Source organism: Pongo pygmaeus, chromosome 12, assembly GCF_028885625.2.
Source record: "Pongo pygmaeus isolate AG05252 chromosome 12, NHGRI_mPonPyg2-v2.0_pri, whole genome shotgun sequence".
In the NCBI taxonomy this organism is placed as follows: domain Eukaryota; kingdom Metazoa; phylum Chordata; class Mammalia; order Primates; family Hominidae; genus Pongo; species Pongo pygmaeus.
In genome coordinates, this window is record NC_072385.2 from 99,009,915 (window position 1) to 99,082,003 (window position 72,089).

Sequence of the window (72,089 nt, forward strand, 5' to 3'; positions counted from 1 at the left end):
CACTACACTACACTACACATACAGAAGATGAAGTTTAATGAATTGCAGGAAAAAAAAAAGTTACTGGGAAACTAAGCACTGAACAGAGATCTCAGAGGCCACAAAGTACAAGCAAACATAAGAATTCCAATCTGACAGAGTACGGAGAATATGCTGAATACCCCAGGTTTTCAGCTGAGATTCCAAAAGTTCATGCTATAAAAGGAGAACTACTTGAGAAATTCGTTAAGACCTAACCTGTACTTATCCTTACAAAGCTTTAAATCAATCCCTAATTAGTAGCATATTATTCCACAACTAAATTAATTGCTTCTTAGAATGAAACTCAATTCTTTTTAAAGAAAGACAACAAAATCCAGACTTTGAACACTATAGCGCTGAAAATTATTTTTAAAAACATAAAAAATGCTAAGCACATAAAGAATCAGAGTTTTGCCCGTAATTAAAAAAAACAAAAACAATATGAATAAAGCCACACATAAAATCTGTATCTGCTGTCACGCTACTAATAAAGACATATCTGATACTGGGTAACTTGTAAAGGAGAGAGGTTTTATGGACTCACAGTTCCACATGGCTGGGGAGGCCTCACCATCATGGCAAAAGGTGAATGAGAAACAAAGTCACATCTTATGGGGTGGCAGGCAAAGAGAGGATGAGAGCCAAGCAAAAGGGGAAACCCCTTATAAAACCATCAGATCTCGTGAGACATATTCACTACCATGAGAATAGTATGGGGGGAACCACTCCCATGATTCAGTTGTCTCCACCAGGCCCCTCCTACAACATGTGGGAATTGTGAGAGCTATAATTCAAGATGAGATTTGGGTGAGGACACAGCCAGACCATATTAAAATCATATCGAAATGATATAAGAGATATAAACATAAATATTTAGTCAATTTTTTGAATAATAAATATACTGTTTGAGATTAATGGTACTCTCTGTAAAGTAATATAAGGAATAAAATGAAATGAAATAAAATGTATTGAACTAAAGGATAAAAATATTTAAATAGAAATATATTGGATATAATAATAGCAAATTGAAACCTGCAAAGGAAGAAAATCAATGAAGTTTAAAGAGGTGGCAAGAAAAACTACTCAAACAAAAATTTAGAGAGAGAAAAAGTCTGTTAGAAAATAAAAAGTTTGTAATTTATGAGAAAATATGAAGAATTCTAACATGTTCGTCATTGTAATATAGGAAGTAGGAGAGAAAGAGAGATAAGAATAGAAAAAATAATTGAGGAAATAATGCTAAAAATTGTTCACTTGTGATAGAGAATATCAACTCACAGGTACAAAAATCTCAATGAATGCTAAGAAAACTCAGCAATGAACAAACCTTACCTGCCATATAATAGTCAAAGTGCTAAAAAGCAAAAATAGAAAATTTTTAAGACAACAGGAAGCTAAAGAAATTACGTGTCTGAGAACAATGATAAGCAATACTAATAACTTCTCCTCACTAATTAATGCAAGCTCAGACCTCCATAGAATAACATCTTTAAAATTTGGGGGTGGGGGAAAATTGCCATTCCAGAACTCCATACCAAGTGAAAATGTTGTTACATAAAGAAAGACAATGTAAACACATTTTAAAATAAACCAAAGATATATTAATTTGTGACTAGTAGATACGTTAATGCAAGAAACGTTATAAGTAAATATTTATGTACAAGGAATAGAATGCCAGGTTCAATCTGCATCTACACAAAGGAATTGAGAGCACTGTATATAATAAATGTGTGAAAATATTGAAGACATTTTTTACTGTTTCTTAATTTCAAAACAATTGACTACTTAAAGAAAAATATGTTAATAATGTATTCTGGGGTTTGTAACACATAGAGAAGTAAAATGTGAAGTTTATAATTTAGACAGAATTAAAATGCATGACTGCAACAGCAGAAAGTAAGCAAGAGAAGTAAGTGGAAGTAAATCATCATAGAGTTTTTACTTTATACATTAAATTATATCACTTTAATTTATATTGTGTTGTAAAAAGTTATAGGTGTATTTTTAAATTCCTAAAACAGGCTGGAGGAGGCAGAGAAAGATGGCAGAATAGAAAACTCCACTAATCATTCCCTTACCCTCACCCCCTGCAGATACACCAATTTAACAACTATCTACACACACAAAAAAACACCTTCATAAGAATCAAAAATCAGGTGAGCCCTTATAGTACCAGAATTTAACTACATATGGATGAAAGAGGAACTGAAGAGTTAGAAAAACAGTATTGAATTGCCAGTGCCACCTATTATCCCTCAACCCAGAGCAGTTGCAGTGAGATGCATTTCTGGGCTCTAGGGGAGGGAGAACACTGCAATTGTGAGGCATTGAACTCAGTGTTGTTTTGTTACAGCAGAAAGGAAAACCAGACCAAACTCCACTGATGCCTACCCATGGAAGGAGCATTTAAACCAGCCATAGCCAGAGGGGAATCACCCATCCCAACAGTCCTAAGTTGAGTTCCCATGAACCTCACCACTGAGAGCCAAAGTGCCTTTCAAAGTAGAACTGAAAGCCAGCCTAGCCCATAAGGACTGTAACTCTTAAGGGAGTCCTTGTGCTGAGCTTGACCCAGAGACTGGACTGAAGGGCCATGCAACATACTGACACATCAGCTGGGGCAACCAAGGGAGCCCTGGCATCACTCCTCCCTCAGCCCCAGGATGCACAGCTCTCTGCTCTAAAAAAAGATACCTTTCTTCCACTTGAGGAGAGGAGAGGGAAAAGTGAGGAAGACTTTATTTTACATTTTGGATACCAGCTCAGCCACAGCAGGATAGGGTAACTGTCAGGGTCGTGAGACCCCCATTCCAAGCCCTAGCTCCCAGACAACATTTCCAGACATAACCCAGGCCAGAAGGGAACCCAATGCCTTGAAGGCAGGACTCCATCATGGAAACATTCATCCATCACCTGCTAACCGAAGAGCCCTTGGGCCTTGAATAACCAGCAGCAATACCCAGGTACTATGTCGAGGGACTTGGGTGAGCCTCTGAGATTTGCTGGCCTCGAGTGAGAGACAGCACATTTCCAGCTGTTGTGGCTGTGGGGAAAGGTTCCTTCTGCTTGAGAAAAGCAGAGGGAAAGTAAAGGGGACTTTTTCTTGCACCGTAGGTGCCACAGGGAGGTAGAGCACCAAGTAGGCTCTTCGGGTTCCTAATTTCAGGACTTGACCCTTGAAAAGCATTTCTGGACCTGACCTGAGCCAGAGGGGAGCCCACTGTTATGAAGGGTGAGTCTCAGGCCAAACATTCACCACAAGCTGATTTAAGAGCCTTTGGGACATAAGGGAACAATGATGGTAGTAACATGACAAGGATGTGCACTTTCATCACTATTATTCAAAGTAGTACTGGAATTCCTAGCTAGAGCAATCAGACAAAAGAAAGAAATAAAAAGCATCCATATTGGAAAAGAATAAGTCAGATTTCCTTGTTTGCAGATTATATGATCTTATATTTGAAAAAAACTAAAGATTCCACAAAAATCTATTAGAACTGATAAATTCAGTACAGTTGTAGGATACAAAAATCAACACACAAAAATGGGTAGCATTTCTACATGCCAACAGAGAGCAATCTGAAAAATAAATTTTAAAAGTAATCCCATTTACTATAGCCACAAATATAATTAAATACATAGCAATTAACCAAAGAAATGAAATCTCTCCATAACAAAAATTAAAAAACACTGATGAAAGAAATTGAGAAGGACACCAACAAAATGGAAAAATATTCCATGTTCAAGGACTAAAAGATTCAATATAGTTAAAATGTTTATACTACCACAAGCAATCTACATATTTAATGCAATCCCTATCAAAATGCCAATAATATTCTTCACAGAAATAGGAAAAGCAATACGAAAAAATTATGGAGCAACAAAAGACCAAGAACAGCAAAATCTTTTCTAAGCAAAGAGAACAAAACGGGAGCAATCACATTGCCTGACTTCAAATTATGCTACGGAGCTGTAGTAAACAAAACAGAATGATACTGGCATAAAAACCAACAAATAGACCAAGGGAACAGAATAGAGAACCCAGAAACAAATGTCCATACTTAACAATGAATTCATTTTTGACAATGGTGCCAAGAATATACTCTGGGGAAAAGACAATCTCTTCAATAAATAGTGCTGGGGAAACTGGAAATACATATGCAGAAGAATGAAACTAGACCTCTATCTCTTACCATGTACAAAAATCAAATCAAGATGGATTAAAGTGTTGAATCTAATACCTCAAACTATAAAACTACAACAAGAAAACATTATGGAAATCTTCCAGGACATTGGTCTGGAGCAATGGGGCAAACATATCTTGAGCAATACCCCACAAGCATAGGCAACCAAAGCAAAAATGGGAGAAAATATTTGCAAACTATCCATCTGACAAGGGATTAATACTAGAATATATAAGAATATAAAAGGAGCTCAAAAAACTCTATAGGAAAAAAAAATCTAATAATCTAATCAAAAACTGGGCAAAATATTTGAATAGACATTTTTCAAAAGAAGACATATAAATGGAAAATAGGCATATGGAAAGGTGCTCAACATCATTGATCATCAGAGAAATGCAAATCAAAACTACAATGAGATGTCATCTCACCCTAGTTAAAATGACCCTTATCCAAGAAACAGGCAATAGCAAAGCTGGCAAGGATGTCGAGAAAAGGGAACCCTCCTACACTGGTGGGAATGTAAATTAGTACAATCATTATGGAGAACAGTTTGGACATTCCTCAAAAAACTAAAATTAGAGCTGAGCTACCATAAGATCCAGCAATCCCACTGCTGGGGATATACCCAAAAGAAAGGAAATCAGTATATCAAAGAGATACCTGCACTCCCATGTTTGTTGCAGCACTATTCAAAATAGCTAAGATCTGGAGTAACGTACGTGCCGTCAACAGATAGAGAAAGAAAGAAAATGTGGTACATGTACACAAGGGAGTACTATTCAGTGATAAAAAAAGGAGAGCCTGTTACTTGCAACAATGTGGATGAAACTGGAGATCATGTTGTTAAGTGAACTAAACCAGGCACATCTAAACATCTCATGTTCTCACTTATTTGTGGGATCTAAAAATCAATTTAACTCATGGACCTAGAGAGTATAAAGATGTTTACTAGGGGCTGGGAAGGGTAGTAGAGGGAATGGAGGAAAGCGGGGATGGTTAATGGGTACAAAAAATAGAACGACTGAAAAAGATCCTCTATTTCATTGTACAACAGTGTGACTATTGTCAATAATAACTTAATTGTACGTTTTAAAATAACCAAAAGAGTGTAACTGGATTATTTTTAACACAAAGTATAAATGCTTGAGGAGATGGACACCATATTCTTCATGATGTGATCATTTCACATTGCATGCTTGTATCAAAACATCTCATGTACCCCACAAATATATAAACCTAATATGTACCCACAATAATTTTTTAAAAATTAAAAAATACAGGCTGGGTGCGGTGGCTCATGCCTGTAATCCCAGCACTTTCAGAGGCCAAGGCAGGTGGAGCACGAGGTCAGGAGTTCCAGACCAGCCTGGCCAATATGGTGAAACCCCATCTCTACTAAAAATACAAAAATTAGCTGGGCGTGGTGGCACACGCCTGTAGTCCCAGATACTCAGGAGGCTGAGGCAGAAGAATCGTTTGAACCCAGGAGGCAGAGGTTGCAGTGAGCTGAGATGGTGCCACTGCACTCCACCCTGGGCAACAAAGCGAGACTCTACCTCAAAAAAATAAAATAAAATAAAATAAAAAATAAAAAAACACAGTAAAATAAATTCCTAAAACAGTCATTTAAAAACAACAAAGAGGTAAAGCTAAATGAAGATAAAATATTAAAATACACTTAATATATTGAAAAGAAGGAAGAAAAGGAGAGAAAATAAAATAAAGATATGAGGGAAAGACAAAGTTAATAGCAAGATTTTACACTGGAAGATAATAATATTAATTTAGTATATCAAATACATGTGGTGTTCCACTTTCACTTAGGCTTAAGAAAGCTAAGAAATTTTCTAATTTTGAAATTAGAAAGCAGAAGAAGCTATTCTCACTCTAATAGCAAGTTAAAACTAGAATAATCTATTAAATAATAACTTATTTTGAGCCAATCAGAGACATGCAGTTGCAAGGCAACCAAAGGAACTAAATTCCATACCTGAATTTTTAACCTATTTTTAAAGGCCAAGTATAGGCAGGATGTTGTGTCAGATTGGAAAACTGTGAGTCTCAGATGTGAGGCAAGCTCTCATTTTATCATTTGTTCCACTCCAGACTACCAGGTGCCTACAAGAAAGACTGAAGGCAGCTGGGCGTGGTGGCTCACGCCTGTAATCCCAACACTTTAAGAGTCCGAGGCAGGTGGATCATGAGGTCAGGGGTTCGAGACCAGCCTGGTCAACTTGGCAAAACCCCGCCTCTACTAAAAATACAAAATTAGCTGGGCGTGGTGGCAGTTGCCTGTCATTCCAGCTTCTTAGGTGGCTGAGGCAGGAGAACCTCTTGAACCTGTGAGGCAGAGGTTGCAGTAAGCTGAGATCACGCCACTGCATTTCAGCCTAGGCAACAAGAGTGAAACTCCATAAAAGAAAGAAGGAAGGAAGGGAGGAAGGGAGTAAGGAAGGAAGGAAGGAAGAGGGAGGGAGGGAGTGAAGGAAGGAAGGAAGGAAAGAGAGAGAGAGAAAGAGAAAGAAAGAAAGGAAGAGAAAGAAAAGAAAGAAAGAAAGAAAGAAAAAGAAAGAGGGAAAGAAAGAAAGAGAAAGATTGATTGAAGGCAAGGTAGGGTACCTGAAAGGGACTCTCCAAGTGGTTCACAGACACAGTAGGTAAGTGAAAGGACACTTTTCCTAAGCAAAGATGGAATGCCTCTAGGGGAGAGGTAGAAGCAAAGTTTATCCACTTCTGGAGAAAAAAAAAAAAGATAATCCTCCTCCCTCATTCCCATGCAAACGTCTACTGAAGTTAAGGGAGAGATATAGTAAAAGGCTGTCTGTCATGGGGAGAGGAAACCTGCTTGGGTGCAGCATGCTGCCTTAATAAAAGGAGAGGCAAAGACCATTAAGGGGAGGGCAGAAAACCTGTGCCTGCGTAAGGTACCTCCCCCATCCAATTTGATACAAATCTCATTGTGGCACCAATTACCACAGGAAAGAAGAACATAGACATTTTGACAAAGGTTATTCTGGTGGTCCAGGTAAGTGGTGCTTCCATAAGACTGAATCTGGAACAGAAGGCTCTAGAGACTCTCTCTGCCACCCAACCAAACTTTGAGCTAAGAAGTAATAAAGAACAGCAGGAGGGGAAAATACCAGAGAGGATATTCTCTATGGAGTAGACATGCAATGCATTCTGAAAGCTGAGGGTGAATCCAGTACAATGAGAAAAAAATCATCAGTCACACAGGATGCATAAGGGAGTGGCAGCCCATTTCTAGGATAATTTGAATCCTGGGGTGCATTGGAGGTAACTATGCAGAAACAAATCCCAAATTCAAACTCAATTACTGAATATTCTGACTCAACACCCAAAAACAGATGAAGGAAGAAGTGTGCCTATTCTGGGATGTAATTAATGTTCATCTTTGTTGCTAATATATTTCAATATGTCTGGCATTGAATGTCTTTATGAGACACAATAAAATCAAGAAAAAGTGACCCACTGTCAAAACATACAGCACTCAACAAATCCAGACAAAGAGATAACACATAGGTTGAAAATTTTAGACAAGAATTTTAGAGTAACCATGAATAATATGTTAATAGAACTGGTAGAAAACAGATAAAAAGTATATAAAGTTTCAGCAGAGAGACAGAAACTATTTAAAATGTTTCAAATAAAAACGCTTAAATTCAGAATTAAATATTAGAGAAGAAAAATTCTTCAATCAGCGCACTGGAAGTGACAGAAGGAAAAAAAATCAGAGAACTCTAAGATAGGTCAATAGAAATTTCCCAAACAAACAGAAACATAAAGTAGAGGTTAAAACATTTGAACAAAAAGCAAAGCACATTAAAGAACTATGAAGCGATATTAAGGGTTCTAATATTTGTGTAAGTTGGAATTCCACAAGTGAGCTGTTGGAGTGGGGCAGAATAAATATTTTTTAAAAAATAATGGCCATTTTCTGAACTTGATGAAAATTATGAACACAGAGATCCAAACATACAAAAATGTGATGAAAATTATATCAAGTACATAACAGTTAACTGCTTAAAACAGTTGATAAAATGGGTCTTAAGTCAGAAAAAAAGCAGATGCAATATGTAAAGATGAACAAAGGTAAGGAAACTTCTAGTAGAAACAATGCAATGTAGGAGACAAAGGAGCCACACCTTTAAGTCCTGACAATAATAATAAATAAAAATTTGTCAACTTTGAATTTTACCCTTATTGAAAATATATCTCCAAAACAAAGGCCAAATAAAGACTTTCTCAGGTATACAAAAGTGAAATGAATTTATGTAGAAAGCACTACAAAAAGTGCTAAAGGAAGTTCTTAAGGCAGAAAGAAAATGATACTAAGTGGAAACTTGGAACTACACTGAACAAAACAAAAACAAAAATTTTAAAAAAGGAAGTACACTGGAAACAATTATGAAAAATATGAGTAAATATATTTTTAAAAAATGATTGTTTAATGTAAAAATAATAGCAAAATACTGTGTGGTTTGTAACATGTGTAGAAGTAAAACAAGTGATAGCAATAATAGAAATAATGGGAATGATAAAAAAGAAATATTATATACAGTTCCTAGACTACACATGAAAATACAGAATAGTATTTGAATGTGGGCTGTAATAAGTTAAAGTTAAAAATCCTAAATAAATTATATTCATCTGCTAAATGAATAAAAATAAAATTTAGAAATGATAAATAAAAGTAAAGATAATATTCAATCATAAATAATACTCAATTAATTCAATCAATACCAGAAGAAAATGTATTTTACAAGTAATACATAGAGATGAAATAAAATAACTAACAAGGTAACAAATATCAACTGACTGGTCATGTAAACAAGAATAAGAACATAGATTATTGATTTCAGGAATGAAAGACAGGACATCACCATACATCATAGAAACATTAAAAAGTTAATAAGAAATCATCATGAAAATGTTTATTCCAGTAGATATGTTACCTTAGATAAAATAGATTATTTTAAAGACTCAAAGTAGCAAAGCCCATTCAAGAGGAAACAAATAAGAGAATAATTCTGTATTTGTAATAGAATTAAATTATTAGTAATAAATAACTTCCACATGGAGAATTCCAGGCCGAGATGGTATTACTAATAAATACTGTTAATACTAAACATTAAAGAAGGAGCAAAAGGAAGGAAGGGAAATTTTAGGTAAACTTGTTTAGAACATGGACTAGGAAACAACACTACCCAGGTTTTTTGTTTTTGTTTTTGTTTTCCTCTGAGATGGAGTCTCACTCTGTTGCCCAGGCTGGAGTGCAGTGGCACGATCTTGGCTCACTGCAACCTCCACCTGCCAGGTTCAAGCAATTCTCCTGCCTCAGCCTCCCAAGCAGCTGAGATTATAGGCACCTGCCACCACACCCGGTTAATTTTTGTATTTTTAGTAGAGATGGGGTTTCACCGTGTTAGTCAGGCTGGTCTTGAACTCTTGACATCGTGACCCGCCTGCCTCAGCCTTCCAAAGTGCTAGGATTATAGGCGTGAACCACTGCATCCAACCACCCAGGTCGTTTAATGAGACCAACAATACTCTGTTAAGATTCAGAAAAATACATAGCAGACAAAGAAAATTTTAGAATATTCCTCATGAACATTGAGGAATGTTCATTGCCAATTGTTAAAATTATGTAATTGTAATACTCAAGATATGTGCATGTCACTGTATGTAATTTTATACCTTAATTTAAAAAATCATATTAGAGAAAAAGATGTACTTAACTTATCGATATTTTTCATTAGTATAGTTCCTTAGAGAGCATAAAATTCATCATGTGAACTTATACCTTTTTATTTTAAAAGCGGAAATAGCAACATGAATGCAGTTTTCTATTTTATTAACTAATAACAGTAATGAGAAAAATGTATATGGAACTTGATACAGAACAAGATATCTGCAATTTGAGTAAACGGAAATGTTATTGACTCTTTTTTTCCACCTATTATATACCACATCCTAAAGAAACGTCTTAATATGAAGATTGGATAGGATAGGATATGTTTCAATGTCTTTACACATTTAGTTTAATTAAAAACTGGATTTACTGCAAGGAAATGCAAAACTTCCCTTTGCCTATAAGTAGTTGAATATTGTCCACAATCTCTAGAGATTTTCTGACAACAGTGTACAATCCAAGCCATAGAACTTATAGGTATAATTTCAATTAGATCTTGGTCCTTTGAGCTTTCCACAAAATTTATTCATCTCTTTTCTTTCATATTTTCAAAGTAGCTTCATTAAGCATTTCAATGCTTCAACTTTGAGTGCTTTATTATCATAACATTTTCTTTATGAAAAGGAAATTCCTCATTTGAAAAACAATTTAAAATTTTAAATCATCTTCTTTGTTCCAAATAGGTAAGGTACTCTACTGTTTGGTTAAACATGATGTCTCTATTCTAATACTGGAAAATACAAATGACAATCTCCTATGATCACAAAAAGAGATCACAGAAGATCAGAGAAGACATCACATTCTTCTACCCTCCAAAGAACCCACATAATTTTACAATGCTGTTTTATTCAGATTCATCTAATTAATTTGAAAGATCCTTCACTTTTTCTTTGTGAAAGACCTCAATGTGAATTTTTCTGTGAAGCTTGTCTGACAACTTTCCATACCCCAAAGTGGAAAGAAAATTCTCTTCCCCACCCTGTTTCACCAGATTACTTTGTAAGCATATGTTACTTCTAAGGACATTTTATTTAGCTTTTTGTTTTCACATGCTAATCTTTATGTGGGATTTTGAGCTGCCATATGGCAAGATCCATACTTTATAATCCAGTCCATACAATCTGAAAGTTTAGGTGTCAAATCAATTATTGGAAAATGAATGAGTTTAAAACCAGAAAATATTGATCTGTGTGGATTTGATTTTCAGCAACTGTGTTGCCTTTTCGAATTGTAATTTTAAAACAGTTTCATTCAGATGTATTTACATACTTTAAAACTCACACCTTTAAAGTGCACAATTCGGTGCTTTTTATTGTATAGATAGAGGTATGCTATCATTCTCACTATCTAATTTTAAAACATTTTATCCCTTTTAAGAAACCCCATTCCCCTTAGCAGTCACTCCTCACTCCTGTTCCCTCTCCCTAATCCACTAATAACCCTTAATCTGCATTCTATTTGTCTATTCTGCATATTAATATAAATAAAATCATAATATGTGGCCTATTGTGACTCAGTTCTTTCAGTTAGCATATTTTCAAGATTTATTTATGTTATTGCATGTACAAGTACTTCATTTCTTTTTGAAATTTCATTTTATGGATATTTTATATTTTGTTTATTCATTCAGTTGATACATATTTGGGTTATTTTTACTTCTTAACTACTACAAATAATGCTGCTATTAATATCTATGTACAAAGTTTTATGTGAACATTTGTTTTCACTTCTCTTGGATATATAACCACGATTGAAATTGCTGAATAATATTGTAATTCTGTGTTTAACTGTTTGAGGAAATGGCAAACCCTTTTTCAAAGTGGCTGCAGCATTTTTACAACCCCACCAGTCATATATAAGCATTTCAGCTGACTCACATCCTTATCAGGACTTGCTATAGTTTGTCTTTTTTATTTTCTCACTGGGTATGCAGTTGTATTTCATCATATTTTTAATATGTATTTCTCTAAAATCTAATGATATTGAACATAAATTCATGTGCTTAATGGCAATTCGTATATGTTCTTTAAAGAAATATCTGTTCAATATCCTTGATGCTGCCGATCTGCTAAACTCATTAACTCTAGGTTACATTTTGTGTGTAGACTCTTTAGGATTTTCTAGATAAAAGATCATGGCATCTGCAAATAGAATCATTTTATCTCCTTATATTTCTAGTATGGATATTCTTTATTTCTCTTCCTTTTCTAATTTCCCTGGTTAGCACCTTCAGTACTACGTTGGGTGAAAGTAATGAGATCAGACCACCTTGTCCTGTTTCTGATATTAGGGTCAAAACATTCAGCAGTTCATTATTATGTATGATATTAGCTGTGGGTATTTCATAGATGCCCTTTATCAGGCTGAAGGAATTCCCTTCTATTTTTAATTTGCTCAGTGTTTTTGTCAGGAAACGTTCTTAAATTTTGTCAAAGGGTGTTTTTGTGTATCAATTAGGATGTTTATGTCTTTTTTTGTCCTTTATTCTATAAATGTGGTGTTTTACAATGATTCATTTTCATATGTTAAACCAAACTTGCAGTTCTTGGAAGAGATGCCAATTTGTCATAATGTATAATTCTTTTAATATTCTGCTGGATTTGGTTTAATAGTGTATTGTTATGGTGTTTTGCATCTATAGGCAAAGTAATATTTGTCTGTAATTATATGTGTGCTATCTTTTAGTGTCTGGTTTTGGTATCAGGGTAATATTGGCCACACAGAATGGGTTTGAAAGTGTTAAATTGCCACAAAGTATACTGTTTTTACTCTCTTAAGAAACACTTCTGAATCCTTCTAAACTTTTGACTAATTTCAGTAGTTCTAAAAAACTTGATTGTGACCATTTTTACCAGTGTTCTCATTGTTTTTTGGAAGGAAAAGATTTTCAGAAGTCTTTACTTCTCTGGAATTGCTTTCCTCTAGTTTATTTTTAAAGAACTGAAATGGATGATGTTTTGCCATACTCTCTTCTTCATTCTCCAATTTTCTTCCCCAGAAAATATATATTTTAGAAATGGATTTAGAGATTGTGAAGAACCTCAGCTTTTCTCATACACCAGTTTATGAGTGTGTATTGTTGTCCATTAAACACATATTTGCTGAATATCAATTATTCACTAGGCACTGTGCCAGAACATGATAATCAGGACCATGTATCAGCCTGTCAGGAACTTCCAGTGGCATATGTTGTCCCCTCCTTTCCTACTATTCACCCCCCTAACCCGTAACTTGAATAGGAGAGACTCAAGGAGCAGGAATGTTAAGGTAAAAGCCACAAAGCAATTTGATTAAGCAGCTTACTGACAGAGTAAGAATGCCTTGATTTTAAATGTCACATTTTCAAAGAGAAAGTCTTTCTGGAAATTTCACCATGATGACAAGAATCTGTGTTAATATCATCACTTGAGAGCATTTTTATCTGACTTTCATTGAGGTGATTCTGCTAATGATCATTTTTATGTTATTTAAGGAAATGATTATTCAGAGTCTTTTTTCCATATAGTATTATACAAGGTGATAACAGGAATCAAAGACACATAGCATAGGTTTTCTGATATATACATATATAATATATGCTTCTTGATTTTAATAAGCATAAGCTGTTTAGTAAAATATCTATTAATAGGATATTACAACAGAATAGTCAGGTAGTAAAAGTTTAGAAGCTGAAACAAAGCAAGCATCACTAGGTGAGGAGATTGGAAGACTGATAAAAAGAGAGATGGCTGCCTTCACAAAAATAACTGAATTGAGGTTAGAACTCACGTCTCAATGTTTTTCCTGTTTCTCCATTTTATAGTGGGGCTTCACCTATACTATAAAAAGGACAACCCCAGGTATTTAGTTAGCTTTCTAATTGTGTGCAAAATTATTTAAAATAAAGCATTTTATATAATATAAATTTTTTAAAAATGTACCAATGCCAATTCAATAGAAATATTCTATTATTTTGCTTTCACGTATAAGGATTGCACCACTATTAATCTAATTCATATGAAATGTTTTATAAATTGCACTTACAATCTAAATGTATTCTATTTAAGATTTTATCTATTATATGCTGTTGATAAACTGTAGAGAACTAATGAAAAGTGCACTGAAGTTTTATGTTATTTCATCACAGTTCTCTAATCCTTAAATATATGCCACTTACTCTAATTTGAGAGCATTAAAGCAAAATAAGTTACTTGTGGAATCACAATGTTATCACACAAATGTTAATTGTTGCATACCATTGGTGCCAGGTCATTGACTATGTAACCAACTTCAAAAATAAAGATTACTGATTTTTTCTAGTTACTTACAGTAATAAGTAACATGTGTGAGAGATAACTATAGGGAAAACTAATGAAGAAGGAGCCATTAAGGAACTTTCCCAGAACCTGATCTTGACAAGCTAGAATCAGGCTGCTGACTAGGAAATTCAGAGTGGATGGATCACTTGAGGTCAGAAGTTTGAGACTGGCCTGGCCAACATGGTGAAACCCCGTTTCTACTAACAATACAAAAAAATTAGCCGGGCATGGTGGCATGTGCCTGTAATCCCAGCTACTCAGGAGGCTGAGGAAGGAGAATTGCTTGAACCCAGGAGGCGGAGCTTGCAGTGAGCCGAGATCATGCCACTACACTCCAGGCTGGGCGACAGTGTGAGACTCCATCTCAAAATAAATAAATAAATAAATGAACAAAAATAAATAAATAAATAAAATAAAAACCGAAAAAGTTACATGCAATTTGTTTGGCTTTATTTTTTTGAATTTCAAAATGTTATTTCAGGAAGATAAGCTACGTATATACCAGAGAAAGCATAAACACAAACACATAAAAGAAATTTTGTTTTACCATTTGAAATAGGTTATTATCATGCAATGAGACAAGTAGAGTCCTCTCCGGGATGTAACTGTGTTGCTGCAAACAGAATGCTCCCTGGAGGAAATGCCACTTCCACCAACTCCCTAATGCATCCATTTTCAGATACATTTCAATATAAATGAAACTAAAAAATTCATGCTTGAGAATGGAAACTAACCAAACTTTTGGAATCTGGATTTGCTCCAAAATCTAACACACACAGCTCCAATTGAGTGGCCTTGTTCATGGACAATTTGTCCATATTTTTAGATACATCAAACTGATGGTAAGAAAAGCCAAAATTATTCTGTGAAATGACAGAAATATTTGGCAAAATGCAACCTGTAATTTCCTTTTCCCTGTATCCTCCAACATATTGAGGATGTTATGCGCTAGGAGTGGATAAATAAGTACTTATTGGAGCTTTTCTTTCCAGCTGGCTCTGTACTCAGAAAGCCCTGGAGCTAAGGCAGGAGATTTAAAACAAAACCAACTATGACAAAAGTAACAATGACACAAAGTATAAATCTTTCTCTTTTCTTATGCTACCCTGGGTAAGATTGTCATTTAAGTGCCTGAACAGCTGTGCCTATACTGGGTTACCAGCTCACCAAAAGTACATCCACAAATGAATATCAGTCCACCAGAAACACAACTGAGGGCTTATTATGGGTGAGGTAGATAATTCATTTCCTGCATTTTTATTTCTTTATAAGGCTATCTACCTTGGTTATCTGAGGGAGATTAAATACTTTTACACTATAATAGTAATATTATTAGTAGCAGCGATGTGACAACAATAGTAATAGTGTGTTGGAATTTATTAAACACTGATGATGAAATAGGAACTGTTCTAAGTGCTCCAGAGACATTATCACATTTAATTCTCATAACAATCCCTTGATACTGGTACTATTTATAATTCTATTTCAGAGGGAGTTTATTAAATTGCCTGAAGTCACATAGCTAATAAGAGCTGGAGCAGAGATTCAAACCCAACCAGTCTGATTAGAAACTGCACTCCCAATCACTACACTAACCTATAGCAATATCAGTCAGTACCCTCAACTCTCACCCATAGGCTGGAAAGTTTGCTCCTTATGTAGGTGTTATAATTTAGCGAGTTATTGAATCCAGCTACCTTTCAAGAGGGGAAACACAGACCTTCTTAATGCAAGTAGAAATCAGTCTTGGAGTGTGTTCACGGGGTTCTTCATGGCTATGCAGGCCTTTGCATAGTAGAGGTGGAGAGGCTTCCGGAGAACCAAGAACCAGAATCCACATGGCCACAAATTGATATAAGGCAGCTGTTTTCACATAATTTCCTTTTGAATGATTTCCATCTCATTCTCAGATAGGGAACAAAAGACCTTTCAATGCTGAATTCAGATGGGAGTACTGCATCGTTTCCCTGTAGTTCCTTCTAGGTTGTGAATGAAGTAAAGGTGAGAGAAAGTACTGAAGAGAGAAACAAAAGCATGGACTCAAAAATAAGCATCACTGCAATAACACAGAATACATTTTCTAGATTCCATAGCCAAAAAAAAAAAAAAATCCTAGCAAGCAAATGAATCTCTGTATTATTCCAATAAAGGGCAGGAAATGGATAGCTAGCCATTCCTTGCCAAAAATGGCAATCCTGCTCTGGCCCTCAGAGATAATGCACAGTTCTGAACTACACCACCATTTCAGCTGCCTCACAATAAATGATGTACATTAAGCTATAATCATTGTGAATGAAGTGATTACAATTTTTCCCCTGTGGCAAATCTAAAATCCCATATAAGAAAACCATTGCCTTGACTAGGTGTAAAAGCCATTACCTTTGTTGTTCAGCATTTGAAACACAGACCACCTGGTTTTCAAAACAGTTAGGACATTTAAGATACATGTAGTAAGATTAACCCTACTTGCTGGCAATGTAATTACTGTGTTTATTCATTTTAATGATCTCATAAAGGACAATGAGATATAATACAAGTACAGAACAAGAAAAGGTCCTGGAAAGGCAATTGTGCCATTCTTTACAAGCAGAATGTGAAGCTGGTGAGCACGAGATAAGCCAAAATGTGTTGATGTCAGGTCCCTGTCTTCTATGGAGTAAGGAAACCAACCAATCTGGAAGTGACCATCTTTGGTAGCCCTGGGCCAGTCCATACTGTGATTCATCTTTGGTGGGGAAAGATCTGTGATCTTTGGTTTTGGATGATGCTTCTATTGGCTCTTGTTTTGTGAGCTGAATCACCTAACAATAGAGATTTAGGCTATAAAGACCTTTAGATGCTACTTAATTCAAACTTCAATCCCAGGACAGAAATTTCCTTACCAGAATAATCTTGATCTATGTTTATTGAGTCTCTGGTTAAATATTGTTGTTGATGGATTGGTTTTACTTTTGGAAATATCCTGCTCAATATTTAGACTTTTCTTCTGGTTATATCTTCCTTTAAATTGAGCTAAAATCAATCTCATTGAACCATCCATTTGATCAATTCTATTTTTTGAGCATTCCATATTAATGTTCATTCTTTTTGTTTTACCCACTCCTACCTTGAATGCACCAATCTTACAACACTTTTAGATTTTATATTTTTTTCTCCAGAAGAAAAATTAATACTGTAGAATTAATATACAGTAGGTACTAGGGATTCTACAGTGAATAAGCAACATGATATATTATAGGGTTGACAGCTTAATGTGGTTACAGAGAATGATAAAGTGCCCTAGTGCTATGATGGCATTTTGGCGGGGCATTGTATCAGGCCTAGTATTTAACGTATTCCTTGTGTGTATGGCTTACGGACTTCTTACCATCCCGGATACACACTAAATTGTAAATTGCCTCTTTTTAGAGGCTGTTATCCTTATCAAACTAACACAGGAACAGAAAGCCAAATATCATATGTTCTCACTTATAAGTGGGAGCCAAATGATGAGAACACATGGACACACAGAGGGGAACAATACACACTGGAACTTTTCGGAGGATGGAGGGTGGGATGAGGGAGAGAATCAGGAAGGATAACTGGTGGGTCATGGGCTTAATACCTGGATAATGAAATAATCTGCACAACAAACCTCCATGACACAAGTTTACCTATGTAACAAACCTACATTTGTACCCCTGAACTTAAAAGTTAAAAAAAAGAAAAAAAACCCCTAATACTGCAATGTAGAAGTATCAACTTTGAATGAGCACTGTAAACCATTCTATTCAAGTAGTCCAAGTTATTTTTTTTACAATAATGCTTGCAGATCATTTTTTACATGAACATTTGTCTAACCAGATCTATATTACCATGAGTAGTTTACACCACATTTTGAAATTCAAAGCCTAGGTAATAATACATGCTTATGTTTACAAGCAAGTCTTATGAACTTATGCCAAAAGATAAAACCAACCTCTTGTCTTTCTTCTATGATATTACATTGTAATTATATATTTTATTTTTAAATGACCAATACCACCTCCTATGATGTTATCAATTGTAGGATTTAATATCATCTATATTTCTACAATTAACCTTTGATTTTTTCTCTATTTTTGCCTTTTTTCAACATTTGTTTCTACCCAGTGGATATAAATGGTACAATAAAAATTTGAAAACCTAAATATGGCACTGTCACTCACTCCTGAACATATTCACAAATACGCAGATACAGATTGTTTATAACAGATCAAATTGATAAAACAATGACTACCACAGCAACAAAGACCAATATAATAGTAAAACTATTATCTCTTCTGTTTTGAAAATCTTATGTCCAAAGGATTAATATTTAATGCTTTGCATTGACATAATTTAAATTATCTAAAATATTTCAACATATATTCTATCCTTCTACCTATCCATAGGGTTAATCAAGGTTAAATATCACTATTCTTTTTTATAACTAATAATGGTGTTATAAAATGCTAAACTAGCCAAAGTCACACAAAGTAATAGAACCAGAACTAAAAATCATACTCCAGATACCCAATGTTCTTTAAATATACCATAGCATAATCAAAAATTAAGTGTCTGTATGTGGTTCACACATGCCTATAAACAAAATTATTACCTTTAATTTTTTATTATTAACAAGTTTATGGCATTGGCTAGTGATAAAATAATAGATGAAATAGCAACCACTGATCACTGCTAACTCAAAGGTTATATGATTGAGATAATCTTCAGTGCATTTGGTTATATGGTCTGGCTCTGTGTCCCCACCCAAATCTCATCTTGACTTATAGTCTGAATTGTAATTCCCACATGTTGGGGGGAGGGACCTTGTAGGAGACGATTAGATCATAGGGTCGCTTCCCCCATGCTGTTTTCATAATAGTGAGTGAATTCTCACAAGATCCGAAGGTTTTATAAGGCGATTTCCCCCTCTTCGCTCTGCACTTCTCTTGCCTGTCGCCATGTAAGACACGCCTGTTTCACCTTCCACCATGATTGTAAGTTTCCTGAGGCCTCCTCAGCCATATGGAACTGAGAGTAAATTAAAACTCTTTTCTTTATAAATTACCCAGTTTCAGGTATGTCATCATAGCAGTGTGAAAATGGACTAATACAGACGGCTTTTAAGCAAAGCACAAAAATAGTGTATAAAAAATTAGCAAGCATAAATTCAGAAGTTTCAAGTTGGCTTGCATTATATAAACCATAATGAACTTTGCATTTCTTGGCAAAATTTCCATGTTTAATAAAAGTTAATAATTCTTTAAATAAAAGCTGTGTGAGCACTTTAAAATACTATAAAGGAGTCTAAAATTAAGCCGCTTCAATTTTCACAACTTTCTTTTTCTATTAGAAGAACTATAAATGAATTTTCAATAAAATCTGAGCTTTTGATGTGGCCATTTATTTTTAAAAGGCATTCTATAGCATACCAATGGCTGAATCTAGAATCTCCATTGATATTCCATTTAATAAACTTGGAAGCCAGACACATTTATTTTAAAGTTCAGGTTTAATAAAAAGATAAGACTAGAGTGACAGAATGGCAAGGGAAAGAGGGGTGTTTAATTTTTTGTTTATTATTGCAGAGCAGCTGCTTTTATTTTTAACTAATCTCCATTAATGTCAAATCAAAAGCCAGTACTTCTTATAGGCTTTTGCATTTGCCTTGTTACCTACTTTCCTAGAAAATTACTATGTGTTTTCTCATTCTGAGATGAAATCCAGTATGAGTTCATAATTGTTTAGCTGAAAGTACTGAGAAATGCTTGTCATGAGGTTTATTTCTGAAATTGAAATGCATTCACTTATTTCTTCAGCAATATTTTCTAGGTGTTAACCTCTCTGTTTTGGGTGTCAGGGGTTAATCAGTGAATAAACACACCAAAAAGGAAAAAAATAAGCAAACATACAAATTAAAAAGAAACAAACAAAAACTCCTGCCTTGCTAGAATTTACTATATAATGAATACTCATTTCAGACTCAAGTAAATTTACATGTAAATACTAGAAGACTAGCACTAACAGAGCATTGCAGAAAACTAGCTTTCTGCAATGCTCTGTTAGTTCAGAGCATTGAAGTAATCTTTGAAACCACATTTTCAAAGATTTTACTTAGAAAGCCATTGTTCAAATTGTTCAATGCCTACCTTTAGGACGGAAAAAAATAAAGGGTTTTCGCGTGGGTGAGAGAAATGAGAAGGAAGAAAGAGTTGCAGGGTAAATTCAGGATGTATCCCAGGACAGAACAGGGAAAGCTAGCTCACGATAAATTTAACTTCTCAGAGTTTCTTATTAAATGAGCTGCACACTCTTAGAGGATCCTGAGTTCCACAATGACCTTTTACTTTTCAAAAGCATTCAGGACATGAACCAGAAAAGAAAGAATTAAAACTAGTGAAAGGAGCCCCATATACATTTCTGAATCCACTTGTTCCTTAAGAATTAAAAAAGATGTAGTACATGTAAAAGAATCTCTTTTCTGAGATAAACTGTACCACATTTTTCTACTAAAATTAAGCTCCAGGGATATGAGAAAGGTATTTTCTGAAAGAATACACCATTATAAATGTTTTTAATCTATAGAATCATGATGGAAACATTCATTAAAGTAGAAACCATTACTTTTATTTACATTGTGTATTAAAATACAAAAAAAAGTTACCACAAACCTCTCAGTATAGTGTCTTCATGAGTACAATATCCTTTGATCTTCGGGACAGTTTATGAGTTAGATATTATTTTATCATCATTATGCTACTCGTGAGTATCCCACGTTTAGAATAACTGACTGACTGACTGACTGACTGATCCAAGTTGTTACAACTGATCAAGACTCACATCAAAATGGAAAACCCAGGTGTAACAGCTCAAACCCCATGAAATCCCCACTGAGCCACACAGCTTTTCAATTGACTGATCAAATGAAGAAGGTTTTGTTAGATATTTTTCAAAAATTATTTTAGACAATTCAAATGTTACAAAGATGCCTATCCCCATCTGTTTTCCTCTTGGCTTTTGTCTTAGGTGCTGATGCTTTGTGATCTAAACCTTCCCTCTAATATTACTTTTTAAAGTAAAATAAACGAAGACAGCATATCCACTTGGGAAAAATTATACTGTATTAGTCCTCAGCAGAATTTCTGTTATTGATGTTTACTGAGCTTTGTAAGACACTTGAGAATTGCAAAACTTCCTGGGCCATTTCAGTTGGTCTCTAATCACAAGGTCAGCAATGTAATGAGGGTTTGCTCTGCCTCTGCACCAGGGTCTTTGCAAGAACTTTGGCTGGAAGCAGAGTTAGTAAAAATATGAATGCAGGAAAAACTGGAGTATCTTTAATGAAGTTAGGAGGTAACAGGTGAAAGGTTAAGAGTATAAACTTTGAAGGCAAACAGACATGAATTCTTATTCCCAAGGTATTTAAAAGTACACACAAAAAAATAGACTAATTGAATCTGCTATTAAGAGTATTATTAACATTATTTTATCCCCTTTCCTCATACTCTAAGATCTATGCATTCTCATAAATGCATACGGTTTTTTTCAGATTTATCTGGGAACATAGAAAATCTATGTTTATATAACATATAAAAAGCAATATGGGTTTTTCTTAACATAGAGTAAAATTGATGGAATAGATATATTTTATATATTCTAAGTATTTGTTCTTAGCCTGCTTCTTAAAGAACTTGAGATAGTCTGAATTCTGTCATAAAGTTTAATAGTATAGTTAAGGTTCAGAAGAGAATACCTGAAGTCAGTCCACGGCATGTACTACATTTCCAGACACTTGAAATGAGTTAGAGTAGGGTTTTGCATAGGATCCTAAGCTTTCTAGGCCTCCTAAGATCTAGAAAAAAAGGGAAATGTGAGTCGCTAAATAATTTTCCTCTGGCAAAATGCCAGACATCTAGCAAAAATTCCCTTATAGAGTTCAATTATTTTCTTGAAATAAAGCTAAAAATGAATTCATAGCAAAAGTCTCTGCTTAACAGACAGCAATTAACACAATGGATAATCTATGGTTTCCTAAAAGACAGAAATTTTCAAATGCATGCATCTACTATTGAATCTTTATAAAGGAGATGGTATATTACTAAATCATAGCTCAGTGAGAAGCTGAGATAATTATGTGTTAGGCTCTGTTGCATTCTAGTGATCTAAATTATAAGGATAGTGACTTAAGAGAGACCCTCATGGATACACAGTCTCTCTATCCAGATATTCTTCCTCTCAAATATCATATGTCTTAGGCAAGCATTTGGCAGGTGTTAAATTGCAGTAAATCTATGATTGGATTATCTAATAGAAACCTCTAGAGCTTATAATCTATTGTTCTGTTTAAAGCATAAGCCATATACTTTAATCATTTCTGACATAGGCACTATATTCACAAAAATAAAAAAGAAAGGGAGACGCATTTTCTCATCGGGTTATGGTAGCAGAATGGGAGGGGGAAGGAACTGTTCCAAGGACAAGTATTTCTGATTAGATTGCATCTCTACCTGTCTCAGTCCTGCTCTCAGCAGGATTTCAAGGGAGACCCACAGAACTCTGACCTTCCTAAAGTCTCTGAACCACCCAGCAGTCCCAAGAAATATAACTAATGTAATAACTGATTGTCTATATTTCTTTTAGAGACTATTAATACTGACTGATTCCTTGATTACTAAGTCACCACTAGAAGCCTGATTTTTGTTTGTTTGTTTGTTTTGTTTTGTTTTGTTTTTAGCTATCCCATATCATAAAGGTTTCCATATCCATTAGAGTGTACTAACCATTGCTGGACTCATGATCTTATTCTTTACACTGTGCTGTCCAGAGCACACTGTTTATTATCAGCAAAACCTCTTATACCCACTGCCTCTCTGAAGTTCCCCTTCATTTTATTTTTCTCTGAATATAATGTTGGTGTTGGCTGAAGATAGTACTACATCCCCAATATTCCTCTCATGGTGCTGCTTGTGTTTCCTCAGCAACACAACTATAGTGGATCTGTAGAGGAGAACTTTTTTTTCTCATTTCTCATTGCCTCATCCCTAAAACAAAAAATAATAAAAAATTAAATTATCTGTCATCAGATACTTCATCTATGTTCCTTTGAAGGCACTTCCTTTTTCCTGGGCATATACTCTTTCATGGAAGATTTTTTTTCACTTGGCTTACTGCTCTCTCTCCACTCTGATGTTGGCCACTATTGCTGGTGTTTTAAAATAATTCATCCATCTCACTGTGTTTCTCATCCTTTTTCTCCCCACTACTGATGCTTTTATCTTCCATCCCTTCTCAATTGCTCATTCTCAGGATTATTTACTGAACACTATTTTTCCCAATTACTATTGTACCTCATAATACTCACTTCATGCGTCCACTTTTACAGTATGACCTGTCTTTCTAACTTAGCAGTCTAGCATCACAATCCCCAGTTGTATCAGTACTTGAGATTCCTTGACCCTACCAACATTTCACTACCCATCATTCTCTTTACCACCTCAATTTCATCTATATCCACTCTGTTTCCATGATTCATCTCTATACTAATGCATTTTCATTCATACTCCACTGTCTTGGTCCTTTGCCCCTCCAACATATTCTGCTGTCAAGGCAGAACATGTTTATTCTTTGCCTACTCCATAAGTGAACCCAACAGTCTCATGTAACTAGAGAAAACCTGGTGACTTAACTTACAAATCAATGTTTTCAATGACAAGTGGGGACTCTGTGCTGCCCAACACACCTATTAGATTCCTCTTGTCAATCCATTCTCCTCCTCTCCCAGGCAACTAGTTCACATTTCAGTTTATGACCTTGATTTTCATTTTACCAGGGGGCAAAAAAGCAAAGTGAAGAAAATTGAAACATATTTCCATGACCATGTCTACTTCCTAGATTACTGTATTTGAATCTACCTACTGTATCTGCTCCCTAGTTATGACAAATAACGTCTGTTTGATCCTAAGAAATCCCTCCTTTGTATACTGGATCCTAGTAAGGATGTGGATAATAAAATTACCTCTTTCTTCAGAATCTATAATTTAATTCAGTATCTACTGTGTCTTTCTCATTGTGTATAATTATTGTGTGTATAAACAATGAGAAAGATTGTTTATAAGCACATGTGTGCACACACCCCCATATATTATATTTTTCTTCATGCACAATTTCATTTCTCTGTTTCCTTCAAAGAAAGTGTCTATATTTGTTATCTTTATTCTCCTCCTATTATTGCTTGAACTCCCTCCAGCCAGCATTGTGTCTCTGTTCATCCTTTGGAATTGCTATTGCAAATAATACCAAATGCCTCCACATTTCCACATTCTAGATTATCATCTTACATTCTCAGTAACATTTGGCATCATTTAGCATGTCCTTTAACTCGAATCACTTTTTTCACTTGACTTCTAAGTTATTTCACTTTCCTGATTTTCCACTTACTGCCTTGGCCACTCCTTCCCAGTTTTCCTTGTAGAAAACTCTGTCTTAGTCTAATCTATAAAAATTGGATAGTTCTAGGGCTCAATTCTCAAACTTTGTTCTTTCTGGATCTACATTTCCTCTCTTCTTGGTCTCATCTAAGGTCATAACTGTGAACGTACTATTTCCCTATTTATGACAAGTTTAGCCATAAATTTTCTCCTGTATTTCACACTTTCATATATTACTACTTAATTGTCATATCCACTAGGATTCCTAGTACATATCTGAAATATAACATGAGCTCTTCATTACCCTCCCAAAGATGTTGTTTTTGCTAACACCATCATCTCTGTCAATGTTATAATTCAAATACTAAACCTGGAGACTTTTCTTGATTTTCCATTAGTAAGTTCTGTTGACACTAAATATGTGTGTGTAAATTATATCCAGAATTTGACCTCTTATCACCACCAGCAGTGTTCCTGTTACATTTTAAGTCACCACTATGTTTCACCCAGATTGCTATGCCAGCCTCTTACTAAAAATAAAATAAAATTTATTGTGTATATTTGAGGTTTACAACATGATGCTTTGGTATACATACAGATATGACCTCTTCATTGCTTTTCCTGTTGCTGCTTTGACCTCTTAGTCCACACTACTTACTGCAGTCAGAGTAGCAGCAGCCAGAGTAATCTTTTAAGACATGATCAGATCGGATGATTCCAAGTAAATCAAACACTTCTAGTGGCTTCTCATAGCACAGAAAGCAAAATCTAAGTGTTTTTCCATAACTCACAAAGGCTACATATTCTAGCCTCTGGATACCGCTACAACTTTGTGTATTCACATTCCTACCATGTTTTCCTTTGGTCTTAATGTTCCAATCACATCATCTTCTTTGCTGTTCTTCAAGGACCCCAATAAGCTACCACCTTAGGGCATGTGCACTTGTTGCCTTTTTGACTAGAAACTCTCCCTCCAAACAATCTAGAAGTTTTCTTCCTCACTCCATTCACGTCTTTGTTCAAATATCAGCTCCCTAGGAGTACATTCCCTGCCACCCTAACAAATTATTAGGCCCCATATATCTTTATCTCCTTTTACTCTTTAATTTATCTTTAAAGTTTGAATTTCTACATAGATTTATACATCCATACCATTATTTTTATCTGTACATCCTAATTAAGTATAAGCTACATAAAAACAGCAACTTTGTCTTTTAGAGTACTCTACCCCAGCAACTAAAAAACACCCAAACACGTTTCAATTGATTAATAAATATTTATAAATAAATAAGTTAACGAGTTAAGAGAAACAGTCAGTAGTGACTCCAAATATACAGATCTGGCCCAAAGTTCAAGCTAGACACATATAAACTGGGAAATTATGAAGGAAATGGAACGCCAACTTAGAAATTGGAGAAAATACTTCAGAATCTAAGAATATGGGTAAATGTATCCAATACTAAAACAAATGAATGACTTTTAATCCAGAGCAGGTAGTTTTACTCTTGGCTTTGGTTTTAAGTCATTTCCTGAATAGAAAACTGTAGCCTGACACTTAGGGATTGCTCTGCTAGGTGGAGCCAGAGAGTATTTAGGAAAGTTTTTAAACACCCACAGACCTATATGAAACTAATTATTACTGACTATTTTCAGTGCTAGAATTAAATTGATTTGAAAGTTTGTCTTATGTGAAGAGATAGTGTGCATGTGTCTCTGTGTGTGTATATGTGTATGCATGTGTGTGTGTGCCAGATACCTGAATAATGAATGGCAGAAGAACTTGAGCAGGCTGGCGGATCACTTGAAGTCAGAAGTTTGAGACTAGTCTGGCCAACACGGTGAAACCCCATTTCTACTAAAAATACAAAAAATTAGCCAGGAGTGGGGGCACATGCTTATAACCCCAGCTACATGGGAGGCTGAGGCAGGAGAATTGCTTGAACACAGGAGGCAACGGTTACAGTGAGCCGAGATCGCACCATTGCACTCCAGCCTGGGTGACAAGGAGGAAACCCAGTTTTAAAAAAAAAAAAAATTGAGCATAAGTAAAAGTCATGTCTGGTGGCTATGCTGAATTACATTTGAGTTTAAATGTGTTATTTTCTTGATAAAGTGTTTGATATGAAATAAAAAATAAGACATGTTGGCATTACCCCCATGATGGTTACCAGAATCCCCTAACAATAATACAACACCTGGAAAAAGGAAGAAGACAAGAAGAAATTAATGTACAGTTACACCAGTCCCATGGAACCAGTTGTTTCAGGAGCCACAGTATACTGAACTGGATGACGGTTTTACTAGCAAAAGCAGTCTTAATGTGTAATGAAAGGAGCACAGATTTTGAGAAGAGTAGAGTTGTTCAATTTCTGGTCCTTACTATATAGTGACTTGGAGCATATTGTTTAGTTACTTCTGTCAGATCTTTCTCCATCTGTAAATGATTATAACATTTACCTATAACGTTATTGTGAAGATTAAGATACTATATGCAAATACCTAGTTATGTTCCTGGTCATAATAGGTACTCAAGAATTCTGCTTACCTTCACTGCTTCTATGTGTACCTAATAATTTTGCTTAGGCTGTTACATTGTATTTTGCCACTGGAAAATAACTAGATACAACTTAATTTTTAAGTTCTACAGCCACCCTCTCTATAAAAACAACCACAGCTTTTTGACAGTCCTGTATTAACCTATAAAATATAAAGGGATTAGTAATAACTTACAGACTTTAATATCCTCCCAAAGTTGAGAGACTATATGAAAAAGTAAAGTAATGCTTTAACTTGGTCTCAAGAAAATAAACTGACTCAAGTCTATGTGGATCACAGAAACTCATTCTTTCAGGTGTATAGTGAAAAGAGGAAAATACTGAGATACATCTTTGCCATAGCTGTGTATACATTATGATGTCTTTGACACCTCCTCATTTTGTACTTCAGAATTTCTAGTGTTGACCCATCTGTTGCTTTTGGAGTTAAAACTCTTTGGCTAATATTGTACACTAGAAGGGTCCATATGAGGTATGTGAATGTCTATGGACAAAAATAAAATAAACACCTCAGCTTTGTAAGAGAATTGTAATTGTATGCCCATAGAGTGCCCATGAAGAGTTAATGATGCTCATGCCAGGAAGAATAATTCATCTTCCTATCATTACCTCATGTGCAAAACACCCTCACATCACTCCAACACACTTAGCTGTTCAATAATGAAGAGTGTGAGGGACAGGGAAACTGGACTCCTATTAAGATGTTAAAAGATAGTTTTCTACCTGAACAAATCGAAAACCCTCTGTTATGGACTGAATTGTGTCCCTTCAATTCGTATATGGAAGTGCTAAACCTTGGCACTTAAGAACATGTCTGCAATTGCAAATAGGTCTTTAAAGTGGTACTTAAATTACGATAAAATCATTAGGGTGGTCTCTAATCCAATATGATTGGTGTCTTATAAGAAGAGGAAATTTGGACACATACAATTATAAAGGAAAGACCATGAGAAGACATAGGAAGAAGATGGCCATCTATAAGCCAAGGAGCAGCCTCAGAAGAAATCAAGCTGCCAATACAATAATCTTGGACTTCTAGCCTTCAGAAATGTGAGAAAATAAATTTGTTTCTTAAGCCATCCAGTCTATGGTACTTTGTTATGGGAGCCCTAGAAAAGTAATACACCTTCCAAGGTGGGTCAATGTATAATGTACTGTGGAAACAGTAACTATGAAATGATGGGGTGTAATTGGTGGGAGTTGAGGAGAGAATTCTGAAGTATTCTGGCTTGCCTGCATAGACTACTCATTTCTTTTCTAACACCCTGATAAACTTAATGTGCATTATTCAACTTGTGGCTACACATTTTATATAGTAGCTTTTATGGATTTGTTTATATATTTTAAACTTGTATATTACATTCTGTCAGCTCATTCAGTCTGTACTGGTTTGCAACTAATTTTCCTATTGATATCATAGGAAGAAAATGAAATCTGGTGTAATCCTAGGCAGAGAAACCTAAACACCACATTTTTTTTTTCTTTTTTTAAAAATTTTTTAAATTTATTTTTCAATTTTTGTGGGTACATAGTAGGTGTATATACTTATCGGGTACCTTATATGTTTTGATATAAGCATGCAATGTGACATAGCACATCATGAAGAACGGGGTGTCCATCCCCTCAAGCATTTATCCATTGAATTGCAAACAATCCAATTACACCCTTCAACTTATTAGGTAGGTGCAAAAGAAATCGTGGTTTTTGCAATTACTTTAAAATGGCAAAACGATAATAACGTTTGCACCAACCTAATATTTTAAAATGTACAGTTATCATTGACTATAGTCACCCTGTTGTGCTATCAAATACTAGGTCTTATTCATTCTTTCTATTTCTTTTAACCCATTAACCATTCACACCTTCCCCCTCAACAGCCCATTCTTTGCGGATTCTGGTAGCTGTCCTTTAACTTTCTGTGTCCATGTGTTCAATTCTTTGGATTTTTAGATCTCACAAATAAGTAGCTGTCATTTAACTCTCTGTGTCCATGTGTTCAATTGTTTTGATTTTTAGATCCCATAAATAAGTGAGAACATGTGATGTTTGTCTATCTGTGCCAGTCTTATTTCACTTAACATAATGATCACCACTTCCATCCATGTTGTTGCAAATGACTGGATCTTATTCTTTTTAATGGCTATATTGTATTCCATTGTGTATATGTACCACATTTTCTTTATTCATCTGTTGATGGACACTTAGGTTGCCTCCAAATCTTGGCTATTGTGAACAGCACTGCAACAAACATAGGAGTGTAGATATCTCTTCAATATACTGATTTCCTTTCTTTTGGGTATATACCCAAGAGTGGGATTCCTGGATTATGTAGTAGCTCAACTTTTAGTTTTTGGAGGAACCTCCAAATGTTCTCCATAGTGGTTATACTAATTTACATTCCCACCAAAAGTGTACAGGTGTCTACTTTTCTCCACATCCTCACCAGCATTTGTTATTGTCTGTCTTTTGGATGTAAGCCATTTTAACTGGGGTGAGATTTTATCTCATTGTAATTTTGATTCACATTTATCTGATGATCAATTATGTTAACCACCTTTTTAATATGCCTGATTGTCATTTGTATGTCTTCTTTTGAGAAATGTCTACTCAAATATTTTGTCCATTTTTTAAATTATTCAGTATTTTCCTATAGAGTTGTTTGAGCTACTTACACATTCTGATTATTAATCCTTTGTGAGATTGGTAGTTTGCAAATGTTTTCTCCCATTCTGTGGGTAGTCTCTCCACTTTGTTGATTGTTTCCTTTGCTGTGCAGAAGCTTTTCAACTTGATGTGATCCCATTTGTCCATTTTTTCTTTAGTTGCCTGTGTTTGTGGGGTATTGCTCAAGAAACTTTTGCCAAGACCCAAGACTGATGTCCTGATAATTTTCCCTAATGTTTTCTTGTAGTAGTTTCATAGTTTCGGGTATTAGATTTAAGTAATTAATTAATTTTGATTTGATATTTGTATATGGTGAGAGATAAGGGTCTAGTTTCATTCTTCTGCATATACACATCTAGTTTTCCCAGCACCATTTATTGAAGAAACAATCTTTCCTCCAGTGTATGTTCTTGGCACCTTTGTCAAAAATGAGTTCACTGTAGGTGTGTGAATTTGCATCTGGGTTCTGTATTATGTCCATTGGTCTTTGTGTCTGTTTTTATACAGGTACCATGCTGTTTGGGTTAGTCTTGCTCTGTAGTATAATTTGAAGTCAGGTAATGTGATTCCTCCAGTTTTGTTCTTTTTGCTTAGGATAGCTCTGGCTATTCTTGGTCTTTTGTTATTTCATGTAAACTTTAGAATTTTTTTTCCTCAGGAAGAATATTATTGCTATTTTGATAGGGATTGCACTGAATCTGTAGATTGCTTTGGGTAGTAAGAACATTTTAACAATATTGATTTTTCCAGTGCATAAACATGGAGTATTCTTCCAATATTTGTGTCCTCTTCAAATTATTTCATCAATGTTTTATAGTTTTTATTACAGAGATCTTTTGCTTCTTTGGTTAGTTCTTAGGTATTTAATTTCATGTGTGGCTACTGTAAATGGGATTACTCATTTTGATTTCTTTTTCACAATATTCACTGTTGGCATATAGAAATACTACTAATTTATATATCTACCGATGATTTTTATCATGCAACTGTACTTAATTTATCAATTCTAATAGCTTTCCTGTAGAGTCTTTAGGTTTTTCCAAATATAAATTCATAACAAGAGCAAACAAAAATAATTTGACTTCTTCCATTCCATTTTGGATGCCTTTTTTATCTTTCTCTTGTCTGATCACTCAGACTAAAATTTCCAGCACTACATTGAATAATAGTGGTGACAGTTGGTATCCATGTTGTGTTCCAGATCTTAGAGGAGAGGCTTTCAGATTTTCTCCATTCAGTATGATACTAGCTGCAGGTCTGTCATATATGGCTTTTATTATGTTGAGGTGTATTCCTTCTGTATCCAGTTTTTTGAGAGTTTTTATCATGAAGAGATGTTGAATTTTATCATAAGCTTTTTCAGTATCAATTGAAATGATCATATTGTTTTTATCTTTCATTATATTGATATGATGTTCCCATTGATTTACTTGCATATGTTGAACCATCCTTGCATCCTATAGATAAATGCCACTTGGTCATGATGAATGATCTTTCTAATGTATTGTTGAATTCAGTTTACTAGTATTTTGTTAAGGATTTTCACATCAATATTCATCAGATATAGCGGCCTTTAGTTTCTTTTTTTAATGGGTCTTTGTCTGGTTTTGGTATCAATGTAATACTGGCTTTGTAAAATGAGTTTGGAAGCATTCCCTCTTCCTCTATTTTTCAGAATAGTTTGAGTAGAATAGGTATTAGTTCTTTAAATGTTTGATAGAAATTAGTAGTGAAGTTGTCAGGTCCTGGGCTCTCCTATAAAAAGACAATTTTTTTTAAATTATGGCTTCAGTCTAATTATCTGTTATGAACCCTTCAGGTTTTAGATTTCTATCTGGTTCAATCTTGATAGATTGTATGTATCTAAAAATGTGTCCATTTTGGCCAGGCGCGGTGGCTCACGCCTGTAATCCCAGCACTTTGGGAGGCCAAGGCAAGCGGATCATGAGGTCAGGAGATAGAGACCATCCTGGCTAACACGGTGAAACCCTGTCTCTACTAAAAATACAAAAAAAATTAGCCGGGCGTGGTGGCGGGCTCCTGTAGGCCTAGCTACTCAGGAGGCTGAGGCAGGAGAATGACGTGAACCTGGGAGGCAGAGCTTGCAGTGAGCCGAGATAGTGCTACTGCACTCCAGCCTGGGTGACAGAGTGAGACTCTGCCTCAAAAAAAAAAAAAATTGTCCATTTCTTCTAGATTTTCCAGTTTATTGGTATAGAGTTGCTCATAGTACTCACTAATGATGCTTTGAATTTCTACAATTGGTTTTAATGTCTCCTTTGTCATTTCTGATTTTATTTGGATCTTTTTATCCTTTTTTCTTAGTCCAGCTAAAGATTTGTCACTTTTGTTTAACTTTAAAAAGAAAAAACCAATTTTTATTTCATTGATCTTTTGTAATTTTTTCATTTTGATTTCATTTATTTCTGGTCTGATCATTATTATTTATTTTCTTCTAATATTTTTGGGTTTGGTTTGCTCTTGCTTTTCTAGTATTGTAAGATGCATCATTACATTGCTTATTTGAAGTTTTTCATCTTTTTGATGTAGGCACTTACAGATGTAAACTTCCCTCTTAGTACTGCTTTTGCTGTGTCTCATAGGTTTTGGTATGAAGTGTTTCAATTATCATTTGTTTCAAGATATTTTTCAGTTTCCTTCTTAATTATTTCACTGACCTACTGATCATTCAGAGACATATTGTTTAATTTATATGTACATGTACAGTTTCCAAAATTCCTCTGGTTATTAATTTCTAGTTTTATTCCAATGTGATTAGAGAAGATGGTTGATATAATTTCAGTCTTTTTGTCTATGACCATACCATCCTGAAAACGTCCAATCTTGTCTGATATTTCAGTTTTTTTTAATGTTTTAAGACTTGTTTTGTGACCTACAATATATTCTGTTCTTGAAAATGATCCATGTGCTGAAGAAAAAAATGTGTATTCTACATCTCTTGAATGAAATGTTCTCTAAGTACATATTAGATCCATTTGGTCTATAGTGCAGATTAAGCGTGATGTTTCTTTATTGATTTTCTGTCTGGAAGATCTGTCCAAAGCTGAAAGTGGGATGTTGAAACTTCCAGCTATTTTGTACTGGGACCTATCTCTTTCTGTAGCTCTAATAATATTTCCTTTTCATATTTGTGTGCTCCAGTGTTGGGTGCATATACATTTAAAATTGTTATATCCTCTTGCTGAATTGACCTCTTTATCATAATATAGTGACCTTCCTTGTGTCTTTTTATAGTTTTTGCCTTGAAATTTCTTTTTTTTTAATGTAAGTATAGTGATTCCTGATACTCTTTCATTTCCATTGGCATGGAATATCTTTTCCCATTTCTTTATTTTCGGTCTATGTGTGTCTTTATAAGTGAAGTGTGTTACTTGTAGGCAGGAGATCAATGGGTCTTGTTTTTCCGTCCATTCAGCCAGTCTATGTCTTTGGATTGCAGAATTTAGTCCACTAACATTCAATATTATTATTGATAAGTAAGGACATATTCCCAGCATTTTGTTATTTGTTTTCTGGTTATTTTGTGGTATTCTCTTCGTTCTTCCTTTTATTCCTGTCTTCCTCTAGTAAAGATGATTTTCTCTGGTGATATGATTTAGTTTCTTGCTTTTTATATTTTGTGTATCTATTGTATGTTGTTTGGATTGAGGTTACCACGAGGTTTGCAAATGCTATCATAACCCATTAGTTTAACTTGATAACAACTTAACACTATTTGCATAAACAAATAAGCAAAAAATAAATAAATAAACACTAGTAAAAACTCGTCCTAACTTCCCCCTGCCAGCTTTTTAACTTTTTGTTGTTTCTATTTATATCTTATTATACTGACTATGTCTTGAAACGTTGTTGTAGTTACTATTTTTGATTGGGTCATAATTTAGTCTTTTTAATTAGGATAAGAATAGTTTACCCACCACAGTTACAATGTTATAATATTTTGTGTTTTTTGCATGCTCACTATTGCCAGTAAGTTTTGTACCTTCAGGTGATTATTTATTGTGCATTAATGACTATTTCTTTCTGATCGAAGTACTCCCTTTAGTATTTCTTAAAGGACAGGTCTGGTATTGATGAAATATCTCAGGTTTTGTATATCTGGAAAATTCTTTATTTCTCCTTCATGTTTGAAAGATATTTTTACTGGATATGCTATTCTAGGGTAAAATATCTTTTTCCTTCATCACTTTAAATATGTCATGTCAGTCTCTCCTGGTCTGTAAGGTTTCCATTGAAAAGTCTGCTGCCAAACACAGTGGAGCTCCATTCTACACTATTCATTTCTTTTTATCTTGCTGCTTATCTTGCTCTTCTTTATCCAGAGATAAAGAAATGATTCTCTATCTTTGACCTTTGGGAGTTTGATTATTAAATGCCTTGAGGTAGTCTTCTTTATGTTAAATATGCTTGGAGTTCTATAAATTTCTTGTCCTTGGATATTGATATCTTTCTCTAGATTTGGAAAGGTCTCTGTTATTATCACTTTGAATAAACTTTCTACCCCTATTTATTTCTCTACCTCCTTTTTAAGGCCAATAACCCTTAGATTTGCCATTTTGAGGCTATTGGCTAGATCCTGTAGGCATGCTGAATTGGTTTTTACTCTTTTTTTAATCTCCTCTCGCTGTGTATTTCCAAATAGCCTGTCTTCAAACTCATTAATTCTTTCTTCTGCTTGATCCATTCTGTTGTTAAAGATCTCTGATGCATTCTTCAGTATGCCAATTACATTATTTTTCAGCTCCAGAATTTCTGCTTGATTCTTTTTACTTATTTTAATCTTTTTGTTAAATTTTTCTGATAGAATTATGAATTCCTTCTCTATTTTTGTTATCCTAAATTTCTTTGGGTTTCCTCAACACAGCTATTTTGAATTCTCTGTCTGAATGGTCACATATCTCTGTTTCTCAAGGATTGTTTCCTGATGCCTTATTCAGTTCATTTGGTAAGGCCATGTTTTCCTAGATGTTGATGATGCTAGTAGTTGTTCTTCAGTTTCTGGGCATTGAAGAGTTATGTATTTATGGTAGTCTTCACTGTTTGGCCTATTTGTAGATGTCCCTCTTGGGAAGGCTTTCCAGATACTTGAAAGGACTTGGGAGCTATGATCTAAGTTGTTTCTGCTCTAGGCAATACCTCAAGCCCAGTAACACTGTGGTTCTTGCAGACACATAGAGGTACCGCCTTGATGGTCTTGGACAAGTTCCCAGATAATTCTCTGTATTACCAGTCAGAGACTCTTGTTCTCTTCCCTTACATTCTCCCAAACATACAGAGTCTCTCTCTTTGTTCTGAGCCACTTAAGTCTGGTGGTGGAGTGACAAAAGCACCCTTGTGACCACCACCACTATTACTGCATTGGGTCAGTCCTGAAGCCAGGACAATGCTTTCTTGCCCAAGGCCTGCTGTAACCACTTCCTGGCTACTGCCTATGTTCACTCAAGGCCCCATGGCTCTACAATTAGCAGGTGGCAAAGCCAGCCAGGCCTATGTCCTTCCCTTCAGGATGGCAAGTTCCCCTTAGGCCCTGAGTGGATCCAGAAGTGCCATCTGGGAGTCAGGAATTAGAGTCAAAACCTTAGAAATCTACTTGCTGTTCTATTGTATTGTGGCTGAGCTGGCACTCAAAGCACAAGACATAGTCCTTCTACTCTTTTCTCTCCTTTCCAAAGGCAGCAGTACCTCACCTGGTAGCTATGACCACTCCTGGCCAAAAGAAATCCTGCCAGACTACCACTGATGTTCCCTTAAGGCTCAAGTTCTCTTAAGCCAGCTTTTGGTGAACGTTGCCTGGCCTGGGGCTCACCCTTCAGCTCAGTGGGCTCCCGTCTGGTCCAGGGCAGGTCTAGAAATGCTGTCCAAGAGTGAAGTTCTAGAATCAGTGACCTCAAGAATCCGGGTGGTGCTCTACCCTCCTGCAGCAATGTTGGCACCTCAGGTGCAAGACAAAATCTCCTTTACTCTTCCCTCTTCTTTTCTCAAGCAGGAAGAGTTTTGCCCTGTAACCACCATAGCTGATAATGTGCTGAGTCTCACCTCAAGCCAGCCAAGTCTCAGAGGCTCACCAAGGCCTTTGATGAAGTACCTGGGAATCGCTGTTTGTTTTTCAGGGCCCAAGGGCTCATCAGTTAGCAGGTGATAGACGCTGGCAGGGCTGTTTCCTTTTCTTCAAGCTGGTGGGTTTCATTCTGGCCCAAGGTATGTCTAGAAATGTCATCTGGGAGCTAGCACCTGATGACTCTGACCAGTTCCCTATCCTGCCGTGGCTGAGCTGGTATCCAAGATGCAAGAAAAAGTCCTCCTCACTCTTCCCTCTCCTCCCTTAAAGTAGAAGGAAGGGGTCTCTTTTGGAGCCATGAGCTGTGCAGCCTGAGGTTAGGACATGGGTGATGCCAGCACTCCTTGCTGCCCCAGCCAGTGTATCAGTATGTCATGTGCCCCGAAGTTCACTGACTCTGGTCTTGCCTAAGGGTTCCAGTTCTTATGGCCTAGACTGCCTGTCAAGTTTACTTAGAGACTGAGAACACATTGGCTCTCGCTGGTGAGGTTTGTGGGCACTCAAGTTTGGACCACTGGGATTTGAGATCCCAGTGCTAGAGCTGGTTTAAATGCTCCCTCTGTGGGCAGGCTCAGCTGAGTTTGGTCTGGTTTTCCCTTTTGTTCTAACAGAACAGCACTGAGTTTAATGCCTCACAATTGCGGTGTTTTCCCTCTCCCAGTGCCACAAGAAGCTCTCGGCACCAGTCCACCACTGCCAAGGCTGGGACAGGAGTGGCATCGATGATTCAGGACTGTTTTTTCTATCTCTTCAGTGCCTTTCTTACCATATGAATTTAAAACCAGGTACTACGAACGCTCACCTGATTTTTTGTTCTTATGCAGGTATTTTTTCTGTGTAGATGGTTGGTAACTTGGTGTCCTTGCATGGGGGGTGCACAGTTGGTTGAACTTTCTATTCCGCCATCTTGCTCTGCCTCTCCTTCCTGACTACCATTTTGACCAGGAGTAATAGAATCATACAAATAAGATGGGTAGTGTTTGTTTTTGGTTTTAACATATTTTGTACAGCAAAAGAAACAGTCAACAGAGTGAAGAGACAGTGTACAGAATGGGAGAAATTATTTGCAAAGTATTCATCTGTCAAGGGATTAATATCTAGAATATACAAGGAATTCAAACACATCAAAAATCTGATTAAAAGTGAGCAAATTAGCTGAATATTTATTTCTCAAAAACAAGCAATGCAAATGGCCTACAGGTATATGAAAAAATGTTAAACATCATTATTCATTGGGGAAATGCAAATGCAAAGCAAAACCATAATATGATATCATCTCACCTCAGTTAGAATGGCTATTTTAAAAAATACAGAAAATAACAAATGTTAACAAGCACGCTGAGAAAAAGAAGCTTTTATATGTTGCTGATGAGAATATAAATTAGCATAATCTTAATGGAAACAGTATGATGATTCCTCAAAAAACTAAAAATAGAACTACCCTATGATTCAGCAGTCTCACTACTGGATATTTATTCAAAGGGAAAAAAATCAGTATATCAACAAAAAATATGGAATCCCATGTTTATTGCAGCACTATTCACAATAGCCAAGATATAGTGCCAATCAATGGACACATGGATAAAGAAAATGGGATATATATATATAATATTATATATATATTCCCATATATTATATATTACATATAATAGAATATATTTATATATAATATAGAAATGTATATTATATGTATATTAATATATATTATATATTGGATTATATATAATGGAATACTATTCAGTCATAACAAGTAATAAAATCCAGTCACTCATAGCAACATGAATAAGCCCGGGGAATATAGTTAAGTAAAATAAGGCAGGCACAGAAAGACAAATGCCACATTTTCTCACTCATACATGGGTGCTAAAAGAGTTTTGCTTGGAAAAGTAGAGAGTAGAATACTGACTACCAGAGGCTGTGAAGAAGAGAAGGGAGAGAAAGTAAGGAGAGGATAGCAAATAAATACAAAATTACAGCTAGATAGGAGGAATAAGTTCTAGTTTTCTACAGCACTATAGTTAACAATAATTTATAGTTAACAATAATTTATAGTTAACAATAATTTATTGTCTATTTTCAAACAGCTAGAAGAGATAATTTTGAATGTTCCTAACACAAAAAATAATAAATGTTTGAGTTGATAGATATGCTAGTAACCCTAAATTAATCATTACACTTGTCTATAGGTATGGATATATCATTCCATACTTCATAAATATGTAAAATTATAATGCATCTATTTAAATATGTGTATATAAATATATTTAATATACTGTATATATATAATATGTAATATATGCATTATTATATGATGCCAGTAAGTTTCTTTCTCCCTCTAATGCTTGCCAGCTATGACCAATCAATAGATCAGCATAAGGAAAAACTGGTGAAAGCAGCCTTCCACGGGGCACAGGATTAGTTTCAGGGACTCTGGCAGGCAGTCAGTATTCTACTTCCAAAAGTATCAAGGTCCACAGTGTGACTGATTTCATTTCACATTATTTTATTTATTTACTTTTCAGATGACACAATCACCAAGCAAAGGCTGAAACCATTTGTGTTACTTTCTATGTTTCCAGCTGAATTATTAATCTTTCTGTCAAGTTTAATTCCTGACTCTCAATTTAATTCTATTTCAGTATCTGATGCCCCTATTAGCCTCACTGCAGTTGAACTCTGTTGCCCCCTTGGCTATAGCCTGCTGAGAAATTGTGTGTATATGTGTGTGCATGCACGCGCGCATGTGTGTGTGTGTGTGTGTACTTAGCAGAAAATGCTGTTTTATTGACTCAGATTTTAATTCCAAATACTATTTTTACTGATCAGCTACTTGAAAACAAATGTTCCAAGAGGCTTCTCTCATGCATTGAAAGGTTATTTTCAATTTATATTTATATCCAAGGACATAAATTATAAGAAGATATTTTATTCTTTATACTATTAACAGACTCCTGGGGCAATCAGTGATTTTTGAGGATGAAAAGATAACAATTTTAAGAAAGCTGATAGCAGAGAAACATGCCTGTTAGAAAATAAAAAGAGACTAATGCCAGATTTTATTATTTCTGAATATTATTATCTATTATAACAGGATAAACAAGTAAATCAAAGCACAAATTCAGTATGTAAGTGAGAATATGAGGTAATCCAATAATTAACAAAACAATTCAATAATGAAAGATGATTATAACTAAGTTGATTTCATATTTTGGGATTGTTTCACGTTAGCATATCCATACTTCATGACCGTACAATATACTGAACCATTCAACTAAATTGCCCTAACTCTTATTACTGTGTTATCACCAGTGGTAAAAGAATTTCAAAGTGTATAGAGCAGTAATGCTTCAGGAAAAAGTGTTCTTCGGTATTGCTGAGTATAGGAATCAATAACGTATTTGCTTGTGTCCCTTGATGAAAATTAGAGTAAAATTACTGGTTTTTCTTCTAATCCAATCTCTTGCTGTACAGCACTTATATAAATATCTTTAAAGTTATTCATCCCAAACTTTCTTCCCCTGTGGGAGAATGTACATTACTTCACAAGTAAGTTCATTAGATTTTGGAATGATTTTTATAATTATAGAATATATTCTTACAATAGCTTTTGAATAATTCCAATGGCTATCCATTGATACCATGGTGACACTGAAAACCACTGAGCAAATATCGTTCCTGCATATACTATTTGATACCTGTTGAAATTACCTGAAATTTGCATCTTCAGCTTTCCCACCCATTTCCTCTATTGCTAATCACATAAAATAGGTTTTTTTTTGCTCTTATATATATGATCATATTCATCTGGACATACTATGATGTGTTTATACATTTAAAGCTTGCCTTCACTTGAAGGTATCGACACACTGTTACTTTTCAAAGTAAGTTTCTTCCCTGGCGGGGTAGGGGGTGGTGTGTGTGTGTGTGTGTGTGCATCATCTTTCTGTGTCATCAATTCATTTAACAAATATTTATAGAGTCATCTCTAGATGACTTTCATTGTGATAGGCACAGAAACTAGAATGATGTTAAAGGCACAGTCTTTGTTCTACAGAGCCAATCGGTCTAGAGGACAATAAGAGTAACAGGCAATTATAATATTGTGTTGTGATGAGATAGACACAAGATACTCTAAGAATCCATTGTAACCTCATATATCTTTAAAGGGTCCACAAGGACTTTCCAGAGAAGGTAACATTAAAGTACTACTGAAGGAGGAAATGGCCACACAAAGAAGGGCTGTTGACATCTTCCAGAGAGAATGGGCAAAGGGAACAAACGACTGGAAGTAAAACATGCATGATATATTTAGGGATCCATAAGTAGTTTAGAGGTTCTGGAAAATAGGATATGGATCATAAAATGAGCCTGTGGCAATAAACAGTGGTTAGGCCATGAAGACATTTGCATGCTGTGGTAAGAGTTTGGGTTTCCTGGGGCTGCCATGGCAACTTATCACAAACTGACAAACTGGGTAGCCTAAAACAATAGAAGTGTATTCTCTCACAGTTCTGGGGGCCACAAACACAAAATCAAGGTGCATCAGGACCACGGTTCCTCCAAAGACTCTAGGGAGGAACCTCCCCTGGTCTTTTGCAGCTTCTGGTGGCTCCAGGTGTTCCTTGGCTTATGGCAGCATAACTCCAGTTTCTGCTTCCATTTCACAAGCCTTTCCCCATCATGTGTCTCTGTGTCCTCTTCCTCTCTAATACAGTCACCAGTCAAGGAATTTGGGGCTTACCCTAAATCCAAGATGATTTCATCTCAAAATCCTTAACAAAGCACATTTGCAAAGATGCCATTTTCTAATAAGGTCCTATTTTGAGTTTCTAAATGGATATGAATTTTGGGAGTGGAGACACTATCCAACCCACTACAGTAAACTGGGCACTTAATATTAAGCAGTCAAAAGTTGTTGAGGGTATTATGTAAGGTTTTATAAAATAGAACTGTCAGTAATATGAGGAGAAAGATTATAAATTTAGTTTGGGATAAATTGAGCTTAAAATATTTGAATACATTAATAGGAAGAGTTTAAAGGGCAATTGATTTACAAGATCTAAATTATATGCTGATAATCACGGGCAATTCCATAGTGCCTTTTTTCCCTATTCTTACCTGATATTGGGTTGTAGCCAGAACTGACTACCTCACAAGAGCCAATTATTAAATATTCAGAAATTTTATGAAGGCTTTATAAACACTTGGTAGCTTGAAATCAGTTAACACAGGACTATTTATACCATGGATATCAAAAAACAACAGCCAATCAAGCATTTTGTTGTTATTGTTGTTTTCTAGAAAGCCACTGGTTATCAAGACGTCACTGAATCTAGCCCATTTGAAAAGTTGATAAAAGCTCTAGACTCCAACAGAGAACTAACAAACAAAGTTGTATGTTTAACACAATTTAAGAAACTCTTGGATAAGATGCAGGACTAGTTTGCAGCTCCTATTCGAATGGACAGAGCAGCATGTGGAAACTCACATTGTGAACTTCTGCTTCAAGAATTACCACAGGAACACACCAGGAAAGCTGAGAAAATGCACCCACCCTTTGAAGGAAATGGATCACTGCTGCAGGCTCCCTGTGATGCCAAAAAACTGAGTCTGCTTGCTTTCTTAATGGGGAAGCTGGTGGTCTGGAGCAGGTTCTCAGCCCTGGCCATCAGCTGCCTGGAAATAGAGTTGGTGCTGTTGTGGGGACATGGTGGGAATGAGTCTGGCCTCTTTAGGACTGCAGGCTGCATGGGAGTGGGGTTAGGCCTGTGACTGCCAGTTTTCCCCCACTTCCCTGGTTACCTGTATGACTCAACAGAGGCAGCCATAATCCCCCTGGGAATACAACTCCATTGGACAGGGAACCACATTCCCATTCCCCACACAGATACAGCAAGCCCTGCTCAAGAAGAGGCTAAGCTCAGGTAAGCCTGTCCCTGCCCTCAACTAGTGGTCTTTCTCTACCCACCCTGGTAACCAAAGACAAAGGTCATAATCTCATGGGAGCTCTATGGCCCTGCCCACCCCTGAGAAACCCAAATACTTAACCAGATGTCTCTAGGGCAAGTTTGCATCCTCCCTCTAGGACTGCAGCTGATACACTATTGAAAGTGCCACCTCTTGGATGGAGGCCAACCAACACAAAATCAGTGCCCTAAAACAAAAACACAACCAAGACACAGAGTCCACTTCACTCCTCTGCTACCTCCACCACAGCAGGTGCAGGTATCCATGGCTGCAAAAACTGAAGATGGATCACATCATAGGACTCTTTGCAGACACGCCCTAGAACCAGCCTGGAGCTCAGTAGCTCTGCTGGATGGCTAGACCCAGAAGACCAAAAACAATAACTACAGTTTGGCTCTCAGGAAGCCCCATTCCTAGGAAAAGGGGGAGAACACCACATCAAGGGAGCACCCTGTGGGACAAAAGAATCTGAACAGCAACTCTTGAATCCCAGATCTTCCCTCTGACAGTCTACTCAAATGAGTATAAACCAGGAAAACAATTCTGATAATATGACAAAACTAGGGTTTTTAACACCCCCAAAAGATCATACAGGTTCACCTGCAATGGATCCAACAAAGATGAAATATCTTAATTGCCAGAAAAAGAATTCATAAGGTTGATTATTAAGCTAACCAAGGAGGCACCAGAGATAGGTGAAGTCCAACATAAAGAAACCAAAAACATGATACAGGATATGACAGAAAAATTCTTCAGTGAAATAGACAGTATAAGTAAACAACAATCACAACTTCTGGAAATCAAGGACCCACTTAGAGAAATGCAAATTGCATTGGAAAATCTCAGCAGTAGAATTGAACAAGCAAAAGAAAGAATTTCAGAGTTCAAAGACAAGGCTTTTGAATTAACCCAATCCATTAAAGACAAAGAAAAAAAACTTTTTAAATTGAACAAAGCTTCCAAGAAGGTTGGACATATGTTAACTGTCCAAACCTAAGAACAATTGGTATTCCTGAGGAAGAAGAGAAATCTGAAAATTTGGAAAACATGTTTGAGGGAATAAATGAAAAAAAAAAAACTTCCCAAGCCTTGCTACAGATCTGGACATCCAAATACAAGAAGCTCAAAGAACACCTGGGAAATTTATTGCAAAAAGATCATCACCTAGGCACATAGTCATCAGGTTATCTAAAATCAAGATGAAGAGGAAGGAATCTTAAGGGCTGTGAAGCAAAAACATCAGGTAACCTATAAAGGAAACCTTATCAGATTAACAGCAGATTTCTCAACAGAAACCTTACAAGGTAGGAGATCGGGGTTCTATTTTTACCCTTCTTAAACAAAACAATTATCAGCTAAGAATTTTGTATCCAGTGAAACTAAGATTCATAAATAAAGGAAAGATACAGTCTTTTCCAGACAAACAAATGCTGAATTTGCCACTACCAAGCCAGCACTACAAGAATGGCTAAAAGGAGTTCCACACTTTGAAACAAATCCTCAAAATACACCAAGTTAGAACCTCTTTAAAGCATAAGTCTCACAGGACATATATAACACAATAAAAAAAAAAACAAGTTATTCAGGCAACAAATAACACAATGAATAGAATAGTATCTCACATCTCCTTACTAACATGAAATATACATGACCTAAATGCTCCATTTAAAAGGTGCAGAAAGACAGAATATATAAGAAATCACCAACCAAGTTTCTGCTATCTTCAGGAGACTCACCTAACACATACGTACTCACATAAACTTAAGGTAAAAGGGTGGAAAAAGATATTCCATGCAAATGGACACCCAAAGCAAGCAGGAGTAGCTATTCTTATATCAGACACAACAAACATTAAAGCAACAGCAATTTAAAAAGACAAAGAGGGACATTATATAATGATAAAAGAACTAATCCAACAGGAAAATATCACAATTCTACATATACAGGCACCTAACACTGGAGTTCCCAAATTTATAAAAACAATTACTACTATACCTAAGAAATGAGATTGACAGTGACACAATGATATTGAAGAACTTTGATACTACACTGACAGCACTAGACAGGTCACCAAGACAGAAAGTCAACAAAGAAACAATGGACTTAAACTATACCCTAGAACAAATGCACTTAACAGATATTTACAGAACATTCTACCCAACAACTGCAGAATATACATTCTATTCATCAGCACATGGAACATTCTACAAGATAGACCACATAATAGGCCACAAGTAAGCCTCTGTAAATTTAAGAAAATTGAAATTTTATCAAATATTCTCTCAGACCACAGTGTAATAAAATTGGAAAACAACTCTGAAAGGAACCCTCAAAGCCATACAAATACATGGAAATTAAGTAACCTGCTCCCGAATGATCATTGGGTCAACAATGAAATCAAGGTGGGAGTTAAAAAATTCTTTGAACTGGCTGGGTGCAGTGGTTCATGCCTGTAATCCCAGCACTTCGGGAGGTGGAGGCGGGCGGATCACGAGGTCAGGAGATGGAGACCATCCTGGCTAACACAATGAAACCCTGTCTGTACTAAAAATACAAAAAATTAGCCAGGCGTGGTAGCGGGGGCCTGTAGTCCCAGCTACTCGGGAGGCTGAGGCAGGAGAATGGCATGAACCCAGGAAGCAGAGCTTGCAGTGAGCCGAGATCGCGCCACTGCACTCCAGCCTGGGGAGAGAGCGAGACTCCAACTCAGAAAAAAAAAAAAAAAAAAAAAAATTCTTTGAACTAAATGATAACAGTGACACAACCTATCAAAACCTCTGACATATAGCAAAAGCAGTGCTAAGAGGAAAGTTCATAGCATTAAATGCCTACATCAAAAAGTTTGAAAGAGCGCAAATAGACAATTTAATGTCACGCTTCATGGAACTGGAGAAACAAGAATAATCCAAACCAAAACCCAGCAGAAGAAAAGAAATAACGAACATCAGAACAGAACTAAATTAAATTGAAACAAAAAAATACAAAAGATATATGAAATCAAAAGCTGATTCTTTTAATAGATAAATAAAATTGATGGACCATTAGTGACATTAGCCAAGAATAGAAGAGAGAAGATGCAAATAAAGTCAATTAGAAATGAAACAGGAAATATTATCTGGAATATAGAGAATTACTAAGGGGTCTTCTCTTCCATTCTCTCCTATTGAGTATGCATTTTTTTGCTAAGATTGTTTCTTAATTACCTATTGTTGCTGTAACAAATTACCACAAACACTGTGGTTTAACATAATACAAATTTATTATCTTATAGTTTTTGGTGTCAGAAGTTGTGATGGTTATTTTCATATGACAACTAGTTTGGGCCACTTGGTGCCTAGATATGTGATCAAATGTTATTCTGGATGTGCCTGTTAGGGTTTTTCTGGATGAGAATAACACTGGAATAAGTAGACAGTAAAGCAGATAGTACTCTCTAATGAGTAGGTCCCATCCAATCAGTTGAAGATCAGAATAGAACAAAAAGCCTGATCTTCCTAAGAGTAAAATGGAACTTCTGCCTGACTGCTTTGAGCCAGGATACAGGTTTTTTTCTTGCCTTCAGATTCAAGTGGAAACATCAGCTCTTTCTGGGTCTTGAGCCTGCTAGCTTTTGAACTCAAATTTACATAATTAGAGCCGTCACAATCAGAGTTGCACTAACAGCATTGGCTCTTCTGGGACTGCCAAAGACAGGTCTTGGGACTTTTCAGCATCTGTATTAACATGAGCCAATTTCTTTTTTAAAAAAAATCTCTCCCTTCCTTCTCTCTATATATCCAATTATAGGTAACAAATGAAAGGGAGTAAATGATGATAAAAATCACTTAATGGATACAATATACATTATTTAGGTGATGGATATTCTAAAAGCCCTGACTTCACCACTAGGCAATCTATGCATGTAACAAAATTGCACTTGTACCTCATAAATTTATACCAAAAAATGACATAGAATATATTTACTTATTTGACTAGCCTGGAAAATAGATGTATCTTTCTAAATTTAATAATATACAATATTGATTGAACAGGGTGTGCACTTTAGTGTATGGTTTACATGAAAAAAAAAACTACCCAGGTTCACCAAAGCACTATCATTCAATTTTATGCATTTACAATGACACAATATGAACTCACCAAATAGAGTTCATTTACACAGCATATTAGTAGCAGCCACCCTACAAAAAGCAAGGCAGAAAACTCTCAGAGGTCAAAAAAGAGAAATAATGTAATCTCAAATTTAACCTTGAAGCTGTTTTATTTCCAGTACCTGCTGTTCTTATGCTCAACACTAGTTCCCCAACTCTAAGTTTTGATTATATTTGCAATCTTTCCACTCAGCCATTCCAGGCTGACTTCCATTTCTCTTCTTTCTTCTTCCCTCTCCCCTCCCTCCTCTTTTTGACTTCCTAGTTCTCTCCAGCACTTGAGCACTCGCTCTCTCTCTCTCTCATACTTGCTTTCATGTAGGAGGTGAAAATCACAAATTCACTAAAAAGATGTTCAAGATGTCTTCAAAACTAGGAAGATTTTTTCCCAACAATTAGACATTATAATGTAGAGTATTAGGTCTGATATATTTGCTAATTTAGACTACTTTATTACCTGGGCTTCCACAAAAATAACTATTCCATTTATATCCTACATTTGAGTGACTAATAGGGCATTCTGTTGGCTTTCTCTAAACAAATGAAATCTGCTCCAATATAACTTGCTTTCTCTGCTCTTAGGTATGATTTAGTAGCAGGAAGAAAAAAACCACCTCATAAATTTTGGAAAAAAAAAGCAGGAAAGAGTTAAGTAAACTTTTTAGTTTTTTTTTTAATTTCATGTATAATTTTTACCCAGAAAGTTTGAATTTATTTCTTGAGGTAATAGCCAGGGACAGAAATAGTTAAAACAATAGTAGACAGAGACCTGACCTCAGAAGCTAACATCCCTCATTAAAACTGGCAAAGATACACACAAAAGATGAGACAGAAAAATAGGATATCCTAAGATTAAGAATCAAAAGACATCTTCTTCAAAGTGATAGAAATTATTTTTCACTTTTTAAAAATTTAGTCCAAACTATTATTTATTATAACAGGACAAGGTTTTCTTTAAATCTTATGGTACATGTTAGACTCTTTTCCTCAAATGAACTACTACTTCTTTAAAGTTGCAGCTCAGAGTTTCTTTGGTCCTTGTTAAGGTAAACAAAAGCTGTGCTCTCTTTGAAAGAAAGCCACTTATTAAAAGTACCAATCTTTACAGTGCCTGAGGGTATCGAATGATAGAAAGATAAATTGCTCATCCAATATGATGCTAGGGTTAGGTTGAGGAGAGTGAGACACTTGTCTTGGGCACCAAACTTGAGAAATCCAAGAAAATATTTCAGATACATCATATTTGAGTGAAACACTTTAAAAATCAAAGTTAATGAGAAAAAAATATGATGAATAAAGTATAAAAAAATAAAGATAGGATCTGACATTACCACGCCATGGTGAATCTTGAGGAAATCAGAAAAATGTTCAGTAGCATAAGATAGGGCAAAAAGGAAAAAGAAAAAATGTGCCCTGTATACATGTCTTCATACTTTTTTAATTTTTAATTTTGTGGGTACAAAGAAGACATATTTATTCATCGGGTATGTGTTATATGTTTCTCTTTTTTCTTTTATTTTGTTTTTAAGAGGTGGCCTTGCTTTCTCACCCAGGCTGGAGTGCAGTGATATGATGATAGTTCACTGCAGCCTCAAACTTTTGGGCTCAAGCAATCCTACCACCTCAGCTTCCTACATAAGTGGGACTAGTGCCACCACACCCAGCTAATTAAAAAAATTTTTTTTGTAGAGAAAGTGTCTCACTCTATCGCTCAGGCTGGTCTCAAAATCCTCGCTTCAAGCAATCTTTCTGCCTCAGCCTCCCAAAGTGCTAAGATTGCAGGAATGAGCCACTGAACCCAGCTTATATTTTTTAATTTTTATATTTTTCCATAACATTAATGTAGCTTAAAAGTGTTGAAAAATTAAAAATTAGGTGTATTAGAACTCACATTATTTTAAGGTTAAATATTTTATTTACTCTAATTCTTTTTAATTTTTTGTTTTTTTTTCCAAATATAGATTTTGAAAATATTATTTATGAGCATGCTTTCATTAAAACCAGGAAACTAGTATAACATATACATGAGAACATCTTTTCTTTGGCTTCAAGATTCAGTACCTCTTGGCATAGGGCTGTCTTTATTTAAAATGTTTGTATCTTAACATTTTAAAGTACTGGAGTAAAATTGTATTTATCTGGATTATTGAAGTTTTTTTAATATCCCTGTAAATTTGTACCCAATGCCTCACTTACCTCAATGCAGTCTTGAATTTGAAGACAGAAAATCACAATAATACTGAAAAAATATGCCAGTAAGCACGAATTATTGAATGTTTAATGTTTAAACCAAGATCAACCACCTTTATAAATGATAGTAATAGTATGGGCCTTTAAAAGGAAATATTTCTTTCGACATAAAGTCAGAAAACACATAATTAATTAACCCATGATGATTATTGAATCGCCTGTAACTCACAGATATTCTGATGTTGTCTACTGACAAGCCCAGAGAAGATTATTTTGATAAAATCACTAACGACTCATTCCAAATCATCCACAAACACATATGCACAAACGAAGGAGTCTAACAATATTTCATCATTCCTTTCTCTTGTATTAAGCATTTCTGATGCACTTGGAATTGGTTCCTATGAAAGATAAAAAATAATAAAATATACTTTTATGTTTTTAAAAATTCCATGATTATGAGTTCAATCAAGCTTCTATTCTTAATTGTAGTCCTCACCTCCAATTGTGATACAAATAATCTATGATCGAGGAATTGTCTTTATCCTGGTCCTCATCTACCAACAAAAGGTGCGTTTGTCTTTAATATGTGTAGCTTTCATTACAGATTTCCATTCTGATTATTTCTGATTACATATTAATAACCCGAAGGCTCATTATCATTCAAGTGCATAGTTTTACTAAAATCATCTGAATATTTATTATTATCATTATTGCATCCGAAATTATTTTTATTCTGGGACTATATATATGTCAACATAAATTGCCTGTGAGTATTAACATACATTGTAGGTCTGGAAAATTAAAATATATTTACCTTGATGCACCTTTTCCAAGCATGCCTGCATTGCATTTCTAACCATTTGAATAAAGCTAGCCCACCTCCCTTAACTTTCTGCTCTATTCACACCTGTATTTTCAGTGTCTTTCAAAGCCTAAGATTGAAAAACAATCTTTCTTAATGCATGGCCAACCCCACGGAATTAAACTAACCCATGCTGAGTTAGTCCCATGCTGTTGGAATGGTATATCTAGGCCACATAAAAAAAATCATCTTGCTTGTACATTGCTTTTCATAAATATGAGAGATGATAAATAGCCAAAATAGAAATAGAAATGGATAAAACCTGGAACACATCCTGTATTAAAACTGCCACAATGGACAGCTTATTGCTGGCGCGGAAACTTTAGAGAGTCAAATTACATTGTTTCATGCCCAACACATTTCCCCAGATCTTTCATTAGAATCTGCCAAAAATGCTTATGGCCAAACCAGACACATCTGCCGAGTGCCCAGTTTGCGTTCTTGGCTTTGAGTCTGAACACCTGGTTGTCAGTGATTCCAGCACCCTGTGCTTATTTTCCTGGCACCTCTGGGAGGCTGATAACCCACAGTGACACTGACACAGAACTGGATGCTCAGGAAATAAAATTTGAACTCCAAGATTTCTGGTTGGAAACCAGGATTCTGTGACAATTTTAATAGATTTTATTTTTCACGTTCGTTTTAGGCTTACAAACAAATTGAACTGATAATACAGAGTTCCCACGTACCCCTATCTTGTTTCCTCTATTATGGCTCTTGCATTAGTTTAGTACATTTGTTACAAATAATGAATCAGTATTCACACACTACTATTAACTGAACTCCATAGGTTATTCAGATTTCCTTAGTTTGTACTTAATGCCTTTTATTATTTTTTACATTTCTTTCTTTCTTTTAAAGAAATTTCGAAAGTTGCTTGTAGTCCTACAACAATAATGCAACTTTGTTATTTTTACATATTTCTTCCATTTTCTACATGGGTATACATAAATTAGTTAAAGTTTTAGAAGTATGATGCGCATGTTACAACCACATACCCATTTGTTATAATTTTATTTAGTTTAGGCCTCCACACAGAAATCTGGGACCTATACATTACAGTCGAATGCTTTGCTACTTTTGAACCTCCATGTTCAATGTACAAAGGCCCTTTAATAGTGACAATTGCAAAGCACCAGTTGGGACCTCACAAACAGGAGACCACTTATTTTTGTTGTTGTTTAAATTTGATACAAAATAGATGTATATATTTTGTGGTATATGTGATCATTTAATACATTACTATAATTTGTGAACATCAAATAAGTATAATGATAATATCCATCACTTTATATTTTCTCTTTTCCTCATGCTAGAAATATTCCAATTACTCATTTCAAGATTTTTTAAATATACAATTGGTTATTATAACTATAGTCAGCCTACTGATTAATCAAACACTAGGTTTAATTTCTGTTACGAAACAGCGCATTTGTACTCATTAATTAACCTCTCTTCATCTTCCCCCCACCAATCCTTCCTGGCCATTGGTAACCACCAATCTACTCTATCTTCATGAGATTCATTGTGTTAGCTCTCATATATGAGTGAACACATGCCATATTTGTCTTTTTGTGCTTGGTTTATTTTAAGTAACATAGTGACCTCCAGTTTCATCCATATTGCTGCAAATGACAGGATTTTATTCTTTTTATGACTGAATAATATTCTATTGTGTATATATGCCATATTTTATTAATCCATTCATTTATCCTGATGGGCACTGAGGTAGATTCTATATTTTGGCTATTGCAAAAAACACAGCAATAAACACAGGAATGCAGCTATTTTTCTGATGTATTAATTTTCTTTCTTTTGGATAGATACCCAGTCGTAGAATTGCTGAATTTTATGGTGATTCTATTTTTAGTTTTTTGAGGAACCTCCATAGAGTTTTCAATAGTGGCTGAACAAATGTACATTTCCACCAACAGTGGAAGACAGGTTCCCTTTTTCACCATCCTCACCAGTATTTGTTATTCCCTTTCTTTTAAATAAAAGTCATTTTAAATGAGGTGAGATGATATCTCATTGTGGTTTTAATTTTTATTTCTCTGATGATTAGTGATGTTGAACATTTTTCATATATTTGGATGTCTAACGTAAAGACACATGATGCAAATGTTCATTGTAACCCTATTCACAATAATAAGGACATGCAATCAACCTAAATGCCCATTAATGACAGATTGGATAAAGAAAATTTAATTCATATACACCATGTTATACTGTGCGGTCATAAAAAAGAATGAGATCATTCTTTTTAACTCCAAGCTTTTATGGGAACATGGAGGGTCTTATCCCTAGGAAACTAATGCAGGAACAGAAAAACCAAATACTGCATGTTCTCACTTATAAGTGGGAACAAAATGATAAAAACTTATGAGCACAAAGAGGGAAACAACAGACACTGGTGTCTACTTGAAGGGGGAAGGTGGGAGGAGGGAGAAGAGCAGAAAAGATAACTATTGGGTACTGGGCTTAATACCTGGGTATTGAAATAGTATGTACAACAAAACCCCATGACACATGTCTACCTATGTAATAAATCTTCACTTACACTCCCAAACCTAAAACAAAAGTTTTTCTAAAAAAGTCTGTTCAGATTGTTTGCCAATTTTTTAGCAAGATGATGATGATGATGACGATGATGATGATGATGATGATGATGATGATGATTTGCTATGGTGTTATCTGAACTCATATATTCTAGTTACCAATCCCTTGTCAGATGGGTAATTTGCAAATATTTTATCCCATTCTGTGGGTTGTCTTTTCACTTTGTTAATTGTTCCCTTGCTTAGCTTTTTAGCTCAAAGTAATCCCATCTGTCTTTTTTCGCTTTGGTTGCCTGTGCTTTCGAGGTTGCATTGAGTCTCTAAATTGCTTTTGGTAGAATTGTCAATGCAACAATATTAATTCTTCCAATCCATGAGCATGGAATATCTTTTCATTTTTTGTGTCCTCCTTAATTTCTTACATAGATATTTCATAGTATTATTTGCATAGATCTTTCACTTCTTTGGTTAAATTAATTCCTAGGTATTTTATATTTTGTAGCTATTGTAAATGCGATTGCTTTTTATATTTATTTTTCAGATTTCTGCTGGTTGATGTATGTAAATTCTACTGATTTAGGTATGTGGATTTTGTGTCCTGCAATTTTACTAAATTTCTTTATCAGTCCTAACAGTTTTTTTTGGTGAAGTCTTCACGTTTTTCTAAATATAACATCATGTCACATGAAAACAAGGCTAATTTGAAATCTTTCTTTCCAATTTGTATGTTCTTTATTTTTTTCACTTATCTAATTGCCCTGGCCAAGCTTTCTAGTATTATCTTGAATAAAATAACACTGGACACCCTTGTCTTGTTTTATATTTTAGAGGAAAGGCTTTAAACTTTTTTCCATTGAATATGATGTTAGCCATAGGTTTGTCATATGCAGCCTTTATCATTTTCAGAAATATTTCATCTACCCAGTGTGTTAGGGGTTTTCCTGATAAAGGGATGTTGAATTATATTAAATGCTTTTTCAGTGTCTATTGAATTTATCATATGGTTTTGTTATTGGTTCTGTTAATGTGATGTATCAAGTTTATTGATTTGCATATGTTGAACCATCCTTGTATTCCTGGGATGATTCTGACTTGATCATAGAGAGTGATCTTTTTAAATGAATTTGGTTTGCTAGTATTTTTTGATGATTTTTGAATCTATCTTCATCAGTGATATTGGCCTGTAGTTTTTTGTTGTTGTTGTTGTGTTAGTTATTACATACTAGTCAGCTATTAGGTAGAATGCCTCTCTGGTGGTATTAGTCTAATATTTTTCTCATGATTTCTCATGGGTTTTGGGGAGGAAGAGTAGAGAGGTAAAGTACCATTTTCATCAAATCATGTCATAAGTAGATACTATTAACATCATTTATAACTGTTAATATTGATCTTGATCATTTGGCTAAAGTTGTGTTTATCAGATCTCTCCACTGTAAAGTTTCTCAGAGTTACCTTTTTTTTCCTCTCTTCTCAAACTGTACTCAAAAAAAGCACTAAACGCAGCCCACACTTAAAGATTGGGGAGTTGTGCTTGCCTTCATCTAGGATTGAATAGCTATATAATTTTTTCAACTTTTAGTTTAGATTCAGAGGGTACATATGCAGATTTGCTACAAGGGTATATTGTGTGATGCTGAGGTTTGGGATGTGATTAAACCCATCACCCAAGTAGGGAGCATAGTACTCCATAGGTATTTTTTTTAACACTTGATCCCTTGATCCCTGCTCTTGTAGCCCTCAGTTTCTATTGTTCCCATCTTTACATCAACATGTACCCAATCTTTAGCTAGCACTTATAAGTGAGAACATGTGGTATTTGGGTTTCAGTTTCTGTGATAGCTAGTTTAGGATAATAAGCTCCAGGTACATTCATGTTGCTACAAAGGAAACATTTAATTATTTTTTATGGCTGCACAGTGTATGTATGTACTATGTGTATGCGTACCACACTTTCTTTATCCAATCCATTGTTGATAGTTACCTAGGTTGATCCATATTCTTTGTTATTGTGAATACTGTGGTGAACACACAGGTGCATGTGCCTTTTTGGTAGAATGATCTCTTCTGCTTTGGTTATACAGCAAGCAATGAGATTGCTGGGTCAAAAGGTAGTACTATTTTTAGTTCTTTCCTAAATCTACAAACTACATTCCACAGTGGCAGCACTAATTTACATTTCCACCAACAGTATATAAGTATTCGCTTTTCTCCATAGCCCTGCCAATATCTGGTATTTTTTGACTTTTTAATAATAACCATCCTGACTAGTGTGCAATGGTATGTAATTGTGGTTTTTATTTACATTTCTCTGGTGAATAATAACAAGAATCATTTAAAAATATTTTTATTGCTTGTCTTTTTTTTGAGAAGTGTCTATACTTGTCCTTTGCCCACTTTTTAATGGGGTCATTTATTGCTTATTGATTTAAATTGTTTATAAATTCTAGATATTAGACTGTTATCAAATCATGGTTTGCAAATATTTCCTCTCATTCTGTAGGTTGTGTTTCCTCTACTGACAATTTCTATTACTGTGAAGAAGCTCTTTCATTTAATTATGCCCCACTTGTCTTTTTTTTTTTTTAATTGCAGTTTCTTGTGAAGGCTTGCTTCTAAATTCTTTGCCAAGACTAATGTTGAGAAGGGTATTTTCTGGGTTTTCTTTTAGGATTTTTATTGGTGGAGTTCTCAATGGATAGGAAGACTTTCATCCTTTTTCAGTTAATTTTTGTATATGGTGATAGATAGAAGTTCAGTTTCTTTCTTCTACTTACTGATAGTCAGTTATCCCAGAACCATTTATTGAATAGAAATTTCTCTCAACATTGCTTTTCTTATTGACTTTCTTGAAGATCAGGTAGTGTAGATATGCTGCTTTCTTTCTGGGTTCTCTATTCTGTTCCATTGTTCTATGTGTCTGTTTCTGTACCAGTATTGTGTTTTTTTGGTTACTGCGGTCTTGTAGTATAGTTTGAAGTTAGGTAATATGATGCTTCCAGGTTTGTTCTTTTTGTTTAGGATTGCTTTGTCTATTCAGGCTCTTTTTTTTTTTTTGGTCCCATATGAGTTTTAAAATAGTTTTTTCTAATTCTATGAAAAAAATGGCATTGGTAATTTGATAGGAATAGCACTGAATCTGTGGATTGCTTAGAGCCATATGAACATTTCAATGAGATTAGTTCTTCCAATTCATGAGTGTGAAATGTTTTCCCATTTGTTTGTGTCATTCATGATATTTTTCAGCAGGGTTTTGTAGTTCTTGTGGAGATTTATCATGTCCTTGGTTAGATGTTGTATTAGTCTGTTCTCACGCTGCTATAAATAACTGCCCCAAACTGGGTAATTTATAAAGGAAAGAGCTTTAATTGACTCACAGTTCTGCATAGCTGGGAAGGCCTCAGGAAACTTACAATAACAGTGAAGGCAACTCTTCACAGGGCAGCAGGAGAGTGAATTAGTGCCAGCAGGTGAAATGCCAGATGATTATAAAACATCACATCTTGTGAGAACTCCTTCACTGTTATGATAACATCATGGGGGAAACTATCCTCATGATTCAATTATCTCCCATCAGGTTCCTCCCATGACACACGAAGATTATGGGATTACAATTCAAAATGAGATTTGGGTGGGGACACAAAGCCTAACCATATCAGATGTATTCCTAGGTCATTTTTTGTCACTATTGTAAATGGGATTGTTTCTTGATTTGGCTCTGAACTTGAACATTATTGGCATATGAAAATGCCACTGATATTTGCATATTGATTTTGCATCCTGAAACTTTACTGAAGTCGTTGAACAGTTCTAGGAGACTTTTGACAGAGTTCTTTGGGTTTTCTAAGTATAGAATTATATTGTCAGTGAAGAAAGTTTGACCTTTTCTTTTCCTATTTGGATGCCTTTATTTCTTTCCGTTGCTTGATTGCTCTGGCTAGGACTTCCAGTACTATGTTGAATCAGGGTGGTAACAGTGGGAATTCTTGTCTTGTTTCAGTTCTCAATGGGAATGCTCCCAGCTTTTGGGCGTTCAGTATGATGTTGACTGTGGTTTGTCACAGATGGCTTTTATTATTTTGAAGTATGTTTCTTTGATGCCTACATTCATGAGGGTTTTTATCATGAAGGGATGTTGGATTGTATCAAAAGCTTTTTCTGCATTTATTGAGATGAGTATGTGGTTGTTGTTTTTTACCGCTGTTTATGTGGTGAATAAAATTTATTGGTTTGTTTATGATGGATCATACCGAGAATCTTTCATACCGAGAATAAAGACTACTTGATTGTGGTGTATTAAGCCATTTGGCACCATTACCAGTTCATTAGCCTTGACTTTGAAAAATATTTCCTCAAACTTCACTATTGTTCTAAAGGGTTACTAATCACAATAGGATACTTGAGAATATCCAGATTTAGAAATACACACCCAAATCAAGTATTGTGGGGAATATACTTATAGAGATGTTCTTATGTAAGAGTAATATCAACACATTTTCAAAATCTAAAATAAGGTTGCATATACAAATAGGGAAAGCATAATGGCTTAATAATATTCATTATTTTCTTTCCTGAGCTGTTCCAGCTCAATTTTCATATTCTGGGTTTTTGTTGTTGCTGTTGTTGTTTTAATTGTTGTTACAAACACTTTGATAGTTTCAAATTTCCTTGAATGTAATAACTAACTCTCTTCAAATGAATATTTATTACCTTTATTATCTGCCATTAGCCTTTTATATTGCCGTCATCTTAAATGAAAACTTCTTTTCTCCTCCTCCTCCTTCTTCTTGCCTTCCTCTTCTTTTTCCTCTTTCCTTCTCCTTCTACCTCTCCTCCTCCTCCTTCTTCTTCCCTTTCTCCACCTCCTCCTTCTCCTCTTTTTTCTTCTTATTCCTTCTCCTCTTCCTTCTTTTCCTTCTCCCCCTCCCCTCCCCTTCCTCTTATTCATCCTCCTCCTGCTCCTTTCTTCTTGTTGTTGTTGTTCTTCTCCTTCTTTTCTTCATTTTTCCACTTCTTTTCATCTTAATCTTCATTTTTCTTCTGCATGTTCATCCTCTTGTTATGCATAATATTCATGTTAGTTCTTTCATGTACATTCTTCTTTGAATACAATTGGTGCTATTCAGCCCAGACAGCAAACAATGGGTCAAGAATACAGAGTTAAGTAAAAGAAATGATAAACTTGGGCTTCACATTATTTCAATTAGGATATCACCACTTCATTATATCATTCCTTTATCCTTGGCATTTTCATGTTTTACATGAGGTCAGTGTGGTTCAGTGTGATGCTGCAGCCTCATAGGGTTCTTGGTGATGTGGAATTTATTAGTCTGTATTTAGTTAAGAATTAACACTTGTTTTCCTTCTTCTTTCTACCTTTTATCATGTTGAAATCATTTCTCCTGGTCAGAACTCTGGCTTAGAAGAAATAATGTGCATATTCCTGAACTGTATTCTTTGGCCCAATTTCCAATTTTGTTTAGTAGAGTGTGATGAATTAGTTTAGAGATGCTTCCTACCTTTGCTTAACTTCTGTACATGTCTTCAGACTTTATTGATCACAGCAAAAAATAATTGTTAAAGCCTTTCAAGAGACATCTGTTTGCTACTTTATTTCTAGGAAAATATTGATCAGTTGTAATTGTCATCCTTCTTCAATTGAAACTAATTTATACTCTATTGAGCACACAGTCTACATTTTGTTGTGGTTTGAAGTTATTACAATTTCATGGTTCTATTAGAAATGTTATTTATGTTCAATGTAGTTTGTCTTACATCTTTAACTAAGTTTATGTGTAGTGCCTTTAATCCACCTTTTTTATTTTTAACAGCCAGGCTAATTGTTGAAGATTGAGGCATAGCAGGTGGCTGGACCTGACAGATTTTCAATGAGTAGAATTTAATTAATTAAACAAAAGTCAACAATTTGGCAAACTTTTGAACTACATTGGCACTGTCTCTTTTTATTCTTTTCTACACCACTTATACATTTTATATACTATCAGTGATAATAAGAACCTGGGAATTCACATGGCATCAAGCTACATTCATCCAACAAAAAGCAAGGCCTATTAAATATCATTCATAAATAATTAAAAATATTTTACTAATATTATCACTGTTAGTACCTTGATTATGTGTTTCTTATTTATATGTTCAAAGTTCTTTTATATATTTGATATTAAATTCAGTATTCCTCTGAGAAAGACAAGAATACTATAATTGTGGCCATTTTATAAACAGAAAACAAGGCAAATAAAATTTAAGTGATTTACATAATGTCAAAAAACTAGTGGCCAATGTTCTTGTTTATTATATTCTTTGGGGGAAAAATAACCAGCCATAAATAAAAATGATTTTTCTGTGTACTTTCATCCAAGAATTGAATCGTTACTTTAAAGCAATAAAAAACTTGGAGAATTACCAAAAAAAAGGAAATACTTAATATTTGCAATTGTATCATTATGCTATGTAAAAACATTATTTATAGAATCTACTTGATAAATCTGTAACTAGAAAACTTCAGTATTAAGATGTAAGCAATAACATGTATTATTACACACAGCAAGAAGACTGATATTGAAATTCAATAATGATTTATATAAAAGACAAATAATACATGGTTAAATGGTTCAAACAGATAATTGAACATGATGATATTTTATATAAAATACTTTATCCTATGGTTTTATATAACACTAATGAAATGACTTATATTGTTTCTCTTAGTAACATTTTCATATTTTCCTGTTTTACTGATTTGTTATATCCTGTCCTTCATAGACAGCACAACAGGTATGCTGATTAACTTCAACGATTTCTTTCAGCTTATTTCCTGTTATCTGTGACTCTGATTTGGAAAACAAACTTTCCGTCTTACTTTTCATACTACCTAGTTTCTCGTCAGTTGAAAGATATTTGAATGAAAATACATTAAACATGTAAATACTTCCAAATTATTACAAGAAAGAAATAGATCACAGAATCATTGTTGAGCTCATTAGAAGAAAGATATTATATAAGTGTAAAATATTGTCATTTTATCTGGCACATACCATTTGTTTATATGAAGTATAGCATCCAGTTATCTACATGCATCAGAAATGAGATGCTGTCTGGGGAACAGAGCAACTGATTATCCCCACCACAGGAACAGCATATTTAACAATTATCTACACATTTAAAAACCCAAACTACTTTATAAGAACCAAAAATCAGGTGGGTACTCACAGTATCTGGTTTTAACTTGATATCACTGAAAGAGGCACTGAAAAGGGTAGGAAAGGCAGTCTTGAATTGCCAGTGCCACTCCTCCTCCATCCGCCCTTAGCAGCTGCACAACACAGAGAAATCTGTGCAACTGGGAGAGGAAGAATGCAGTGACTGTGAGACTGCATTGAACTCAGTGCTGCCCTGTCACAGCAGAAAGCAAAACTGGGCTGAACTCAGCTGACACCCAACCACAAAAGGAACATTCGTATCACCTCTAGCCAAAGCGGAATCGCCCATCCCAGCGTTCAGAACTTGAGTTCTGAATGCCTCAGCATGATGGGCTGAAGTGCTCTGGACCTTTAAATAAACTTGAAAGGCAGTGGCCATAAGGACTGCAAGTCCTAGTCCTGACCTGGGCTCAGAGACAGAGGACTTTGGGGGCATGTGGCTTACTGATACACCAACTGAGAAACCTAAGGGAGTGCTTGCACCATCCCTCCCCTGACCACAAACAGCACCACTAACAGCTCATGGATCACGTGGATCATTCTCAATGATAGACCATATGTTAAGTCACAAAACAAGTCTTAAAATATCCAAAAAAATTGTAATAATATCAGCCATCTTCTCCAATCACAATGGAATAAAACTAGAAAGAAATAACAAGAGGAATTTGGAAAACTATACGGACACATGGAAATTAAACAATATCCTCCTGAATGACCAGTGGGTCAATGAAGAAATTAAGAAGAAAATTAAAAAATTTATTGAAAGAAATAATGGAAACAAGACATACCAAAACCTGTGGATTACAGTAAAAAATGTACTTGGAGGGAAATGTATAGCTATAAGCACCTATATCAAAAAATTAGAAAAACTTCAAATAAAGAAACTAATGATGCATCTTAAAAATAGAAAAGCAACAGCAAACCAAAAACAAAAATAGTATAAGAAAATAAATAATAAATACCAGAGAAGAAATAAATGAAATTGAAATGAAGAGAACAATGCAAAAGATGGAGACAAAAAGTTGTTTTGTTGAAAAGTTAAACAAAATTGACAAATTATTCATCTGATTAACTAAAGAAAAAATGAGATAAGATCTCAATAAATAAAATCAGAGATATAAAAGAGAATGTTACAACAAATACCACAGAAATTGGAAGGATCATTATTGGCTACAATGTGCAACAATAAATTGGGAAATCTAGAAGAAATGAATAAATTCCTAGATACATACAACCTACCAAGAGAGAACTATGAAGAAATCCAAAACCTGAACAGATCAAAAAGTAACAGGATCGAAGCTTTAATACAAAATCTCCCAACAACAATAAGCCTGGGACCCAGTGGTTTTCCTGTTGAATTCTACCAAATTCGTTAAAGAAAAACTAATGTCAATCCTATGCAAACTATTCTAAAATAAAGGAAGGAATACTTCCAAACTCATTCTGTGAGGCCAGTATTATCCTGATACCAAAACCAGACAAAGACATATCAAAATAAGGAAACTACCAGCAAATATCTCTGATAAATATTGATGCAAAAATACTCAACAAAATACAGGCAAATCGAATTCAACAACACATTAAAAAGATTATTCATTATGACTTAGTGGGGTTCATCCAAGGGTTGGTTATAAATGCAAATCAAACAATATGATACATCATATCAAAGGAAGGAAGTACAAATCCCTGTTTATCATTTCAATTGATGCTTAAAAGGCATTTGACACAATTCAATATACTTTCATGATAAAAACCCTGAAAAACTGAGTATAGAGGAACATATCTCAACATAATAAAAGCCATATATGACAGACACATAGCTAGTATCATTCTAAATGGAGAAAAATTGAAAGCTTTCCCTCTAAGATAGGGAACATGACAAGGATGCTCACTTTCACCACTGTTATTCAACACAGTACTGCAGGACTAGCTAGAGCAATCAGCCAAGAAAAATAAAGGGCATCCAAATCCAGTATACAAAATCAACATACAAAAATCAGTGGCATTTCTATATGCCAACAGCAAACAAACTGAAAAAGAAATCAAGAAAGAATTCCATTTAAAATAGGGATAAAAAAATTAAATACCTAGAAATTAACTTGACCAAAGAAGTAAAAGATCTGTACAATGAAAACTATAAAACATTGATGAAAAAAATTGAAGAGGGGAGAAAAAATTGGAGAGATATTCCATGTACATGGATTGGACGAATCAATATTGTTAAAATGTCCATAGTATCCAAAGCAATCTACATATTCAATGCAATCCCTATCAAAATACCAAAGACATTTTCTACAAAAATAGAAAAAGTAAACTTAAATTTTATATGGAACCACAAAAGACCCCGAATAGCCAAAGCTATCCTGAGCAAAAAGAACAATACTGAAGGAATCACATTATCTGACTTCAAATTATACTACAGAGCTATAGTAATCAAAACATTATGGTACTGGCATAAAAACAGAAACACAGACCAATGGAACAGAATACAGAACCCAGAAACAAATCCACACATCTGCAGTGGACTCATTTTTGACCAAAGTGCCAAGAACATACATTGGAGAAAGGATTGTCTCTTCAATAAATGTTGCTGGTAAAACTGGATATCCATATGGAAAAGAATGACACTAAACCCTTACCTCTCACCATATACAAAAACCCAATCAAAATGGATTAAAGACTTAAATCTAAGATTTCAAACAATGAAACTACAAAAAAATTGGGGAAACTCTCCAGGACATTGGACTGGGCAAAGATTTCTTGAGTAACACTCTACAAGCACAGATGACCAAAGCAAAAATGGACAACTGGCTCTGTGCCAAGTGTAGTCATGACTGAAATCTGGTTTCTTCCTTTTTCTCAAGGAGGTCATAGTCTTGCTAGAGAAACCAACATTATTTAAATAATGCTAATAAACACTTAATTACTAATTAAATGCCATTTTTAACAGAGGCATCATTCTCAGAAGAGTCAAAAGTGTTCTCTGAGAAAATAAAACTGTGTCTGAGACTTATAAGGACGATAATAAGTTAGACAAAGAGGAGAAGGATGTATAATCCAGGCAGCGAGAATACGTCCAACAGCCCTGTTGCATAAGTGACCGATAGAGTATTATGAAACTGATTGAAGGCTACTATAGCTGAAGCATGGTAGACTAGAGAGGCATAGGCAAAAATGAGAAATAAGTTGGTAACAATTCACATAAGAATGTATAGGATGTGTTAAGATTATTTTTCGCCTATCCTAGTATGATAATAAATCATTAAGTATTTTAAATATGCGAAGGATTTGGCTGGAGTTTCATTTATGAAAAATTTATTCTGGATAGATTATAAAGACAAAAATATATGGAAGGCAAATGGATAGAAGTACAGAATTGTAAAAGCTATGATATTAACAGCCAGATTTCAGGATAGTGACACTGGAATATAGAGAAGAAGTAGTCAAGACATAGAAGTGGTTGAACCAGGGATACTTAGGAAATCTTTCTTAGGAGATAAAATTAATGGGAATCAGTAGAGGATTAGTTATGGTAGTTGTGAGAGAGGATGACAATGATGAAAAGATGGTGAATTGAGAGGAAGGAAGACTTCTTAAACATTCAACAGAGGCAACAGGACTGTTCAACTGAGTGGTATGACATAAACACCATAAGAATAACAACCTTTACTCTTAAGCAAACTTCAAAATAAGAGTCATTTCATTATTTGCACCTTTCGCCAACTTGTTCTATGTTGTTGACCTCTGATAGGTCAATATCAGCAGTCAATTGGTTTCTAGCAGTAAAGTCTACACTTTTCTTCACTAGAAAGTCAGTTTAATGAAGACAAAGAATTTGTCTGTTTTGTTTGCTTACTAGTCTTCAGTATCTAAGCCACAGCTTGGCCTGTGACAAGCACTCAATAAACAACCATTGAAAGAAAAATGACTTACTAACTCCTAACTCCTTCAATGTGTCCTCGGTTACCACAACATCTTGTTTGTTCCCAGATAAAAATGAAAGTGAGTAGGACAACTGACCAAGAATTGGGGTTTGTTTTAAAGCCATGTTTTTTTGTTTGTTTGTTTGTTTTGAGACAGAGTCTCGCTGTGTCGCCCAGGCTGGAGTCAGTGGCACGATCTTGGCTCACTGCAACCTACGCCTCCCAGGTTCTAGCAATTCTCCTGCCTCAGCCTTCTGAGTAGCCTGGATTACAGGTGCTCACCTCCATGCCTGACTAATTTTTGTACTTTTAGTACAGATGGAGTTTCACCATGTTGGCCAGCTGTTGTCTTGAACTCCTGACCTCAGGTGATCCGCCTGTCTCGGCCTCCCAAAGTGCTGAGATTACAGGCATGAGCAACCGCGCCCAGCTGCCATGGGTCATTTTGATGTTAATAACACTAAATGACAAAAACAAGTGAATATATGATGCACTGACGTTCTCTAAAATCAAAGCTACAGTTATTTGATATACAAGTCTAATTAAATCGGGGGCTAAAACATTGTTTAGTTACTTTCTGAAGATGTTCTCATGTATTTTATATTGCAGGTCTGGAGGTGGTTGTGTGTAAAACTTTATTAATATTAATTACACTAGCTATTTTGTTTATGACTGTCCTGTCAAAGCAGTTAATCTGATGTATGGTCATGTAAATTAGTGTGCTGGATTGAATAGTGTTTCTATGAAATTCATGTCTACTGGAACCTGTAAATGTGACCTTATAATGAATTCCTGTCATTTCAGACTACCTAGTTCATAGTACTTTGTTATAGAATCCCTAGAAAACAACACAGTGTGCGAAGCTAAATTGCCTGTATAGAAATTATGCCTATTAGTTGCTCTTCATTTTCGTGCGCCAAACAAATGAGCCAAGTATAATTTTGTTACTGTGTTTGAAAGTGGCATAAATAACATACTCTTGTAGTAGCAGCATGAACTGCAGAAAGATAAAAATGGCATTCTGAGGCTGGTCAGGAGTAAACTTTTCTTTTTTCTTTATTCAAAAACATGAGCAAAGACTTTTGTCCATGATTTGAAGTAAATAACATGTTTCTTGCTCAAGCAATTAGATTTTGTAGTTTATTCCCTAAGCAAAACGGAGTTCACCAGTATGAGATCACCTAGACAGTTAACAGATTAAAAATTCTAGTTGTCTGTCTTGGTTTGACTGATGATGAAAGAATCAATATATTGATGATGGATTCATCCATAAAATGCTATTGCCTTGGCTAGGCTCATTTTACTGTACATTTTCCAGTACTCCCCTTTTCTGTTGTTTTGGTATAAATATATTCAAAGTCTTAGATAACAACCCACTGAGGCTACACAGGTAAAATAGCACAGTCATTTTTCTAAACAATGTCATTGATTTATTTTGACCCAGAATGACTTTTTAATTCAAATTATTCTGTATATTTTTGAGTACATGAACTCACTCATTAGTAACCAATTTTTGGTTTCTGAAAGCTTTACCTCAAAGTAAAAATCCAGAGGAGACAGAAATAAGCTTGTTTCGGAGAAAGAATAAAGAATAGTTCACTTTTATTTTCCCAAATGCCATATGCTCTGTTGATTTGTTCTGCCATCTGGAGATGAGGGCTATAATGGCCCCTGCTGGGTAAAACATCCGTAAGAACAGAAATGTGTCGGTGCACACTGAGGAATGCAAACACTTGGCATTCACAGATCATAGTCTGAAATAACAGTGAAGGTGTTTAAGCAGGAAAAAAGAAAAAAGATTTTGGCAACTCTGTAGTGTTATGCAAAAAGTAGTTCCAGCGTTTTGAATTATCATTCAGGAGGGTCTAAGTGATTTTTTTTTTTGGAGCACTCTTTGGTCCTTCTCTCTCATGGACATTTGTGTGTGTCTGCAAGAGCTTCCATTCTGAAATTAAAGGTGTGGAAAAAGATATTAGGATATTAACTGATGCTATAAAATTAAATATAAATTAGTGTGTAATCTATCTCACAAAAAATTCCTTATTTCCTGAATCGCACCTACCATGGAATCTTCACTTTCAACCACATTCTACTGAGATACGTGTGTGTGTGTATCCATGTGTATATGTGTATATTACTTGTTATAATATACATGTATATAATTATATGTGTGTATATGTAAATTATTTTGTATATACATATATACAAAATAAAAATAATATATGGTTTTTAGATGTTATATTTAAAGAGATATTTTATTTTTGTACTCTGGAAGACTTGACTGTTTGTGGAGGAAGACTACTGTTAGGCTTTGGGAGGGGTGGTACTAGATAAGGACTCCTACTTATCCTAAGTGAATACCATGGAACACCAATATCCATGCAAGTCCTGTGTGTGCAGTTGTCATTTTTAGAATTACAGCTCTTAAAGCCATGTGAACATATAATTACAGTATATTGCTGAGAGGTGTTTGTTGCACATGAAATGCCTCTTACTGCAACCTCCTTAAGTTGCAGAGGAATATCATGGATACGAGATTCTTAAGGTGTGGCCCCTTTTGAGGGTCCAAAAAGTAAAAAATAATTTGATTATAATATGAAGATACTATTGCCAGTCTTATTATTTCACAGGTGTACAAGGGAGTCTTCCAGAAGCTACATGATGTGTGGTATCTCTACCTTTTGAGTGCAAAGGTTTGTGTTTCTGCTCGTCTTTCTCTCCCCTCCCCTCCTGTCTCCATCTCATTTTGTTTAAAAGCTACTTACTTGGGGCTTATATTTGATTCTGGAGTGTTAAAAGGATGAGAGTGGATCCCAAATAACTGCAGAATTTCTCTGGATTAGTTCTTCAGCTCTGAATTCAATGCAGCAAAGAAGTCTGGAGCTCAGGAAAGAAACTAGAAATAATGCATATTCTACAGATGGAGATCTCTTAACATTCTGACTCTTAGAAACCTCAATATGGTATTTTAATCCCGAAGGGCCAGATACTTTAGTGAAGAACATAGCCCAATATGCTATTACTAACTTTCATTGTTTCATAATAAGTTTCTTATCAAAATGGTTAAGCAAGCATGAACTTAAACACAAATGCAATAGTCATATTATGATAGGTACTTGGAGAGCCAGAAAGCTGAGCAATCAGAGATGTTTTGGTGAAATTATGGTCACCCAGGGAAAACTGCCAGAACACAACTCTAGGTAGCACTGGGGCCACATGAAACAGGATCAGGGAAATGGGAGACAGAGAACAAAGCAATTTAAGATAAATATCATTCTGCTTAGATTTTAGTCCCACTCCCTCATGAGTTTACATAAATTTAAACATGTTTGTAAATGGTCTGAAGTTACGTGTATGGTTTAATATAGAGATAATAGGAAGAGATGCTAGCATACATAAATTTGCTCTCTAAATTAACCATTAATAAGTATTACAGGGCTTTGTGCTAATGATGTATACTGTTTAAATTTCATCATTTTTTTCTGAAGTAAAGACAAACTGTCTGCTTGGTAGCTCATGGAGCGGTTGTAGTCAACATATTAGAAATATCAGCGTAATGCCTGTACATTAGCACACTGTAAAACTGTAAGAGAATGATTACTTTCCCATCGCTCTTTACCAGAATTATATTCCATATGTAATGCCATTACTTTATTGAATATTTTCTTACTAGAAGCTGTCATATATAATTATACTTAGGCTTTTGGGTTTTTATTTTAGATCTTTATTTAGAGATTATAGAATGCTTCAAAATCCATAGAAATGACAATTTTAACTTCAACATTGAAAGTAACATTCTTTCTACAATGTTGCATTATCTAGCACAAATTAGTTTTTCCTGTGGGTAAGTATTAAAGTATTAAACCAAACTCATATTTGGTTTAAATTTCTTTTAAACTTATTTATTGAGGTATCTATCATACTTTAAAGCATGTAAAATTTAAGTTAGTATAATTTTTCCATATATATTCTATCATATTACCCTCATTTGGATCAAGATTTTGAACTGAAGGGACAGGGGGTCGTTTCCGTCCTCTCCCAGTCAGTATCCTCATATATAAACAGTAATCTGAAAGAAAATGTTTTAAAATATCACCTTCTTTTGTGATTAAAAATATAGATGTATTTACATACATCAGATACTCTGATTTAAAAAATGCATGTACTATAAATGTCCACCTACAAAACCATTCAGCAAGGATTTTTAATCAGTACTGTTTTAGATACAATCTGGGATTTTTTTTAAGTATAAATCAACGTTCTTCCCTCTCTGTTTTCCACTCTGTCTCTCTTTCTCCCATCTCTATCTATCCAGTTAAAAAGAAAACATTTAGCAAGCTTAGAGTGTACAAGGAGTAACAAGATTAACACACATGAAACCAGAAACAATAATGCATTTTTACGTTATTCATCCATTGGGTAAACAAATACATATTATTGCCAGTGTTTAAATGCTATTTTTTTAACCAACAGTAGGTGCCGGTTCGGAGGGGATAAAAATGAATAAACTTTGAGGAAGAAGAGACTATCAATCATCCATGGAAGAATGAGTATTGCATTGAGATTTGATAGTTTATACAAATATAAGAAGCAGAGAATAGAGCATTTAAGTGTAACAAAAAATAAAATAAATAAAAAAGTAGTATGAGTTTGTGGAACAGCATGAAATAGTATATGAAAGATAACAAATGTAAATCTGACTAGGCAGAAGCAAAAGAAATATCCTGAGAACTCATGAAAATTAATGCTATATAAGCAGAAACAGCTTAAAGAAGACGTTGCAAGTAAGGCAGGGACATTGAGTAATGAAGAACTGAGAGATAATGCAGGATTTTGAGATGAGAAGTAATGTTATCAGAGCAGCATTTAAAGAAGATGGGTATGCAATCCCACTTTAAGATGAATGTCCTGGCAGTAGAATTTAGAGGAAGACACAGGAGAAAAATCTGCAGCATGATGTGGAGATAGACACAAACTACATCGTGAAGAAGGCTGAATCAAAGGTTGTAACAAAATGCATTCTGTCTGATTGCCACTTACAGAGTCCAGTGACAACATTGAGGTATGGTAGAAAGAAATTTATTAACCAAAACTAGTAATGGGGAAGTGGTCAGATTCCCTTCCAAAGTGGCCACTTTGAATTTCTGGAGAAAAGGCACAGGCTTAAAAAGGGGAGACTTGATATGGAAGGCAGGCAGGAGTTGTGTAAAAAAGGAGAACTTGACATAGGAGGCATATCAAGTTGTGCTGAGTCTGAGGTCTGTATTTCAGTGACTATCTTGTGTCTCAGTCCACCTGAAGTTCAGGCTGGGAACATGTCAACAATGGCCAGGTTGTTGACTAGCTGCTTGAGGTAAGCGTTGGAATTTTACAGCTGGGTCTGTAAAATTCAGGCTTGGTCTCTCTGTCTCACGATTAACCCTGGAACTTCTAAGTAAGCACATAATTAGGTACTATCACGCAGATAGATAAATGTGAAGGGAGAATATGGTGAGAAAGGGAGGGACATGAAGTGTATTTCAAAGTTAAGGGAAAAAGCTTCTGCAGTTTGCTTCAAGGTTATGTCTTGAGACGAGGGAGAAAAGAGAAAGGGGGAAAAATTAAATGCATTTTGAGGTCAAGTGGCTCAGTTACAAGGGGATGTCAAGATTTTGTGTCTGACTGGAATAAGAGCTTCTCTCAGAAGAAAATAGGGAAAAGAGTGCATCTGCATACAGCAAAGTCTGAGTTGTGTAGATATAAACTTGCTCATCTACACACCCCTCCCCAATTTTGATGTCATATGATAGGGCCTCTGTGAGAAGATAAGACTAGAGGTACAAATTGGTAATGATCAGAAGATCAGTTGCCACTCTGGAGGTTTTGGGTGAGACTGGGGTGAAGGGAGAGGCAGTAGATCGATGCATAAGCAGAGACGAGCACAACAGATGGTGCTAACCAGTTCTTCATTTCAAAGGAACAGATAGGATTGAGAAACAGTAAGTTCACTTGGACAAAAGAATTGTTTCATATTAAGTCCCTTCATGCAGAACAGGCATACTCAGAGACCACACTTGCAGGGTGTGCAAGATAGGTGCTTTCAAGTCAAAGTTGCTCTCAAAGCAGTGGGCCATTCTGATCGTAGACAGTTTCCTTCTTACATTTCTTTATTTTCCTTGCTATGGGGAAGGGTCAAAGACTTGAGGCATGTAACACAGCAAAGATGGGAGAAAAAGTGCCCAATTTGATCAGTCTGCTTATGGTTAAATCAGAATAAGAAAGAAGAATGAGCATAAAGAACCAACCCACCCATCTCTGAAGATATACCTGTATTTATTTAGTGAGTTTTTATGAAATTACAACATATGTCATTAATGTATTAATATCTGCCTTAAATTTGGATTTTTGCCATTTGACACACACAAAATTTAACTTTATTTACAACCTCACAAAATTTTAACTTTATCTACCACTTTCTTGCATTGTGTACTATTGCTGGCATGTATTTTTATATTTAAATTATGTTATTGGAGTTTTACTCAATAGTAATTTAGAGGCATTTACATGCTTACTTTTTCTCATATTCTTTATTTCTCCCAGATACCTATTTAATCCAGCTTTTATAGATATACTTTGTAGAAGGATTAGTTTAATTCCAGTCATTATGTCATTGCCAGCAGGAGAACTCCTTTAGGGTTATTGTTTTTATGCATATTCTCTAATAAATCAATTAAATTCACTCTTGTGACTGGTTTGTGAATATTTTTAGTTATGAGTGGGAGTCAAATTTTGTCAAATTTTGATGCATCTATTGAAATGCTCAAGGGGCATTTTCCAATTCTTATTTTCTCAAGTGTAAACTTAGGCTTATAGCTTCCCTAATATTAAACTACTCTTGAATTTTCAGGAGGCAACTTAATTATCATGTATTATCTTTTTCTATATCTGGCTGATTTAAGATATTTTTAATTAAATTAAATTAAATTTTTTTAATTAATTAAAAAAATTTCATTTGTATGCATCAGTGAGATCAATTGGCAACTTTCCTTTTTGTTTCTGGTGTGGTTATCAAGGTTGTATTTGACATAGAATGAAATGGGAAATGTTTCCTACATTTTCATTTATGATTAACTGTTTGCATGAAATTCACACAATGTGTTCCTTAAAGTTTGAGAAACTCGTTTTATAAATTATCCCAAGTATTTTCCCATTGACACACACTATTTCAATCCCATTATGGGCTTTTTATCCCCTTGATATGGTTTGGCTGTGTCCCCACCCAAATCTCATCTTGAATTCCCATGTGTTGCGGGAAGGACCCAGTAGGAGGTAAATGAATCATGGGGGCCAGATTTTCCCATTCTGTTCTCATGATGGTGAATAAGTCTCATGAGACCTGACGGTTTGAAAAAACGTGAGTTTCCCTGCACAAACTCTCTCTTTGCCTGCTTCCATCCACGTAAGACGTGACCTCCTCCTTGCCTTCCACAATGATTTTGAGACCTCCCCAGTCACGTGGAACTATAAAAGTCCATTAAACCTCATTCTCTTGTAAATGGCCCAGTCTCAGGTATGTCTTTATCAGCAGCCTGAAAATAGACTGTTACGCTCCTCCTTTCCCCTACCTGAATCAAATAGGATCTTTAAAATAACCAGCTTTTCCATCACTTTCCTTTCTTTACCGGTAACTTTAATCATTTTTAAATTTTTATCTCCCTTCCTGGCCTCCAAACCTCCAATTCTAGTTCTACATAATCTAGATTAGTACTTAATTGAAAATTTCCTTACAATATGTTCCTTCTATGAGTGTCTTTTCTATTAATACATTCCTATCAGTTTTCAAAGATTGCTAGTAGTTGGCAGAGAAAGCTTAAATGCAGTTCTAACTTACTCCAAAACCTATACCCTTCCCAGTACCAAACATAGCCCCTAAAAAATAAGATTATAAGATTTATGTCACAGATTAGACTATTTATTAAGATAAAGCACATGAAATTGTTGTCTCATGGCCACAAATCTTAAAATCTTCTAAACAGCCCTGAGAAATAAGTTTTCTGATTAAGCGCATGGGGAAATAAGGCCTAGCAAGGTTAAGATACTCCCTGAAAGACAAAAAAACAGTAATAGACAGAGCTGAAATTCAAATATGCACCTGTCTGACTTCAAAAGCAAGCTCTTAACTACAATGTTCTGCATTTTTCATATGGCATACAAGACTTGGTCCATCTTCAGTCACCTACATTAAATAAGGATGGCCTGAATGGTCCAGTTGTCTCTAACTCAGCATGACAGCGTAAGGAAAGAAAATGAAGCACAACTTCAGAATACCTGGAATACTATTTGTGAGATTTTAACAAATAAATTTATTTCAGTTTCTTTATATATAAAGTGTATCTATAAAGTTCAGATATTACTTGGGTCTTCTTTCTTAAACTGTTCATTTTCTGCACCTTTTTATGCAAAATAGAAACAGTAGTATTTTCTGCACAATAGGAACATGCAGTAAGTACAATAATTTAAAAGGGTTATGCAAAGGAGGGTCCATGGCACAGCTTCCAGGCCACAGGAGCTTTCATGATGAACCTATCAGTTTGTTGACTGAAGCTGAGAGCCAAGAAGCACTGTTAGGGCTCCACAAGCCTGAGAAATATAGAGAGGAGAGAAAGATGACAGTGAGAAGTGAAGGAGTGAAGAAGAGCTTATTCTCTGAAATGGCTTCACCTAAGATTAGCACTTGTGGCAGGGGAGGGAGCGAGGGCAGGAAATGGGTTGTCACCTCCACAATCTTCTGCTCCTGTACCCCATCCTCAATCGCCCATTATTTCTAAAAAAATTACACACACACTCGCACACACATGCACTCACGTGTACACACACACACACATACACACAGAGTCATCTCTCTGTGTCCATGGGAGATTGTTTCCAGGACCCCCTGCAAATACCAAAATATACAAAAGCTAGAGTCCCTTATATAAAATGGCATAGTATTTGTATGCAAGTGTACATCCTCCAGTATATTTTAAATAACCTCTAGATTACTTATAATACATAATACAATACCTATGCATCACTTTCTTTGCGTGTATTCAATGTAGCATTCAATGCACCATAAATTCAAGTTTTACTATTTGAAATTTTCTGAAATATGTTTTACCGACAGTTCGTTGAATCCATGGATTCAGAACTCATGGATATAGAGGGCTGAGCACACACACATATATATGTGTGTGTGTGTGTGTGTGTATATATATATATATATACTTTGTGTGTATATATATAAATACTTTATGTCTATATA

At 35.2% G+C, this 72,089-nt stretch overlaps 1 long non-coding RNA gene across 1 annotated transcript; it reads right to left on the bottom strand.

The window, feature by feature from the left end:
• Window positions 1-15,574: 15,574 nt before the first annotated feature.
• On the bottom strand, window positions 15,575-41,697 carry LOC129030358 (uncharacterized). Its single transcript, XR_008500629.1, has 3 exons — window positions 41,496-41,697; window positions 21,970-22,068; window positions 15,575-16,227 (listed from the first exon to the last, which is right to left on the bottom strand). It is a non-coding gene; the product is annotated as an uncharacterized LOC129030358 (long non-coding RNA).
• Window positions 41,698-72,089: the final 30,392 nt, after the last annotated feature.